Source organism: Capricornis sumatraensis, chromosome 2 (genome assembly GCF_032405125.1).
Source record: "Capricornis sumatraensis isolate serow.1 chromosome 2, serow.2, whole genome shotgun sequence".
NCBI classification, from domain to species: domain Eukaryota; kingdom Metazoa; phylum Chordata; class Mammalia; order Artiodactyla; family Bovidae; genus Capricornis; species Capricornis sumatraensis.
Genome location: NC_091070.1, coordinates 123253300 through 123324616, shown reverse-complemented (window position 1 = coordinate 123324616; position 71317 = coordinate 123253300). Strand labels below are relative to the sequence as shown.

Genomic DNA, 71317 nt, shown 5'->3' with positions numbered 1-71317 from the left:
AAAGCAGGAGGTGATGGTCCGTCCCCCTACAGTGATGTCCCCATCTGGAAACCCCCAGCTGGATTCCAAATTCTCCAATCAGGGTAAACAGGGGGGCTCAACCAGCCAATCCCAGCCATCCCCCTGTGACTCCAAGAGTGGGGGCCATACCCCTAAAGCACTCCCTGGCCCAGGTGGGAGCATGGGGCTGAAGAATGGGGCTGGAAATGGTGCCAAGGGCAAGGGGAAAAGGGAGCGAAGTATTTCCGCCGACTCCTTTGATCAGAGAGATCCTGGGACTCCAAACGATGACTCTGACATGAAAGGTATGTCTATAAGATCTTTGAGACTCAGAGGGAAGTAGGTATTCCTGAGGGAGGGCCTCTGACATGGACGGATGCCGGAGAGCCTAATAGTAGCCAAGTGGGGAGAGCAGGAATCGGATCCAGGAGTTCTCGGAGTTTCAGATGGAACTCCTTCTGGTCATTTTCCTACGAACTTAAGAATAGTTTGGAGCGACCTTGTTGAGTTCTTGCCCTTGAGGATGCAAGTGTTTGAGGATGCTGCACAACCCCAACCATGTACTCATGGATGTTTCTGGTTTCTGCGCTCTTGTGTACTTGAGTGTCAAGCCAGTAGCTCCAGTTTGTCTATGCCAGAGCCCATACTGGAGCGGTTTTTCTGACAACTCTTCCTCTTCTCCATGAGATTAGTCCTTCAAGACGTGGGTTGCATGCGCTCTGGGTGCCATTTTGCCGGTTGTCGGTCAAGAGGCTGCCCTGGCACAAGTCCAGATTTGTCCCCACCAGTGTCACCGTGGCGGGAATGAGGGGCTCCATGTGGTAGAGATCCAGGAGGTGCCACAGTGGAGTCAGCCAAGAAGGGGATGGGACCCATGGCTATGCTCTTAGGCTGTCCCTCACTTAGTGTAAAATAAAACATCTTAACTGTAGGCCAGAATGTGAAACTAATATTCAAGGAGTGGAACGGTGACTCCCCAACCCAAATTTGAAATGAGTACCTGGGTAATTGTTCCCCTGTCTTTCCTTTCTTCTTCAGGTTGTTTGTTGGAGGCCTGTTTTGAGCACCAGCACTACGCTGGGTGCTGGGGGTGCCATGGTCAGCAAAACTGAAACAGTTGCTATCCTCAAGGGTTTAAATGCACCTAGATAGCTTATCATTTAAAAAATTACAATAAAATTTGATAAATGCTGAAGTAAGGGAAATTAGGGGGCTATGGGTCTAACTAGCAGAGACATCTAGCCCAGGAGGTTCCAAAAGGGTTTCCAGGAAGGAGGGACATTTATGCTAATATCTAAACCCTCGTGCTCAGACGGTAAAGATTCTGCCTGCAGTGCAGGAGACCTGGGTTCAATCCTTGGGTCGGGAATATCCCCTGGAGAAGAGAATGGCTACCCACTCCAGTATTCTTGCCTGGAGAATTCCAGGGACAGAGGAGCCTGGCAGGCTACAGTCCATGAGGTCACATAGGACTGAGCAACTAACACTTTCACACTTCTCAAAGAATGTGTAGTAGAGCAGTAAGGATGTGGGGAAGAGCGCTTTGTACTTAGTCATTTAAATGGGAGAAGTGTATTTGTATTTTTATGTATAGAAGAATTTCCTCTTAACAAGATACTTCCTCCTTGAAATTATCAAGGTGTTTGCATTATGATGCTATAAATGCTGGCAGAAAAAAGAAAGCTTTATACTTTCTATAAGATGAACCTTCTTTTTATTTTTTAGAATGTAATTCTGCTGACCACATAAAGTCCCAGGATCCCCAGCACACGCCACACTCGATGACCCCGTCAAATGCTACAGCCCCCAGGCCTTCCACCCCCTCCCATGGCCAGACTACTGCCCCAGAGCCCACACCTGCTCAGAAGACTCCTGCCAAAGTGGTGTATGTGTTTTCTACTGAGATGGCTAATAAGTAAGTTCATGGCTGTGTCTTGATGCTGGTGTGGCTTGTGTGTTTGGGCATCTAAATTTTTATTCCCTTTGAAGAGACCTTTTTTTTGCCCACTTGTATTATTACTTAAGGTTAACACTACAGAAAGCAGTAAAATAAAATATAAACCCCCTACTCCCCTTTTCCCAGAGGCAACCATTGGTGGTAGTTCCTTGGCTTTCCTTCCAGAGAAACTTTTTAGGCTTATACATATACATGTATATATACTTCTTTAAACAGGAAAAGGATCGATGGCACAGTACACACTTTTCTGCAACTCAGTATTCTTTTTAAAATGGCATACATAAGTAATACATGTCCATTTTAGAATGATTAGAAAATGTATCTCAAGAATTTACAGAAATAACTTATGAATGTTTTGGTACATGTTTCTAGTAGACAGATGCATCATTGGATATTTGTTTATTTAAAATGTGAATATACACTACATAGTTTTCTGACTTTTTCATCTAACATATTTAAAATTAAGACATAGAGTGAATCTTGGCAACCTTAAATTATGATAAGGTGTGAGAATTCATTTTACCCTTCTTGGGTTGGGATTTTGAACTAGGGTTCTCTATAAAACACCTACTAGAGTGGATGGATTTAAAGGAAAAATCCCTGGGGTTTTTTAATGCCTCTTTTGAGATTTGCTAATGGCTATTTTTAAATTTCAGAAGAGTTACAGTAAATGACAGACAAGTAATGAAAACCTCTTTATCTTGATTTCTTCTCACTGGGCATTGCTGGTGGTTCTTTATGCTTCTTCCTCTCTCATACCAGTTCCATCTGGGGTTAAAATGCTTTAGCATTTCAGTTAGTGAAATAGAAACAAGTCCTAGTGTGTGCATCTCTTCTCTCTTTGTAGGGCTGCAGAAGCCGTATTGAAGGGCCAGGTTGAAACTATCGTCTCTTTCCACATCCAGAACATCTCTAACAGCAAGACAGAGAGAAGCACAGCCCCTCTGGTATGTCATCTGAGAAGTGGAATAATGGTTTAAAGGTTATAAGGTGACTAAAGGTGGGAGATGATGAATTCACTGATAGTCTTTTTTTCCTTCTTCCAGTTCTGAGATGTAGTTGATGGATAGCACTGTATAAGTTAAAGTGTACAGCCAACTATACTGTATACTTTAACTCACATACATTACGAAATGATTATCATCATCTCATATACATATAAAAATTAAGACAAAAAATTTTGTTTTGTCTTGTGATGAGAACTCTTAGGTGTACTTTCTTAATTTTTATGTAGAACATACAGCAACATTAATTATTTATCGTGTTATACATTACATTCCTAGTACTTACTTATCCTATAACTAGAAGTTTATACCAGTCCCCTCTCCCCTAGTCCCCCCACTTCTGGTAATCACAGATCTAATGTTTTTCTGTGAGTTTGTTTATGACGTTTAACTGACCTATACTGTGTTAGTTTGTGGTATACAACATAGTGAAATGATATTTCTATACATTTCAAAGTGATCACCATAAGTCTAGTCACCATGTATCACTGTATAAAGATATCACACAATTATTGACTATATCCCCCACACTGTACATTTCACGCCTATTACTCATTTATTTTGTAACTGAAAGATTGTACTCTTAATTTCCATCACCTGTTTATGTCCTCCTCCCATGGCCCCCCTCCTCTTTAAATGACCTGTTTGTTCTCTGTATCTGTGACTCTGTTCCTGTTTAGTTATGTTTAACCATTTGCTTTGTTTTTTTAAGATTCCACATGTTTGTCTTTCTCTGACTTATTTCGTTTAGCACAATACCCTCTAGGTCCATCCATGTTTTTGAAAATGGCAAGGTTTCATTCTTTTTTAATGGCTAAGTAATACACCATTGTGTGTGTGTGTGTGTGTGTGTGTGTGTGTGTGTACCATATAGTCTTTATTCATCTATTAATGGGCACTTAGGTTACTTCCATATCTTGGCTATTGTAAATAATGCTGCAGTGAACAACATAAGGGTACAGATATCTTTTCTAATTGGTGTTTTTGTTTTCCTCGGATAAATAGCCAGGAGTGAACTTGCTGGATTATATGTTAAATTCTTTGTGGAATCTCCACACTGTTTTCCATAGTGCCTACACCAGTATACATCCCCACCAACAATCCACGAGGGTTCAGTAGGGAGACAGTCTTGGTATCAGCTACATTTTGAGCATTTAACCTAGTTGTGTAGTTTTAGGCACATCACACTGGCCTTTTCTGCTAGCATGCTGATATATTGGTGAATTACTAGAAGAGAAGAGGTACAAAATAAAAAAAGGAGACATATGGATATCTTAGGATTTCCTTAATGTGGCCCTCTCTGGGAGATTCTGAATTCAGACCCTGCATACACAGCAGAATTAAAAAAATATAACAGACACTCTTGAGTTACTTAAAGAACAGAGAAAAAACAGCAGTTAAGGGTGGACAGTGGTTTCCTATAGACGGTGACAGAAGAAACAGTTTACTCCCGCCCTACGGGACTGGAGTGCATGCTGCTGATGTCACAGTTAGAGTCTCAGTGACTTTCAGAATGATTCTTAACTTATTTCAGAGTGAGAGAACCATTGAATGTTTTTAATTTCTTGATATTTTCAAAATTATAGTTAGTGTTTGTTTCCTCTCTGGAACGTAAGCACCTGCTGTAAACTACATTAGAACATGCCTGCAGTGGTTGTTTCAATATATGTAGGGTCTCACATTCCAGACAGTATTTCTTGTGTCTCAGATTGTCAAGGCATTGCACCCAGTGCTGTGAGAACACTGGAGGTTCAAGACACAATCCCTGCTTTCAGGAAGCATGAAATATAAAACTGGGATGAGTCTGAAACATGGGAAAAGTGAAATGACTGAAGTGACAATTCAGTATAGAATAGATGACATTTTGTCCATGTTATATGAGAACTTAGGATGCCTCCCCATGACATAGCAGGGCTTGGGCTTTCCCAGACCAAGCAAAGCAATTGCATGTCTCTTTGTATCTCCACTACTCAAGGGAAGAAGACGTGTATATATAATATTTAAGTGTATATATTTTAAATTTATACTTTGGAAGTATTTATATTTTATATTGTTCTGGAATATATAGGGCACAATTGCAGCTCAAACCGGTGTTTTATTGACTTAATGACAGATCTTCATACAGTTTTTACCTCCACCTCCTCTAGTACTAACGTGAAATCAGAAGAGGAGTTAAGGAGGGTATTGGGAATAGTCCAGTCACCATCGCTCCAAATCTAAAATAAAAAGAGTGGCACTAAACCATTTCTTCTGTCACAGTCACCCTTATAGGAAAGGAATGTCCACCCTTAACACAAAACACAGCCTGGCCAGCAAAAGCAAATGTGAACTGGCTCTGGAGAGAAAATTAAGGTGACCTCCAGACTCCAGTAAAATAGTCAGTGATACTGAGGACACTGTGACGTCCCAGAGTCATCTAGGTTCAGCCAATCTGCCCCACCTCAGTCTGGGTCTGCAGGCATAGATGCATGGAGAATACCAGCAAGTGGAGCATTTACGTACATGTCCACAGAATGTGAGCTGTTTGTGTTCAGGGATACATGTAATGATAGCTGTACAAATTTGTACCTTGAGAAACATTCCAGAGAGTAGGTGGGGATGTAAGTAAGAGCCTTAGGGGTTTGGAAATACAGACTGGATTAAGTGAACAGGTAGAAGGAAGTGAACATCAAAAAGGGATCCTGCAGCTCTCGAGATCCCTTGATGGAGTGGTAGGCTGGGCCCTTCTGTTCTTCAGTACCACCCTTCTCTAGTACCCGAACCTCCAGCAGGGCCAAGGCATAGATGCAGAACATTTTATATCCCTCTTCCAAACACTGACATCATCCATGTCACCTCTTACAGGTGAGCCTGCCTTTATCCAGGACTTAAATGTAGCATTGGTACTTAATAAATAATAATAAAACACTCATCCAGCCTGTAGAAAGGGCCATGTGCTGTCTATTGGAAAGAACAGATCGAGACACCACAAGCTAGCCTCAGATTTCTCCACAGATGTTTCTTGCCTACAGATTATCTTACTGCAGTTAATGTGCAAGTTCTTATCAAATATTGAATCAGTGATCACAAACTGAAAACAGAAATCGGAGATGTCAGGCCCCTTGGAAACTAAAGGAGAGGAGTGCTTCACTAGTCGCCGTGCCAGGGCAGACAGTGAAGTGGAGCGGCCTCACCTGCTGCCTCTGGCTGGTAGAGTACTGAACTGGAGTGACAGGGACTTTCTTTTTCAGTTGAAAACATCAGACTCTTTGATTGACAGTGAGAAGTCTACATACCCATTTATACTTTCAGGGAAAGAAAAAGGTGTTAGGTACAGCCTCCCACATACCAAGAAACTAATCTCTCCCTGAATCAGAAACACATAGTAGACGTGATATCAAACCTGTTCCTCGAAATAGATACTCAGATGTATTCACTCCAGCAGAGTGGCTTTCCCTTGGCATGCTTATAAAGTTATTGAAACCTAATCTTCAGCTTGGGAAAGAGGATACTGTTTGACAGTAAAATGTGAGGGAAGAAATCCGAGTGTCTTCATGTCCATGGGGTTTGTACATGAGCAGTTTCTACAGCAAGTGTCAGTGTAGATTTATATGGCTGGGACCAGTCCTTTATAACATAGCGTGCTCTTTTCATTGTCCTTCTGTTCAATTTACCAATGATTTTTAAAATCTCGTTTATCTTCAGAACACACAGATATCTGCCCTTCGAAATGATCCGAAACCTCTCCCACAACAGCCCCCAGCTCCAGCCAACCAGGACCAGAATTCTTCCCAGAACACCAGGCTGCAGCCAACTCCCCCCATTCCGGCACCAGCACCCAAGCCTGCCGCGCCCCCTCGTCCCCTGGACCGGGACAGTCCTGGGGTAGAAAACAAACTGATCCCTTCTGTCGGCAGCCCTGCCGGCTCCACTCCACTGCCCCCAGACAGCACCGGGCCAAACTCAACGCCCAACAACCGAGCCGTGACCCCTGTCTCTCAGGGGAGCAATAGCTCTTCAGCAGATCCCAAAGCCCCCCCGCCTCCGCCGGTGTCCAGTGGAGAGCCCCCCACACTGGGGGAGAACCCTGATGGACTATCTCAGGAGCAGCTGGAGCACCGGGAGCGCTCCTTACAAACGCTCAGAGATATCCAGCGAATGCTTTTCCCCGATGAGAAGGAATTCCCAGGAGGACAGAGTGGGGGACCCCAGCAGAACACTGGGGTATTAGATGGACCTCAGAAAAAATCAGAAGGGCCTATACAGGCCATGATGGTTCAATCCCAAAGCCTAGGTAAGGGACCTGGGCCCCGGACAGACATGGGGGCTCCGTTTGGCCCTCAAGGACACAGAGATGTGCCCTTTTCTCCAGATGAAATGGTTCCACCCTCCATGAACTCCCAGTCTGGGCCCATCGGACCTGACCATCTGGATCACATGACCCCTGAGCAGATAGCATGGCTGAAATTGCAGCAGGAGTTCTATGAAGAAAAGAGAAGGAAGCAGGAGCAAGTGGTCGTGCAGCAGTGCTCCCTCCAGGACATGATGGTCCATCAGCACGGGCCGCGGGGAGTGGTCCGAGGGCCGCCCCCTCCGTACCAGATGACCCCTGGTGAGGCTTGGGGCCCTGGGGGCGCAGAGCCCTTTGCCGACGGGATCAACATGCCCCATTCTCTGCCCCCGAGGGCCATGGCTCCCCACCCCAACATGCCAGGGAGCCAAATGCGCCTCCCTGGATTTGCAGGAATGATAAATTCTGAGATGGAGGGGCCCAATGTCCCCAACCCGGCATCACGACCAGGTCTTTCTGCAGTCAGCTGGCCAGACGATGTGCCAAAAATCCCAGACGGTCGAAACTTCCCGCCTGGCCAGGGCGTCTTCAGTGGTCCTGGCCGAGGGGAGCGCTTCCCAAACCCCCAAGGATTGTCTGAAGAGATGTTTCAACAGCAGCTGGCAGAGAAGCAGCTGGGATTGCCCCCGGGGATGAGCGTGGAAGGCATCAGGCCTGGAATGGAGATGAACAGGATGATCCCAGGCTCCCAGCGCCACGTGGAGCCAGGGAATAATCCCATCTTCCCACGAATACCAGTGGAGGGCCCACTGAGCCCTTCCAGGGGTGACTTTCCAAAAGGAATGCCCCCGCAGCTGGGTGCTGGCCGGGAACTTGAGTTTGAGATGGTTCCCAGTGGGATGAAGGGAGATGTCAGTCTAAATGTCAGCATGGGATCCAACTCTCAGATGTTACCTCAGAAGATGAGAGAGGCTGGGGCGGGGCCCGAGGAGATGCTGAAGCTCCGTGCGGGTGGCGCAGACATGCTGCCTGCTCAGCAAAAGATGGTGCCTCTGCCTTTCGGTGAGCACCCGCAGCAAGAGTATGGCATGGGCCCCAGGCCGTTCCTCCCCATGTCTCAGGGTCCAGGCAGCAACAGTGGCTTGCGGAATCTCAGAGAACCCATGGGGCCTGACCAAAGGACTAACAGCCGGCTCAGTCATATGCCACCACTACCTCTCAACCCTTCCAATAACCCCACTAGCCTCAGCACAGCTCCTCCCGTTCAGCGCGGCCTGGGGCGGAAGCCCGTGGATATATCTGTGGCAGGCAGCCAGGTGCATTCCCCAGGCATCAACCCTCTGAAGTCTCCCACGATCCGCCAAGTCCAGTCACCGATGCTGGGCTCACCCTCGGGGAACCTCAAGTCCCCTCAGACTCCATCGCAGCTGGCAGGCATGCTGGCAGGCCCAGCTGCCGCTGCTTCCATTAAGTCCCCGCCCGTCTTGGGGTCTGCTGCTGCTTCGCCTGTTCACCTCAAGTCTCCATCACTTCCCGCCCCGTCACCTGGATGGACCTCGTCTCCAAAACCTCCCCTTCAGAGTCCTGGGATCCCTCCAAACCACAAAGCGCCCCTCACCATGGCCTCCCCAGCCATGCTGGCAAGTGTAGAGTCAGGTCAGTATGTTCTCATCCTCACAGTTGCACTTATAGCCAGAGATTGTGAAAGCCTGGTTTACGTACTTTTAAGAAAACTGGTGTCCTAATTATGCAGCCAGAGGAGGGGGCTTTTGCCAAGATGGATGTATTTGTGGCAAGGTGCAGAGTTGGTACTCCCATGGGGTTATGCTCAAGTGTCCAATCCTGGTGAAGATTTATGGGTTTCAGTGCAAAATATGTTTATGGGATAGGACTGGGAGGAGAATGGGAAATGCATATCATTTCACTGAACGATTTACATTTGCACAGGGAACTCTTATTGGTGGAATAAAATGTCTTAACAGTGGATAAATGTGTTTCCTTTAAACACCAGCCCTACTCACTTCAGAGGTCTGCTTTTGTGTTAAGAGAGTGTGAGTGTCATCCCAAGCAAAGAGGGGAGACTGCTGAGAGACTTGAGTGGTTCTCGTAAATATGTGTCGACCATCGAAACAGTTTCCAAACCTTCTCCTTGGTAGACTGCTATTTTCACAGATCAGCTGCAATTTATTAGTATTTTCTTCCTGGGGGAAGTTCTCACTGATGATGGTGGTTTTGTGAACAGGACCAGAGGCGGTCAGTAGATGAGCACTGAGGTGTAAATACTAGGTCTGTGCTGCCTCCACTTGAGAAAGACTAGAATCAGAATGAGATAGGAGATTTATCCTACCAGGTTAAAGTGTGTCTCTCTGTTGGGTAGCAGTTCTCTATAAAGCAGTCCAGTGGAGCAGCCCCCTCAGACCTTTTGAGTGCAGACATCTTGGTGGCGGAAATCAGTCAGGAGCATGTGTAGGGTGCTTTGGTCAGTACCTGGGGTGGGATAGCTCATCTGGCTTCCAAGCACACTTAACGCCAGAGGCAAATTCTGAATTGATTGGCAATGGTAAGAGATCCACTTATTTCCCATTGTTTTAGTGAAGGAGTTTGTGAGACGTGGTTTTCCCAAGTTTGAGCTAATATTTCTCATGCATCCTTGGTGCGTTGTCCTGCCATCTGCTGAGCTGTCACCTCCATCGCACGCTACCATCTCCCTCTGCACACGCACGGAGCTTGACTAGAAGACTGATGATTCATGTCCTGGGTCTAATAACACTGTCCCGTTCATTTGTCTCATTCCTGGCCCTGCTAGTTCATAATCAAAGGCCCAAGAACCTTCAGGAGACTCTAATTCCCTGCCTGTTTTATTTTGCTTTCTTCTCCTAGGTGGCCCCCCACCTCCTACAGCCAGCCAGTCCGCCTCTGTGAGTATCCCGGGAAGTCTTCCCTCTAGTACACCTTACACCATGCCTCCAGAGCCGACCCTTTCCCAGAACCCACTGTCTATTATGATGTCTCGAATGTCCAAGTTTGCAATGCCCAGTTCTACCCCATTATACCACGATGCCATCAAGACCGTGGCCAGCTCAGATGACGACTCCCCTCCAGCTCGTTCTCCCAACTTGCCATCAATGAATAATATGCCAGGTAAGAAATCAGGAAGATAGGATATGGCCCTATTGCTGTTGACAAAAGAAAAACGTCTTGTGTTTTCTTGATATCTGTAGACCTCAATAAGCTGGACGTTCAGCAGATTGAAAAAGTATACCATCTGAGTTAGTTTCAGTAAAACTAAAATGTCTTGCCTAGAGGAAGAGAATAACACTTTTTTGAATTAGCTTATTTAATTCTGTGTTTGTGGATAAGAAAGCAAGTTTCTTTAGAGTTCTTGTCATTTTCTTACAGAAATTCTGGTGCTTCTGTGTACCTTGATGTACTTATTTTTAGGTGGCTCCTCCTGGAGCGACACTGAAAGCAGTATCTTTTTAATATGCTGATAGGAATGTCTTGAGTCCTCAACTATTTTCCTGAAAGAGCAGCCTCAAACCACAAGCAGCCACAGGATTTCAGACAATGGAAGACCCCTGTTTCCTAGAGAAGCACTTTGTTTAGGCCTAGAGAGAAAATAAAATTCCTCCCTTCCCTCCTCATTTTGTTCTCCTTCACTCCTACACCTCCCATCTCCCCAAATGTCACTAACAGGAAAGGATATGGGAGGGCAAAGGTGGTCAACAAAGAGACCATAGTAACTTCAGCCATGAGTTTCTGGTTCCAGTTCCATTCTGATTGTTAAGAATGCTTTTTATCATCAATCAGGTTAGGGCATGCTCCATGGATGGCACAAGCATCATTCTTACCATACTTGGTGGTTAATTTCATGGAGAGACCAAATATTTAAATGTCCCAGAGGCCATGGTAGAACCTGTGTGTTTTCCTTTTCCATTAAAAGTTAGCTTTTCTTCACCATTTTATGTAATCTAGAGTTTTAAGTGCTCTCCCTATAAGGCAGTGTGAAATAGATGTCACATTATCAATTGAAAAAGGCCTGTTTGGTTTCCTCATTGCTGTTGCTTCTGATTCTTGGACTTGTAGGACTGATGCGTCCTCTTTCTCCAAAAAGGACCGTACTATAGGTCATCTAGGCAAATTGTTTTCTTCTGAATTAAATACCTCCAGTGAAGAAGACTGTACTCATTTGTGTATTAACTTGTAACTTTTCACTCAGGAGACTTTCTTTCTAGGTGTCTTCTATATACGTATATGTCATACAGTTTAAAGCTCAGTAATACATTGTCTTGTGGAGTTGTTCGTTTGTGTGCCCCAAAATGTGTTATAACCTTCCTGAGGGTACATTGTGCATTGTGTATTTTCTTAGCACAGTTCCATGCACATTTGATGCATAGTAACTTTTTTGGTTAATTTGATTTATAATAGTTTTTCTGAGTTACTTTTGGTGAAATTGATTCCTTTGATATCTTTATTTTTCTAGGAATGGGCATTAATACACAGAATCCTCGAATTTCAGGTCCAAACCCCGTGGTTCCAATGCCAACCCTCAGCCCAATGGGAATGACCCAGCCACTTTCTCACTCCAATCAGATGCCCTCTCCGAACGCCATGGGACCCAACATACCTCCTCATGGAGTCCCTATGGGGCCTGGTTTGATGTCACACAATCCTATCATGGGGCATGGGTCCCAGGAGCCTCCAATGGTACCTCAAGGACGCATGGGTTTTCCCCAGGGTTTCCCTCCAGTTCAGTCTCCTCCACAGCAGGTTCCGTTTCCTCACAATGGCCCCAGTGGGGGGCAGGGCAACTTCCCAGGAGGGATGGGTTTCCCAGGAGAAGGGCCTCTTGGCCGCCCCAGCAACCTGCCCCAAAGTTCAGCAGATGCAGCACTTTGCAAGCCTGGAGGCCCGGGGGGTCCTGACTCCTTCGCTGTCCTGGGAAACAGCATGCCTTCAGTGTTTACAGACCCAGATCTACAGGAGGTCATCCGACCTGGAGCCACCGGAATACCTGAGTTTGACCTGTCTCGCATTATCCCATCTGAGAAGCCTAGCCAGACACTGCAATATTTCCCTCGAGGGGAAGTCCCAGGCCGTAAACAGCCCCAGGGTCCTGGACCTGGGTTTTCACACATGCAGGGGATGATGGGTGAACAAGCCCCCAGAATGGGACTAGCATTACCTGGCATGGGAGGTCCAGGGCCCGTGGGAACTCCAGACATCCCTCTTGGTACAGCTCCGTCCATGCCAGGCCACAACCCTATGAGACCACCAGCCTTTCTCCAGCAAGGCATGATGGGACCTCACCATCGGATGATGTCACCAGCACAATCTACAATGCCCGGCCAGCCCACCCTGATGAGCAATCCCGCTGCTGCCGTGGGCATGATTCCTGGCAAGGAGCGGGGGCCTGCCGGGCTCTACACTCACCCTGGGCCTGTGGGCTCTCCAGGCATGATGATGTCCATGCAGGGCATGATGGGACCCCAACAGAACATCATGATCCCCCCACAGATGAGGCCCCGGGGCATGGCCGCTGACGTGGGCATGGGTGGATTCAGCCAAGGACCTGGCAACCCAGGAAACATGATGTTTTAAGCTGCTAAGACTGGATGTGTCCATCCTTGTTGAGATGAGATTCCAGGTCCTGAGAGCTGCTATGAGGGCGTTCCAGGAGCACTGTTGGTCATGCAATAGGAGAACAGAGACCCAAGGGCTGCTTTGGGGGCGGGGGGAACTCGAGAATGTATGGATTTATCTGAAAACAAATTATTCATTTAATCAACAGGTGTGTTTTTTTTAAGATTTATTTTTTAAAAATTATTTTTGTGGACTTGGGTATCCCGTGATGGCACCTCCTTTTGGGAATCTGTAGCCGTGCTTTGAGAATCGCCATGGGTCACGTGTTGCACCGTTCTCTGTATGTTTACGTCCTTTGGACTTGGCTTCTCCCAGGATTCTTTTCTGGTTTTGTTTTTGCTTGGGGCTTTATTTTTTTGTGTACTGTACTATATTGTAAAAGGGATTTTAGCAGAGACTTTAGTCTTTGGGACAAGAGGAGAACAGGAATGCTGGGCTGTTTACTTTAGGTGGAGAATCCATCTTCAGACCTTTGGACTATTTTCTTTCAACTCCAGTGTATAGAAAAACCAAACTACAACCTCAGAGCAGAGTATTAATGAAAAGCACAAAAAAAGGAACTAAGTTCAGCGAGGGGTGGGGGGAGGGGGAGATTTTTCTTTTTAAAAATAATGACGCTTAGGACTTTTGTTTTTCAGTTTAAGTGCTCTCAGCACTGTCTGCCTCTCCCAGTCTACAGACCCACCTGCACATTTTTCTCTTGTTTTCCCTCCCCTCTCCTTCCCCGTCTCTTGGTTGAGTGAGTTTCCCCTGTTGTGTCCCTCACTGGTGACCCCCTGCTTCCCTCCTCTTTTTCCCTTTGGCAGCTGCAATACACGGTGATACTTTGGGGAAATAAATCTAAGCAAGCCTCACCTTCCATGCCGAGCATCGTCCCGGCTCCATGAGGGAAAGGTCTGTCTTTGGGATGCTCGACGGTCTTCTTTGCCCTTCGTCTTTTCTTCCCCATCCTACTCTTCCCTGCCCACCTTGTTTTCTGTTCTCCTTTTATTAGGAATTCCCAAGTGAATTTTATTAATGTGGGAGTGGAACAGATGCTAAAAGCTATCCAGGATTTTTTTTTTCTGTTTTTAATTTTGTGGTTCCTTCCCTTTCCTCCCCCTCCCATGCGTAAAACGTTCTGTGTAACCTCCATTAAATTTGGTACAAAACCACTCACCAGAGCTGTGGTGTCAGAAAAATAAAATATATTGTTTCTTACAAAATTGGATTGCCTTTTTTTTTTGTCCGTTTGGATTCCTGTTTGTTTGCTGAGTATTAGGCATAGTGGTTGCCATGTGACCCAGGAACGTAGCACCGTTGTATCAGACTTGATCGACAGGGTGAAAGTTAGGGAAAGTATAGAAAAATGCTTTTGCAGATGAAGCGTATTGCTTGCTGTTGAGGAGTAAGTGCTCTTGTAGATTGATCCAGTGCTGTTCCTGTCTCAGGCGTGAAATCTTAGCTGTAGGCAGAAGAGCAGCCCTGGTGCCCATGGCCTCAGCTGTGGAGGCAGCTCATGGTCTTTACTAGGAATTTTTGTGAGGGCCAGTGTAATGGTGTGAAGTATTTAAGAAGGCCAAAGTTACAGTCATTTGAAAAACTATGAAATGTCCCTGGAGCTTGTTAAAGTAAAATATTATTACTGTGTGTGCAAATGTGGGTTTCTGTGGTCCGTTCTGCCTCCCCGCTTCCCTGCCTATCACGGTCCCCTTCTGCCAGCCGTGCTCAGTCTAAACAGTTCCCTTCCACACACACACCTTCAGCACGTCAGTGTATGAGCCCTGCAAGGTAAGCGTCTAAGGGACTGGCTGCTTTTTTGTTCTGTGCAGTTAGGTTTCTTCTGGTGTATGTATTTCTTGTGAGTTATAGGCATCTTCAGCTGAGCAGGTGGGTGTCTGTGTGCGTGTTTCCTCCCAGGTGAGGGGTCTAAGTGAGGAGCAGCAGGTGCAGTCGTCTGCAGACAGACTTGTACAGATTGGGCTCTGCCAGAGCCCCAGTCTGAGTTTGACCTATGAACGTTTCTCTCCGTGAAATGGTTTTGAGAGTCACTTTCTCTTCTACCCTCAGCAACCCTGTCTTCTCAAGAGCCCCAGACCGCAAAAGTGAGATTTGAGTTGAGTACCTCCTCTACCAGCCACCTCCACCCCACATGCGTTCTCCTGTGAACTTTGGAGGGGCCATAGGAAGCAGGTAGTAAATCATCTCATTTGGAGACGAGAATACCGAGCTCACAATCAGATCTTTACAGATGAACCTAAGCAGTGAAAATTTTACGTTGTGGAGAAATTAGAGTACAAGGACTTTGTTTCAGGGATTTAGCCCTATCCCTAGGTTCTCTAGGCTTTGAACTAATCAGAATAGGGAAACAGCTAAGCGTGCGGGCACGCGAGATGAGAGCCCTGAAAGGAAGGCTGGGACCTGGTGGTGGTCCACTGGTCTGGCTTCATGGGCAGCCCCACTCCCTGTTGCATCTCAGTGTGCTGTGGTCACTGATGCTGTGTGGTCCCTTTGCTTCTGTCCCAAGGAGGGAGACAAAGGCAGGTAGGAGCTTTGTAGACCCCCACTGGGAGAGGCTGGACGTGTGGCACTCTGCATGTCCTTCCCCTGCTGGAGAACTTGTAGCAGTGCAAATCAGCTTAACCATTTCAAAGTAGTTGGGTTTTGAAAAGACCATAAATCTTCATTCGTTTACATTAGCCATATATGTTGCATCATGATCCATCTGATATGATAAACTTCATTTAGGGTTTAAATGTCAATTTCCAATTTGCTAATCTTGCTATGAAATAGTCACGTTTGGCAGATTGGGTGCTTTTGCATGAGGAATAAATGATGCAAAATTTTTTTAAAAATTCACAAAAGGGTGATAAAAATATTTCATGTTAACATAATCCCGTGAAAGCCAAGCCAGTCTCTCCCACCCCCTGCCCCTCCTGAAATTTTGGGATTAAATGAAGGAAGTGCAATAATGTGTTGCTTCATTCCAGGCTAAGTGGTAAGGTTGTGGATCATAGCATTTCTTAAGAACTAATGAAGCATATGTGGTATTTTCCTTAAAATAACGTGAAACAAAGTGATTTACTTTTTAAAAGAATCTGCACCTGTAAATGAAAACAAGCAAACAAAACTGGAGATGCCTTATGAAGGGGCAAGAAAAATAAGTTTTTAAAACAATTTTGTATATTTTAAAGCTATTCTTTAAAAAATTGATCCAAAATTTCTGCCATCCTCCCTACTCTCCTGTACTTCTAGATGGTGTGATCATGACACAACTTCTGTCACTGAAGCAGCTGCACAGGCCCCAGAGTGGTTAATGCTCTGCTGTCACGTGTTGACTTTCTTAATAATCTTTGAGCAGAGGCCCCATATTTCCATTTTTATACTGGGCCCCACAAATGAAGCAGCTGGCCCTGTTAGGAATAAGAGAATTCTCAGCAGCTCCAGAGCAGTGCTGGGATCCGGGTCTCTCTTCGTGCTTTCTCTATCCCAGTGGCCAGGGGTGACCCCAGACAGGGTGGGTGCTGTGTTCTGTTTAAACCGTCTACACTTCAGTCACTTCCTTTTCCTTTTCTGAGTACCTTCAAAGTGCTCAGAGGAGAGGAAAGCTGTATTTAACCCAAGGATTCATTTATTAGCAACCATTTAGACAGCGTCTATTGTGTGTCAAGAACTGCGCTAAGACAGGGGCCAGGAAACACGTGTTGTAAATCGACATTCCATACTCTGATCGCTGCCACGGGGAAAGTGCCAGCTGAGTGCTACTGGCCAGAGAGGAAGGTCCAGGGAAACTGCCATGAAAGGTGCTTTTGAACTTAACTCTTGAAGGAGGAATCACTTCCCAGTGGAGGGTGCTGGTGGGCTTTAAATAGGACATGGGGGCAGCAAAGGCCTGCTTCTTGCAACAGGGTGGCTCTTTAAGGGAGGGAGGTGGAGAGAAGAAATGAGCTCAGAGAGAGCAGGTCATGGGAGAACCCAGGGTGGCCCAGGGAGTTTGAACTTCACAGCTTTAAGCAAGGGAATCTGGTGATCAGATAGATTCTGCAGAAAGATTACTGTGCTGGGTGTGGAGGACAGGGTGGGGATGGAGTGAGAGAACCACAGGAAGATTTTGCAAAAACTTGTTTATTCTACAAAATCTTTAAACTCACAGACTCATCTCTCTTGCTTTAAAAAAACTTCAAATTGGGTCATATTTCCTCTGCTGCTTAATAACTTGAGCCTACTGCCACTTTCTTTTCTCTAACCCAGACAACTCATATTTTTCAAAGTCACAAACACCTTTTTAAGAAAAGTCAAGGGAGCTTAATTTGGTGGTAAAATTTTAATGACACATTTAAAGCAAACAGTTTATAGCACACAGAAACCAATTTGTGGCCCAATATTTTATATTGGAGGGAGTTAAATAATAAACTAAGTTAAAAAGAAGATACACTCTAAGGGTTGTATAAATAACAAAGCCTCTGACGTGGCTCCTTATCTGGGTTACTGTAACAGACGGGATCTGTTTTCTGCCTGTAGGTAACCACACTTCGACTGTTAACTTTCTGGCCCAGTGCTTAGTTGTGCTTGGCAACCACCACTGCCTGGGGAAGAGGGTAAGCAGATGATCACAGAAAGAAGATAAAGAGAAGGTTCAGAAATGAGTGCCTCACACATATTTAAAGCATGAAAAAAATCCAGTTATTTCATCAAACATACGAGAACTCAGGCTTCCCTTGCAAAACCCCACCTCAGAGCCCGAAGCAATTATGAGGGACCCTGGGGTTCCAAAGAACAGGTTTAAAGACACAATCCAGCCCTAAGAAAGTTCAGGTCTGCCCTGTGGCAGGGGGAGGGGAACAGGACAGGACATGATGCGTGATTCTGGGAAGTCTGGTTCTTCATACTGTACAGCCTGCCCACAGCTCTGTGCTAGCCTCCCTCTTCCTTTGTCCTGTGGCTGGAAGGGGAAGGGTAGGTGTAGTCGCTCAGTCGTGTCCGACTCTTGCGACCCCATGGACTGTAGCCTACCAGGCTTCTCCGTCCATGGGATTCTCCAGGCAAGAATACTGGAATGGTTTACCATTTCCTTCTCCAGGGGATCTTCCTGACCCAGGGATTGAACCCGGGTCTCCCGCATTGGAGGCAGACGCTTTAACCTCTGAGCCACCAGGGAGCTAGGGTCAAAGGTGAAAGAGACTTAGAAATCTTAATGGTATTTAGTGTCCCTGGTGGCTCAGCAACAAAGAATCCACCTGCAAATGCAGAAGATGCAGGTTCGATCCCAGTTCGATCCCTGAGTAGAAAGATCCCCTGGAGGAGGAAATGGCAACTCACTCCAGTATTCTTGCTTGGAAAATGCCATGAACAGAGGAGCCTGGTGGGCTACAGTCTATGGGGTTGCAAAAAATTGGACACAATTTAGCAACTAAACAAACAAAATTACTGTCCAGGGTGGATTTAACTTTTCAAGATTTTTTTTTTTCCCCACTGCTTAAGTTCTGTTGAAAACTCCTGGGAGCCTGTTTCTCCTCTTTGTCAGTCTTCCAGGAGCCTTTATCTTCCCCGTTTCCCACATAGAAACCCCACAGCTCTACATGCATTTCCTCTCCTGGAGCTCCCAGCCACCCCCATGAGTCAGTCTGATCTAAGCACGTGCTGTTGGATGTGCTTTATGAGCTCTGGGGCGCTGGCCTCTGGCTGCCCAGTTCCCAGCACCAAACACAGTCCGGCCAGGCCCAGCACCTTGCTAGACACTGAGTCATCACCACTGCGTTCACTCAAAATGTATTTGGTTACAGGGAATCATGGATTACTGTGATTTATTTTGTTCTCCAAACAGCAGGAGGTCTCCCAAGCTTTGGTGAAGTTCTCTCTTCTAGCTGTCAGTAGTTCAGCTATTAAAAATTTTTATATACACACACATAGATTTACTTATACAAATGTATATGTACTTTTAATATACTAGAGTATGTAAATAATTAAATGCCAGTTTTGAAATGTCAGTACACTGTTGTAAAGATGAGTTGGTTTTCCCTTGTCAAGGAAGCTACACAACCCCTAGGATCTCTTTATTTCTCTTATGCTTAGTGTCTGCAAGAGCTTTAAAATATAACCATTGTGATTTAAATGTAATAATAACAATAAGGAAAAACAGGGATCGCAGCCATACAAAGTATGAAGCAGTCTTTAGCATTATGTACCAGGATCCATGGTTTCAACAAGGGCCTTATAAGGAGCACTGAGCATTATCTTCTATCCTGCACTGTGCTGGGCACAGTGGAGTAAAAGGAAAGTATAACAGCTGCCTACAAGGAACCTACGTCTAACTGAAGAGATATATACTAGCAATAATGGCAAAAGTGGACCACGTGCTATTCTCAGCATATTTCGTGTTCATAGTCCATATTGAAATAACTACTAAGTTAGCTAATCAAGACAGACTGGAGCCACCAGGGAAGCCCCTAAACAACAAAGCAAGGGCCATACAGAGTGCAGTTATTGGGTTTATGATCATGCCTCTGGCCCCTTCCTGCAGAGCGTTCCCATCAGCATACAAACATGCCCTGGGCTCGGCCCTGGGCCTTCTGCTTACTCTTCTAATCCAACCAATCACAAGTCACTAAATACCATCTGTGTAATTGTAAGTAGAATTTCTCTCCCCCTCTCAGCGTATCCATAGGAGTTCTAGACAGTCAACTGGAACATTCAACACTGCCTTGTGTCTTGCTGGCACCTCAAACTTAAGTCCTAAACTTTTGCATTTCCCCCAAATCTAATCTCCATACCCTATTTCCCCATCACAGTAAATGATCTATATCCATCCATCCAGTTATCATGTCAGACACACAGGAGTCATCTTTCATCCTTTACTCCTCATGTAAAACCACAAGCAAATCCTTTTATGTCTACTGCCAAGAAATATCTTAAATCCATCTACTTCTCTCCATCCCTCCAGATAAAGTCACCATCCTTCACATGGTCCATTACATTCAGTTCTTACCTGCTACTTCCACTCTTGCTCTCCCTCAATCTGTTCTCCAGAGTAGCCTGAGTCATCTCAAAAAGTGTCTAAATCATATACATCAGTTCCTTCCTTAAAACCCTCCAATGGCTTTCCAATATAATTCATATAAAATCCAAGATCTTTAACAGTGCCTACCAGGCCCCAGGCATTCTCCAGTTTCACCTCATGCCGTTCTCCACGCACTCACTATGCTCCAGTCAAACCACTCTAATTCTAGTACCTCCGATGTGCCACACTCTTCCTGCCTCAGGAATTACACACTGGCTTTCTGGACTGGCATGCTCTTGATTCTGGCCTTCCCCTTTCCCAACGGCTGACTCCTTCACATCCTAAGGTCTCAGCTCCTCAGAAAGGCCTTTTCTGATTACCCCAACAAAATACTACTCCCCCATCCCCAACACACACACATCATCATTTTGTAGTACAACATCCTACTTCTGTCCTTTATGGCAATTATTTATTCTTTCTCACTTACTCCACGAAGTCAAGAACCAAAGGATCAGTGTGAGTCTGGGTGGCCAGGAAAGATTTTGTATGATCCTTCCTTCCTTTCATTCAACAAATATTTACTGATTGCTTTCAGAACGCAAGTCCTATGCTAGTGCTGGTGAACAAGTGATAAACAAGAAAAATTCGGTTTGACAGATGGACACAGAAACTGTGAATCAGTACCATCTTTCTAGAGTCCATAAATATGCATTAATATACGATATTTGTTTTTCTCTTTTTGACTTCACTCTGTTTAATAGGCAGTGGACACTTGGTTACTTCCACTTTTTGGCTGTTGTGAATACGGCTGCTATAAACATAGGTATACAAATATTTGAATCCCTGCTTTAACTTCCTTTCCCTTTAGCTTTTTTTCTTTAGTCTTTAATGTAAGTCAACTTCATTAACTTACAGAAGTGTAACTGCTGGATCATATGGTACTTCTAAGCTTGATTTTTTTGAGGAATTGCCATAGTTTTCCACAGTGGCTGTGTACTATTTTACATTCCCACCAAGAATGTACAAGAGTTCCAATTTCTCTGCATCTTTGCCAACACTAGTTATTTTCTGTTTGTTTTTTTACAATAATAGCCATCCTAATGGGTATGAAGTGGTTTGGGTTTGCGTTTCCCTGATAACTAGTGATGTTGAGCATTGTTTCATGTGTTTATGGCCATTTGTATATTTTCTTTAGAGAAATGTCTATACAGGTCCTTTTTCCATTTTTGAATTGGGCTGTTAGCGTCTGTTGAGTTGTAGGAGTTCTTTATATGTTCTAGGTATCAATTCCCTACCCTGTACATGATTGTATCTCCCACTCCATAGCCTACGTTTTTGCTGTAGATAGTGTTCTTTGAGGCACAAAATTTTGATCATGTCCAACTTACCTATTTTTTTCTTTTCTTGCCTATGCTTTTGGTGTCATATCCAAGAAATCATTGCCAAATCCCAAGTCATGAAGCTTTCTCCCTATGTTTTCTTTTAAGAGTTTTACAGTCAGAGCTAATCTTTAGACTGACATCAATTCAGTAATTCATTAGTATTTTAAGCATACCTTCATAATCCCAAGTCTACCATCATCCAGCTCACATTTTCCATCTTCCTATTAAGCAATTAGTTGTCTTATCCATCTTTTAATGAGCACCTACAAAGCTAAGAACTATGGATGCAGCAGTGAAGTGGTCAGAAATGGCCCCACCTTGCTCTCACCAAGTTCATAGTCTATTGATTGAAGAAGTCAGACACTGAACAGGTATAGTATGAAGGCACAGGTATAATATGAAAGAAGAAAAGGAAGCTGCCAACATGTAAGACTGAGAAACATAAAATAACCCCAAAGATTTTATCAATTTCTTGGGAATCTTTGACTTACTGGTTTATTAACCTAAATAAAAGAAATAGTCTAGCTAACTACTGATCCCTAGTGGGAATTACTGCTTTCTTCCCTAAATGCTCGCAGACTTCTACTTAAGAATCCATTCTAGGCTCTACTGGGGCCAAGGAGCTCTTGTTTTTCAGATTGTAGAGTCCAACATTTCATGCATTTTAATACAAGGACCACATTTGCCTTTGTATTTTGGCTCTCTGAGACTAAAAATCTGAAAGTATCTTGGGACTTCCCTGGTGATCCAGTGGTTAGGAGTTGGTCTGCCAATGCAGGGGACATGGGTTTCACCTCTGAGCTGGGAACTAGGATCCCATATGCTGTGAGGCAATTGAGCCCATACACCCAACTACTGAAGCCCATGCGCCCTAAAGGCAATGCCCTGCAACGAGAGAAGCCACCACAAAGAGAAGCCCCTGCTTTCTGCAACTAGAGAACAAGAGCCCTGTGCACTGTAATGAAGACCCAATGAAGCAAAAAAAAAAAAAAAAAAATCTGAGAGCATTTTAGTTTATCTTAGATAATTCTCCGAAGTAACAGCTATAACTTCTTTACCTACCTTGGGATATTACTCAATGAATATCAATATCTGAAGTCATTAAAAGCAACTGGATGTTATATCCTCACCTCTTTCAGGTTTTCATTTCTCCTAACAATGTTTGTTTGGTAAGTTTCGGCTTGAAGATTGGTTCTCCTTATAAGAGAGACTTGAAGCCTTCCCTGGTGGCTCAGAAGGTAAAGAATCTACCTGTAATGCAGGAGACTAGGGTTTAATCCCTGGGTCAGGAAGATCCCCTGGAGAAGGGAATGGCAACTCAGTCCAGTATTCTTGCCTTGAGAATTCCATGGGCAGAGGAGCCTGGAGGAGGAGCCTACAGTCCATGGGGTCACAAAGAGTCAGACACCACTAAACGAACTAAAAGTAAAAATAAGTAATTTCTTGTTGTTGTTCAGTTGCCAAGTTGTGTCCAAATCTTCTCGACCCCATGAACTGCAGAAGCACACCAGGCTTCTGACAAAACGTGATCTGCTGGAGGAGGGAATGGCCAACCCCTCCAGGATACTAGACATGAGAATCTCATGAACTGTATGAAAAGGCCAAAATAAGTACTAGGGAAGACTTACTAGGAAGGAGAGCAGAATTTGGAGTTAAATGATTTTGTCCGGTCTCTCTCCTTTATTAAATCTTTTCCCCCAGATAATTGGGGCCTATATTTGATTTTTTCATTATATTCTCAGAATATAGTTTAAAAGCCTTAGCTTCCCCTCCACACCCACCTCACCCAAGCCTCAGGTATCATGGATTAAAAATTGTGGGAGTTGGGGAGAAGTGCTTGTTGGGGGTTGAGGAAGTGCTGAATGTAAAGTGATGATGTGGCAGCTACATGTGGACAGTTGGAAATAAAGGCTGAGACGTTCAGACTAGTTATAAAGGTGTGAATTCCTCTATGAGAAATTGAGATGAGTATGGATTATCTCTCAGTGGAAGTGAGAGAAGAGAGTCACATGGAAGGCCAAGAAATAAGTCATGAAAGACTGGCACAATCAGCAGGGAGGAGAAGTTCCAGCAAAAGAAACAGAAACCCATTGATTAAGAAGAAATGATCTTCCTAGACCATTAGATCTAACTCACCTCTCTCACATAACTGATGAGAAAATGGTTGTCCAGATAAAAAAGAATATGTCCCTGGAGTAGCTACAAAAGTATAAAGTTGCATAAATCCTGAAGGAGTGAGAAAGTGGCTTTTAAGCAGTAGGAAGTGGTCCATAGGGCCAAACGGTACTAAGGAATTGAAGAATGTGAGGGTACTAAGAATGGGTCTCAAAATTAATTAAATGATGCGTTGGTCTTCTGGCGTACAGTTTTGGTAAAGAAAAAAAAAGAAAAGAAAAGGAAGCCAGACTGCAAGGTAAGTATCAGAGGAAAGGGTTTGAATGTGAAAGAGACAAGGAGATGGTGAGTTATATACACTCAGCTTGACAAGAGAAATAAGATGATAGCTAGAAGGAAAGGAGAAATAGAGTTTAAGATAATGGAAATATTACTATTTTAAGACAGAAGGGAGGAATCAATTGAATGAGAGGGATGGAGGATACAAGAGAACTCCTGCCATCCTTGACAGAAAGATCACAGAAGCAAAAAAGAAACCAGAGCACAGGTGGAGGTAAGCTTTGGAGAAAGGAAGATACTGGAAAGAGAAAAGAGGAAGGTACCACAAGTGGTGAAGGAGACAAAGCAAAAGGAAAGCCATACCCCAGAGGACAGGTGTAGGGGTCAAAGGGGAGAAAACCAAGCTGACCTCAAGGTCAATGGTGGGAATCTGAGTCCAGCCTCTGCCTCTCCCTGGATCATTGACTTTGATCCCTCTGAGCCAGCAGCTTTACACTGGGATGTCACAGTCTTCATATGAGGCTGGTATCAGTTAACACAGGTGCATATGCCCAGTACAACCTAAGTTATCAGAGCATTTATGAGATTCATCCCAGGACTCACAATGCAAAAGAGAAGGTCTGAAATGGCTGCTCCAGTGAGTAAATTCAAAAGCTCACAAGAGGTGTGCTGGCTGGGCAATGGGAAGGTTCTAGCTTGAAATTCCTTATCTTCTTTCAGAAGAGAGACCCGGGAAGCCCTGTTGTTGCTCTCCTGGGCTCTGAAAGGCAGCACAGAAAAGCCTTAAAGAAAGAAGCACCAGAGCGGAAATTTCAAGATGGGATGGCGGGAGCAGTATCAAGAAGGTGCTTTCCAGAGCTACTCAGCCTTAGAGGCTCCAAGCCCAAGCGGCCCAAGGTGATGGTAGCAACACTCTTAACAGGGTTATACTGAGGTCACCGGATTCCCAAGCACTCCTCTCTTCTTTAAAAACTTCAGAATTATCAAATTAGAGGACCAAACCCCAGCCCTGACCACATGAAAGACAAAAGGAGGCTTGCTTCTGACTCAGACTGTTCACAGGGAATGAAGGATGCTGTGGAATTATAGGACTGCAGGTTCTCAGAGTGGGTAGACTTTACAGGTCATTTATTCTACCACTTGGCTGGTATGAGACCCTTTCCCATACTCTGGCTAAATGCCCATGTAAGCTCAAAATCCCGCAGTGACAGGAACCCTCACACATAGCCCAGTTCATGCATGGAAGCTCTATTTCATGGATTATCCTTATATTGCTCCGTATGTCCCTGTAGCTTACATACTGGCCTAAGTGTGGTCCTTAAGACACACATAAATAAAAGCTTTGATGTGCCCTGAGCCCTTCCATTCCTCCCCGAGATGGTCCATCTCCAGTTGACCTGCTTGTCTGTCTTTGCTCTCTGAGCACAGCTCTCTGGGAGTGCTCCGAGCTGGGCAGGACAGGACCATCACCTCCTTCATCTCAGGGACCAGCACAGACACAGCACATTTAGAATTTTGAGGAATGCATCATATCATTGACTCACATTGAATAAATTGTTCACTCTAACATCTATCCTGTTGTGGGCAATTGATTGTGAGATTAAGAGCTTAGTATTTATCCCCAGGAAATTTCACCTTGCAATATTTGGCCCAGAATCCAAAAAAAAACAAAAGATATCAATATGGACATCTAACACACTTATTCACTCATTCAGTCATTCAATTACCTATTTCTTCCAGTTTTATGCTTTTAATAAATGTAATTAGCCTATACTCTATGTATTTATTCAGTTGTGTTGTTTTTTTGCAAACCATTGGAAAACATGTCTGAAAGGGCAGAGCCTATCATACAACACGCAATACCTCCTTGAAGAATGACTGCCGCATTAGTGGTTTTATTAATTCAGTAAATTTATTCATTTAATATGTGTCAACACAGAATACGCCAAGGCATGATCTCTGTGCTGGAGAGACAGAAAAACAAACAAAGCAGACAGAGGTCCTCCTGATTATAGAGGGAGAGACAGAGCATAACACGAATGCTACTACTACTAACACTAGCTGACATTTACTGAGCATTTCCAATATCCCTAGCATTGCTCTAAACACTTTGCATGTTTATTCTTCACAAAACCTTATGAAGTAAATCATTATTCCCATCTTATTGATTAGGTATACTGAGGCAAATAAACACTTTGCATGTTTATTCTTCACAAAACCTTATGAAGTAAATCATTATTCCCATCTTATTGATTAGGTATACTGAGGCAAAGAAGAGTTAAGACCCTTGCTCAGGACCACACAGATCCTAAAGGACGGAGCATCAGTGCAGGCAGTCTGGCTCCAGAGCCTATCTGTCTAACCACTGAGTTTCTATTGTGTCTCTGCAAAAGCAAACACTAAATTAAACATATATATTAACAGGCAAGGAAATATCCTCATATCTAAAGGAGTGACATTTAAGCTGAGGTCTGAATGACAAGAAGGAGCCAACACATCAAGAACAGCAAGCCCTCAGTAGGGATGAGGGCTTTCCTGGTGGCTCAGTGGTAAAGAATCCAGCTGACAATGCAGGAGACACGGGTTCGATCTCCGGTCCGGGAAGATCCTATGTGCCATGGAGCAACCAAGCGAGTGTGCCACAACTATTGAGCCTGTGCCCCAGAGCCCATGTGCTGCAGCTACTGAAGCCTGCATGCCCGGGAGCCAGTGCTCCGCAACGAGAGAAGCCACCGCAGTGAGAAGCCCGCGCCCCGCAACGAGAGAGTCGCCCTACTCACCACACCAGAGGAAAGTCCAAGCAGCAGTGAAGAAACAGCACAGCCAAAAAAATTAATAAGTTAAAAAAAAAAGAGGTAGGGGATGAGGCCGGAGAGGTGAGCAGAGGGGCTATTACGAGGGGTCTTGTGTGCTAGGGCCTCCTAGGGATGTAGCTCTAGGAATTCAAGCAGTTATGAATATGCACAATTGCTTTAGTATCCAGCCTACATGTGTGCTAAGTCACTTCAGTCATGTCCAACTCTGTGACCCAGTGGACTCTAGCCCACCAGGCTCCTCTGTCCATGGGATTCTCCAGGCAAGAATACTGGAGTGGATTGCCACGCCCTCCTCCAGGGGACCTTCCCGACCCAAGGATCGAACCTGTATCTCTTATGTCTCCTGCATTGGCAGGCAGGTTCTTTACCACTAGTGGCACCTGGTCTACATGTGACTGTTCTATCCACGAATATGCCATGAATGGTTTCCTGTCCTAATCCCCATGCATGATCCAAGATGCCCCCTTTACACCCTGGCAGCTCCTACCTAGCTCACTGGTGTACGTCAAGACACACTCTGGACCCACAGTCAGGATTCAGCATCTATTACATCTCCAGTGTGCTGGCCACATCACAGCCTCTCTGATCGTCAGTTTCTGGGGATTTTCCGCATTGTTCCAGAATGTTATCTCACTCCTCGCACTAAGGTATTAAGCATCTGTCGACACTTAGATCTACAGAGCAGTCCTCTTTCAACCCTTCCCCTTCCTGATCTCTTCCATTCTTCTCCCCACAAAGCCCAGGTAAGCTGTGTCTAACGTTATGCATCTGGCTTCCATTACTAACGGCCCCCGGGACTGCTTTCTCATCTCCCAGAAGCCCTGCTGGTTTGACCCCATCAAGTTCTACTTACCCAAGTGTTATACAACCCTCCCCTTAATTACACACTCAATCAGTTCCTCCAAGCTCAGCCATTTGTGGTCTCTGGGCAGCCCCCGGCTGCTCTTCTGGAGGGAGCTCCCAGGCTGGGCCTTGGCAAGCCTCTGAAACACCGACTGGGTTTCTAAGGCCATGGTGCCCAGAGTTGAAAGCCTTGCTGCTATTTCACACTCTATTTCCTTCCAAATTAATTCTCTGATGAATACTGTCCTTTGCAGTGATTCAGTGCAGGCCATTTCCTTACATCTTTCCTTTTACCTTTGAGATTTTTAATCTCGCTCTCCAATCCAGATTTTCCTCTGCAGAAAGCCTGCCTCAGGGAAAAATGCCCTGCTTTCCAAACAACATAAACAGCCCTTCCCCACAGCACACTTCCTTTACTGGTTTACCTAGTCCCTACCTTTGATTTCAAAGCCCATGCTTGCACTTTCTAAACATCCCTACACCACAAGGAGCGACTCAGATTTTAGGCGCTTACAGTGAGCTGCTAAATTCTAATTTCTTTAAGCCCCAAATACATGAAGATGAGGATTCAAAGGTTTACACTTAAACGGTCACCACATTCCAGACCCTTTCATATAGTTATTTTGCTTTACATTCTCTACCACTTGCCCCCTCTGACCTGCAGATAGCATCCTCATCCTCAGTATACAGATGAAGAAAGACTTGATCATGTCGAGTGACTCAAGGTCAGAGTCCAAGAAAGTGGTAAAGCTGGAATTCAAGCCCCTGGCCCTTTACTCCAAGGTGGGTGCGCTCATCCCCCCACAGGAGTGCTTAAGCACCTCTAGAACAGTCACCAAGGGGACTTCCCTGGTGGCCCAGCGGTTAAGATGCTGTACTTCCACGGCAGGGGGCGTGGGTTCAATCCCTGGTCAGGAAACTAAGATGCCATGCCATGCAGCCAAAAAAATAAAGCAAAGACTTCCCTGGTGGTCCAGTGGTTAAGAATCTGCCTGCCAATGCAGGGGACACAGGTTCAATCCCGTCTAGGAACTGAGATCCTACATGCTGTGAGACAACTAAGCCTGCGCGCCACAACTACCGAGCCCACGTGCTGCAGCTGCTGAACCTGGAGCGCCCTAGAGCCCATGCTCTACAAGAGAAGCCACTGAAATGAGAAGCCCATGCACCACTAGAGAGTAGCTCCTGCTCACTGCAACTAGAGAAAGGCTGCACGCAGCAGTGACGACCCAGTGCAGCCAAAAGTAATACATAAATAAATAAAAATCAGTTTTTTTAAAAGAAAAAGGTCTGCTTTTAAAAAAAAAAGTTTTTTTAATGTTATTTAAAAAAAAATAGCCACCAGGATCATACTGCCAATGGCACGCCATCCAGGACAGGGCGCCCACTACCTCAACTGCCAGGCAACACTCAGGAGCCACAGAGGGGCTTTTCTGACAATACTTTGAGCAATGCCTCATGTGTTTTTTGTTTGTTTTAAACTTTTTTTTTTTCTTTTTGTCAATTGCCTCACGTTTGTATAACACTTTGACATTACAGCATGCCTTATACACCTGACCTGTGTGAACCCTGGGGTAGTTCTGTGAACAAGGCACCGTATTAGGGTCCCAGTATACAAATGAGGATCTGCAGGCTTGTTAATAGGAAGTTAGTAGAATGTCCTAAGTCACATGAAAACTACGTGCAGAGGCAAGACTTGAGCTCAGGGAAGACAGGCTTTGTATTGGGAAAAGTGTTTCTCTCCTCTCCGCACTTACCCTTGGACAGGGACCAGGATCCTAGAGGTTGATGGGGTGGACTGGGACGGTCCCAACTGCATGGCCGGTTCCCCTGGCCACTAGAGGGCAGGGTCTGAGCAGAGCACACAGCCTGCTCCCCAGAGATTTCCCCAGGTGGCCAAAGGGACCCACACCTACCTGCCCGTGCAGAGCCAGGGTGCACAGCAAACCACAGCTCTTGGCCCCAAAGCTGAAGAATGATACTTCCCTGGTATATATTAAAGTAGCTGCTCTTAAACTCCCCAGCCTTCTTCACAGGTATATGAGCAGTGCCCTAGATGAGTCCAGCTGAGGAGAAGGGGTGCCAGGCATCACTTGCAAAGATGCAAGTTTCTTATAATAAACAAGTTAGCACACCAGGACCCAGCGCCCTGAGGTCTGGGGGTGCCGGTGGAATAAAAACTCTTTCCTCCTCCCTCTCTCCAGGTGGATCTTTCAGTTTTGATGTCCTTGCTGTCCTTTCAAACTATGTCATTCAGTCGCTAAGTCGTGTCCGACTCTTTGCAACCCCATGGATTGCAGCATGCCAGGCTTCTCTGTCCTTCACTGTCTCCCAGAATTTGCTTAAACTCATGGCCATTGAGTCGGTGATGACATCCAACCATCTCATCCTCTGTTGCCCCCTTCTCCTCCTGCCCTCAATCTTTCCAAGCATCAGTATCTTTTCTAATATGTTGGTTCTTCGCATCAGGTGGCCAAAGTATTGAAGCTTCAGCTTTAAACTATCTACATGAAACTATTAAAGGAGAGTCAGCACAGCAGTGCCTGGCCTTGTCTTTACCAGTTATTTCATCCCAGTGCCTACCAGGGCCAAGAGCTCCTAAGATAAGCCATGAGGCCCTCTGGACAGTCTCTCAGTGAAGTTCCCAAGAAGTCAGCCTATCTGAACAGGCTTGGTTATGTAGGGGGAGAGGAGTGACCATTCTCCTGTCTCCTGGGAGGCCCTTTACTTTGCCATCCAAGGGTGAGATCCCCTCTGGAAATTATTTCAACCTTAACAACACTCATTTTAAAAGCATTAAGAGAAACCAGTCGAGGCTAAGGGCAGGTTAGGCTATGCTGTGCTTAACATCTCCATTTTACATTTCACATCCATCCTCAGAACAAATTGTCAGGTTAGGGAAATAGTAACATCACTGTTTTGCAGTTGGGAAAGCATAAGCTCGGAAAAGTTAAATGTCTTGCCCACAGTCACACAACTAGCCAGAGAGGGGCCAGGGCTCTCCTGCACACATAGGCGTGCTCTCCTTGGTAAGGGCAGGCAGAGGGAAGCACGGCCTGCAGAGAGGGCGGCTGGAAAGAGCAGTCCAAAGCACCTCACTAGTTGAGGAAACTAAAGTTAGTGCTGAGCCCAGTGGGACAAAAAGGAGCATTTGAAGGCTCTTACATTTACTCAGTTCTCACAACAACCCTAACTAGTTAATAAGTTGATAATAACTATCTCCATTTTACATGAGAGGAAAAGCAGGTTCAGACACCTGTCCAAGGGTCACAAAGAAACAACTGTTAGCATCAGAATGTGAACCCAGCAGAAGCCTTGTTTCCCTTACTCCATGCTTCCCCCTGGTGGTGAGTGGAGAAGAGTGCACAGAAGCCCCCTTCCTGCAAGGCAGAAACAAGGATAGAGAGCCGTCAGAAGCCACTCAGTGAATCTTGTTCCAAGTCCTGTACTTGGCTCTAAGAACATAGCAATGGACAAGACAGGTGCCCCCTACTGACGGACAGACAGAAACACAGGCAGTATCCAGATGCGAGGGATAGGGACTTTCCAGGTGGTTCAGTGGTTAAGACTCCACACTTCCAATGCAGGGACTGTGGGTTCAATTCCTGGTTCTAGAACTACTACATTCTGTGAGGTGTGGCCAAAAAAAAAAAAAAAGTACAAGAAAGGGAAGAAGGAATTCTCAAGATAGCAACACAGAAATTCTGCCTGAGTTTCCAACCATCAAGATGGCAATACCAGCTCTTACCTGAGTCCCCTTCCTAAAGACTTGCTGGTCCCCACGACTGTGTGAGCCAACTCCTTAAAAAAAAAGGTCTCTCCCTCTCCTTAAAAAAAAAAAAAAAAAGAGAGAGAGGGATAGTCGGGCAAGAGAGGGTGTGTTGGGGGTCAGGGAAGGGAAGAGTGTATCACAAGGGCCAGAGGGTAAGACTTACTTTTCTTGAAACAGTTCAGTCTGGGGATGTGTGAGGGGGCTTGAAGGATGAGGCTGGAGAGGCAAGCAGGGGCCACGTCTCAAAGGAGAAGACCCACTAGAAAGGGGCTGAGTAACCTGGGAGGGTAAGTGTGAGCCCAGAACGGAGGCAGAGGGCATGTGCTCACTCTACGAGTGCGTGACTACTAGCATGTGCCAGGCACGATTCTCAGCACTGGCCACACATGGGTGAACAAGATGAAGTCTGCCTTCATGGAGCTCACGTTCTTGTCAGAGAGATAGATAAATACACAAATGTGTAATATCAAGCACTGAGAAGAACCACAGTGGAAAAGAGGGCAGGTGGACGGGTTTACTTGGGCTACCAGCGCAAAATACTACAGACCAGGTGGCTTAAACAGTAGAAATGCATTTCCTGGCGGTTCTGGAAGTTCACGGTCATGGTGTCGGCAGGGCTGGTTTCTTCTGAGGCCTCTCTGCTTGGCTTATAGATGTCCATCCTCTCCCTGCGTCTTCGTGTGGCCTTCCTTCTGTGTCAGAGTCCTAACGCTCGCTTCCTTATCCAGCCATATTGGATTAGGGCCCATCCATATCACCTCTTTTTACCTTAATTACCTCTTTAAAGGCTCTACTCCAATACAGTCACATTTGAGGTACTGGGGGTTAGGACTTCGAAATATGAATTTTAAGTGGACATAATTCAGCCCATCACACAAGGAGACAGAATGTAATTGGGCTGTAGGTAGAGTAAAGGGGTGGATCTGAAATGTCTCATATAGGACAATATGGAAGGGTCTCCCAGAGATGACAGTGAGCTGAGATCTGAATGAAAACAGGGAGCTAAAAATGCCCATGCCTAGGAGAACGTTCCAGAGAGAGGAAGAGCGAGTACAAAGAGCCTGAGATGAGGACATGCCTTGGGACTTCTTGGGAAACAAGAATAGTATGGCTGGAGTCCAGTGAGTAGAGACAGGGAGGAAAGGAAGTTACATAAAGACCTTGACCGCCATTATGACTGGCCCTTTTTTTGAGATGGGAAGTCTGGCAAGAATTCTGAGCAGAAGACTGACATGATCTAACTCATATTTTATTTTATTTGGATAATTCAAATATTTATTTAATTTATCTTTTTTTAATGAGCAACAACTTCAAGTTTATAGGTAGGAAAACAATTAGCAAACCAGAATGGTTAGCTACATAAAACAACTCTTGTCTAGCACCTTCTCTTAGATGGAGCCCCTGAATGGCAATGTGACTCGTATTTTAAAAGCAACACCTGTGTTGGGAATAAATTAGCAGAGAATGAAAGCACAGAAACACAAGACATGGCAACAGTCCAGGTGAGTGGTGCTGCTGGAATAGTAGCAATGGTAGTCTTGAGAAGCAGTCAATTCTGGATAAGGCGCAATAGCGTTTACTGATGGATTAGATGTAGGACATAAGAAAAAGACAGATGTTAAGGGTAACTCCAAAGTTCTTGGCCCAACCAACTGGGTTAATGGTAGTGCCATTTACCTCGATGGGGAAGTTGTGGAGAAGCAGAAGAGGAGAGAGAATTAAGAGTTCAGCACAGGCAACGGCAAGTTTAATACACATTAAATATCTTAAATATCCATGCAGAGATGTTGAGTAAACAGTTGGAAATGAGACCAGAATTCAGAGGGAAAGGTCCAGAATGAAGGTATAAATTTGGGAGACATTATGTAAATAATATTTTAAGTTACAGAATAGCTTGACATCACCAAAGGTAGGTGTGTGGGGGGTGTGGTAAGTGTAGGAGAAAAGGTCCAAGGACTAAGAGAGATACTCCAACATTTAGAGATTTTTAAAAGGTAGATTCAGAGAAAACTGAGAAGTCAAGAAGTGAGGAAAACCATTTGTCATAGAAGCCAAATGAAGAAACTCTTCCAAGAGTGCTAATGAGAAGCTGAGTAAGAAGACTGAAAACTGGCTACTAATTTAGCACTCAGAGGTCACTGATGATTTTAACAAAGCTGTTTCCATGGAGTGGTAGGGGTGAATGCCAAATCACAGTTTGTTCAAAAGAGAAGGGGAAGGGAAGAATCAGGGTATAACAACTCTTTTGAAAAGTTTTGTTATAAAGGGAAGAAGAAAAGAGCAGAGTACTTCAAAGATGTGGGAAACATTTTTCAAGACGGGATTTTATGGCATGTTTGTAAGCTAATGGGAATAACTGGTAGGAAGAGAAAATTAACAATACAGGAAAGAAATAATTACAGGGTTTAAAGCAAAGCTGGAGGGTTGGCCTTCAATAGGAGTAGGAATGGTTCATTCGTAGCAACAGGAAGGAGGGCCTTGTAGGTACCAATGCAGCTGGGTTAGCAGGTTGGGGAGGGGTGATGGAAGTTATCTTCTGATTGCTTTTATTTTCTTAGTGAATTAAATATAGCAATTAGTAGGGTGAAGGGATATTGAAGGTTGAGGATAAGAAGATACAAATATATTTAAGACATAAACAGGTGGGATTGATAGAACTTAACAGATCAGACATAGAAACAAGTGAGAGGAAGGAGATAAGGATAGATTTCTGGTTTAGTAACTGAGTGGATGGTGGAGGTGTCTTCCATTCAAATAAGGCAGGCTTCTGGGGAGGGCCAGTCTAGGAGAAAAGAGGGGAAATTCTGTGTCTATGAGGCCTCCAAGTGGACATGAGAGTCTGAAGCTTGGAAGAAAAAACCTGAACTAGAGAAAGAGATCTGGGAGTCATCACCATATAGTGGGAAGCAGAGAGGTTTTTGTGCTTGTTGTTTTCTCTGAGAAGTAAAGGGATTGATGGTTTGAGATCAAAGAAATAGAAGTTTGAAATAGATTCTGGGGAAGAATGGGAAAATCGAAAAGGAAATAGGGGACCATCAGGTAACTTTGGAGGCCCAGGTCAAGGTAGAGCACATATGCTGAGAGTGGTCCTGACCCACCATGCAGAGACCTCACCCACGCTCCTGGAGCTACAGCCACCACAAGCCAGGGACCCCCCCTGCTGGGTCTCCATAGCAGAGCTCCACCTCACTGCCCAGCTATGCTCCCTGACCTTTCACACAACACCCTTTCCTCCTTGTTTACCTGGTTAGCCGATCTTTACATGACACTCTTTTCTCCTTACTTAACTGGTTAACTACTACTCACTCATTTTTCTCTATTCAGATCAGAGCAAAACCTGCCAAAAAACCTTTAACTGCTTCCCCCAGCCCCTGCCAATCAGGGCTGAGGTGTCTTCTCTGAACCCAAACAGCCCTCGAGATACCTTATCACAGGATGAACCATACTGTATCATCAGCACTGATATACTTTATCTGCCTCTCCTACTGGACTGAAAAAACTTGAGGGCAGAAATCTTTCACCCTTATAATGACCACTACTTAGTAGATGTTCAATATATGTGTGTGAAATGAAGATAGGAAAAGAACTGAGGTCCAAAACCACACACAATTCTATAGCTTATGTCACAGGCAAGAAAAGCAAAGTGTTAGTTGCTCAGTCATGTTTGACTTTTGCAACCCCATGGACTGTAGCCCACTAGGCTCCTCTGTCCATGGAATTCACCAGACAAGAATACTAGAGCGGGTAGCCATGCCCTTCTCCAGGGGATCTTCCCAAACCAGGGATGGAACCCGGGGCTTCCACATTGCAGGCAGATTCTTTATCATCTGAGCCACTAGGGAAGCCTCATGTCACAGGCAGCTGCCATGGAAATCAAGCCACAAAATAGGATATATCCTTTTGGTCTCAACATTATACCCTTTTCCTTTCAAGAAGAGACCTTAATATACCTATAGGAAAGAAATACTCTTACCTTATGTTAAAGTCCATTAACCCTTGTTCTTGCCTTCCCCAAACCAAACAGCAGGAGGCATTGTGTAAAGGCGTTTTATTTTAAAAATCCAGACATCTTACTTGTACAAACCAATCACTCTCCATTTCCAAGTCCCATCATCTGTGCTTCAGAGCAGAGCATGTGGTATTTTTCTGGGTTTAAGGTATAAACTGATATGGTGTTCAAGAACTGGTCCAGTGGACAGAGCCGGTCAGAGCAACCTTTTGGCACTTGCTCCTGTGGAAAAGACGTAACTCAGCAGGGGCACTGGGGACCCTGTCTGGCTGTTTTCAGCTGTGTCCAGAGTTCTGAAAGGCTTTGACCCAATCAGATGTGTATGTACACATGTATCAGCCAAGAACCCCCCATTAATCAGTCAGCTTTCAGATTAAAGGCACTATGCCCTGCTCATTAAAAGTCACTCAATAACTGTTGGTTGAACTGACTGGAAGACACATTGATGTTATACCCCTGGGAAGGCTAAAGGTCTAACCTTAGGGAGTGTTCAGCCTCTGCCCTAGACAGCAGCCTGCTGCAGTGGCCACAGCACCAGAGGTGCTGACAGTACACATCACCTCCCAAAGACCTCATCATTAACTTTCAAAACAGGCCTCGCAGTCAGGAGTTACATCCTGGGAGAGACCCTCAGGAGAAGAGAAGGGTGGTCCTGTTGTTAGAAGGGTTCTGTGGCAGAACCGGGACATGGTTCCAGCCCCAGCCTGCCACTACGGACCCAGTTCTGCCTTATCCCTGGGCCACAGCCATGAGAGGATCCAGGGAGCTCGTGTACCAGTGGAGACTCCCTGGGCCCAAACAGGCGACTTGGTGCGAAACCAGGTGGGCCGCATGGCCCAGCCACCTCCCAGCCACACCCCAGAGGTCTTACCTTCCCTCGGTAATAGAGCTGCACAAACCACTCCTTAGACTCCCGGTGCTGGTAGAGTTCCACGGTCAGGTCCACAGCAAATGGGGGCCATTTGTGGTCAAAAATTCCCAGGGTCATTAAGAGAGGCATGAGGGTCACATCGTGAGCTGCATAGAGATACAGCTTCCTGCAAGAAGAAAACAGTTCTCCATAGTTCTTCACCGCAGGACGCTGGAGGCCAGGATATCACCTGCCTCCTTTGAGTGGGGAAACCAGGTGACATCTAGAAATCAGTTGAGCCTGGTATAAATCTCCTTTGAGGGACTTTCCTGGTAGCCCAGTGGTTAAGAATCCACCTTGCAGTGCAGGGGACATGGGTTTGATCTCTGGTCCAGGAAGTAAGATCTCACATGCTATGGAGCAACTAAGGCCCAAGTGCCACAACTACTGGAGCCTGCATCCTGCAATGAAGACCCAGCACAACCAAATAAATAAATGTGAGGGAAAAAATCAAAAAACCCCTTTGGTGTAGATGGGCTTCCCTGGTGACTCAAACAGTGAAAAATCTGGCTGCGATGCAGGAGACCCAGGTTAGATCCCTGGGTTGGGAAGTTTCCTCTGGAGACGGGAATGGCTACTCACTCCAGTATTCTTGACTGGAGAATTCCACGCACAGAGGAACCTGGTGGGATACAGTCCATGGGGCTGCAAAGTGTTTTCTCCAATATCAGGGGGCTTACAAACCACCTGGGAGTCTTGTTAAAAGGCAGACTCTGATTCAGTGGGTCAGGCTACGGTGGAAAATCAAACAATCTCAGGTGATGGTGAAGCTGTTTATCTGCAGACCACACTTTGTTTACCAAGTGCCTTGGACACACAGTCCAAATCCATGGTCCCTAACCTGGAGTTCCAGGCACCCCAAAAGTGGCTATGGAGGTTCACAAGCCACTTCCAACATTTTTAAATGCCCAGTAGAATTCCTTTCTTCCAATATACTCAGTGAAGGTGTTTAAACAATCTATTAAGCAACTATCATTGTTTGGAGCTATTTTAATACCAAATCAGTTCAGTTCAGTTCAGTCGCTCAGTCGTGTCCAACTCTTTGCGACCCCATGGACTGCAGCACACCAGACCTCCCTGTCCATCCTCCCAGAGTTGTGATGTCCTAATTACTTATTCCACTGGATGCATGTTCAATTAGTTTTAAAAAATGGAAAAATTAATTTAGGGTTCTTTTCTACTAAAACGAAAATTTAGAAACATGGTAGGACAGATGTGTCAGGAAGAAAGGTAGAAATGTCGTGAATGTCTCTGGGACACATGGCCTCGAACATCTACTTTCAGTTACCGACAGCCTGGTTCTCACCCTCCTAGAACCTGGGCTCCCTTCCTGTAGCCAGAGCCCCACCACCACCACCCTCCTCCGTCACGCCAAGCCAAGCTCCTTGGCCAAGTACCTGGTCTTGCTGGGCGGAGTGGCAGGGTCCACGACTTTCAGCAGGTTGCTCTCCAGGATGTGGAGGAATGGGCCAACTGCCATCTGAAGGCCTTCCCTGTGGTGAGTAAATGGTACTGAAGTACCCAGTGGGCACTGGGCACACAAGGGATGCAGGCTGCTTCTGCCCCCTGGAACCTCATGAGCCCAGTCCGAGAGCTGAGAAAAGACAGGGAATGCAAGAAGGACAGAGACAGGCAGTAAGGGCAGAAGCAGCACTGCCTTAAGTCCGAGGGCTCTCTGTGCGCCAAGACTGTAAACAGCAGCAGGGTACACACCTGGTACAAACATGGCTGAGATGGGAGGGGTGAGGGGATGGCAACCAGGATAAGCAATAGGGAACGAGGCCAAAACTGGGAAGGACAGGGTGTAATGAATTCCTGGAATCCCAGAAGGGCCTTAGAAGAGCGATCTGAAGGGAAATCGCCTGAACTACACTTCCTATGTGTCAGCTCCCCTTCTTTGGCGTTGAGACCATAAGGACTTTTCTTAATTTATTTAACAAGTCCAGCACTAGAGCCCTCAGGTTGGCACTGGGGCTCTACCACTTTCATTCTCAGGATGGGCACCTCATGATCACAGGTGGTTACCTCAACTCAAAGCATATTTGAGAAGTAACAAACAAAGCAGGAACATGGGGGCTAGTGAGCAGCAAAAAGGCTTGGTTTGGATGACTCTCACTTTTTATCCAAGAGAAGAAAAATCTTTCCCAGAATCCCCAGAACCCAATCACTGACAAAAAGAGTTGCCATGACTGGCTTAGACCAATCCTTATTCATGGTGACTGGCCACTTACAAATCAAGGAAAGTTGAAGCAATAGCTGAAGAGTAGGCAACCAATGGAGAAGGCAATGGCACCCCACTCCAGCACTCTCGCCTGGAAAATCCCATGGATGGAGGAGCCTGGTGGGCTGCAGTCCATGGGGTCGCACAGAGTCAGACACGACTGAGTGACTTCCCTTTCACTTTTCACTTTCATGTGTTGGAGAAGGAAATGGCAACCCACTCCAGTGTTCTTGCCTGGAGAATCCCAGGGACAGGGGAGCCTGGTGGGCTGCCATCTATGGGGTCGCATAGAGTCGGACACGACTGAAGCGACTTAGCAGCAGCAGCAGCAGCAGGCAATCAATACTATAAGCAGCATATACTTTCCAAAGAATTCGTGCAGGCCAAGGCAAGATGTATGGCATTACGAACTAGAACCATTTGTTCCTGAAGAAACATCAGTTTTAAGAAATCAGGGCTAATGGAAAAGAAAGTGGACTGGACCCAGATCTTGTTTAAAATGCAGGAGAAAGCAAACAATAGCTGTGGGCCAATTCCAACTCAGCAGCCTGTTTTTTTAACTCGTTCCACCGGAACACAGTTGTGCCCATTTGTTTATGTATCATCTAAGGCTGCTTTCATGCTCCACAGGCCAAGACAAATAGACACAACAGATAATGCACGGCCTGCAAAGCCTAACATATTTATTAAATATGTGTGTATGGACTGTCCTGGTGGCACAGTGGACAAGAATCCACCTGCCAAGGCAGGGGACATGAGTTGAATACCTAGTCCAGGAAGATTCCACATGCTGCAGAGCAGCTGAGCCTGTTTGTCACAACTACTGAGCCTGGTGCGGCAGTCACTGAAGCCCGTGCACCTAGAGCCCGTGCTCTGCAACAGAAGAAGCCATCGCAGTGAGAAGCCCGTGCACAACCAGAGAGCAAGCCCCGCTGCAACTAGAGAACGCCTGAGCACACAGCAGCGAGCAGCGCAGCCAGGACAGATACATGCGAGCATGTGCTGGTGGAAGGGAAGGAACAGTGGGGCCACTTCAGGAAAAGATGAGGGAAGGTGGTCAGTCACAGGAGTGGCAGCAAGCTGAGAGGGTGTGGCTGGAACCTTCCAGGAGCCTGAGGCAAGTGCAACATGGATGCACTGACTGAGCGGAAGAAAAGCAGGCAGAGGCTCCTATTATGCAAGATCAAGCAAATTCTTGAAACGTTAGCAGCTTTTTCCTCCCACTTCTCTTCCTCAGGACTTCCCCTCTATACTCCCCTCTCTTACCAAGTCATCTATTCTGAGTACAAGCTGAATGCTCTGAACCAACCATTAAAAAGTGCTTTTTATATTTGGGAAGAGAGATACCCTCCATTCTGAGAGTCGGGAAATAGGCCTTCTATAAAGAGAGCCCTAAATACCAGTAAAACAGAGAAAATACAGGATTGGTGGCCAGAAGATCTGGGTTCAAGTCCTGCCTCCCCCTCTTGCTAGCTGAGCCTAGGCAAGGTGGCCCACATCTCTCAGGCCCCATTTCCCCATCTCTAAAGCCAGGACTTGGACTTGTCAGGGATAATGATATCAACCTCATGGCAAGAACAGGAAAATGATTTATAAACTGTAATATGATTAATAAAATGAGAAATAATTATTCTTCCTTCATTCTCCCAATGTTTTGAAACTTAAAGCAAAGGAAAAAGTCAGTGATTAAGAGAAACTCAATCAAGGGACTTCCCTGCTGGTCCAGTGGCTAAGAGTCCATGCTCCCTTATGCAGGGGGCCCAGGTTTGATCCCTGGTCAGGGAACTAGATCCCACATGCTGCCACTAAGACCTGGCATGGCCAAATCAATATATAAAAATAAAATAAATACTTTAAAAAGAGAGAGAGAAACTTGGTCGAGTGGCAGCTCCCAGTTTTGTGTAACAGTGAATGAAAACACTACGTCACCAGTCCCCGCTCCAGAAATGGAAGGACCCAGGGCCGAGTCTATTCAGAAGGCCAGCAGAATGGGGTGATTTCAGCCTCTGCACACAGAGACACCAGCTGACAGGTGTGAGCAGGCCTGACGAGTCCCCTTCCCCACACTCTGGGAGGCCTGACCAAGCGTGACTGTATGCCGGCAGCTGAAGAGGCCCCCTCACCTGTCTTCCCACTGCAGGATGTACATGGCCGTGTCCACAGCTCTCTGCTCAATCATCCATGCAAACCTCTTCAGCGTGGGGCAGCTCGGGAGGTTGTGCGCCTGAAAGGGCCATGGGTACAGTTTTAGAAAGAAATGCTCATCCGATGGGCCTGGCGGCCGATCCGCTTCCATGGAGTCCAAGGGGACTGTCTTCTCTCAGAGAGAGACTGGCTCAAAACTCTATGTCCCCAAGGCCTGTCGGAAGCTATTCCTCCAGATCTGAAGGCCCAGAGAAAAATTGTTTTTTCCTCTCTTTCTGATGCTCATCTACTCCAAAGTAAAAAACATTTGTGTTCTTTTAAGCTAAATAAATAAATAAATAAAAGGCAAGGAATTAATAAATTTTTACTTGGCCTTCATCATCCCCAAAATGATTTCTAAAAAGTATGCCATATAAATACTTTATCAACTCTTTTGTTTTATAACCTTAAACCTATTTTACACATAAGCATAAGGTGCATTTCTGCCTTCAAGGCACACTGTCATCTTCACAAGAGAAGGAAGGAGGATCCAGACTGTACAGCCTTTGGGTGTCTGACTTCTGAATCTGGAGCAGCATTTCCCATTGTGTGGCCACCAGTATTTATTAGGAAAAAAAAGATTTTAGCGCCAAGCTTGAGAAAAACAGAATTAAAGACTATAGGCTGACGTGCATACAGACTCCCCAAAAAGTGACACAATAAAGAGGCATTCCAAACCTTTTAGACCACAATCCCTCCCTACTCACCACCCACCCCAGCCCTGCCTGCCCACATTATACACACTTGCGTCATGGGTATTCTAGTGAATATGCTTCAAGAAACTCTGGTAAAGAGTTAAAATGTCTACACTCCTAATCTGGTGAGGAGTCCACCCTACCCCGCAGTTCCCAGGTCCATTCTGCCAGCAAGTGCTTTCATAGCTGCCTCCAAGCCAGGAGGCCTCCACCCGCTTCTAACTCAGGAGCCAGCCCACCAAGCCTTGCCCAGGCTCCCCCAACCCTCCCAGAGCTCGAGGAGGACAGCCAGCCTACCTGCTCAGCAGCCATGTTGTCCAGTAGGACGAGGAAGTCCACTTCATCACTACTGGCAATGCCCATCCCTTCCTTCACTTTCTTCAAATCCTCTGAGATCCCTGGCTGCAAAGAAGCAGCCTGCCTCCGGCCTCTGCCGAAAAATAAAAAAGTTATCCCTTATATTTCTTTATACTGTATGGTTATTAAGTTTACAAAATATATTTCATTCATCATTTAGGATCTTATTTAACTTTCAACAACTCATTGGGGTTAGCTAGTATAATTGTCATTTTAAAGATAGGTAAACTCTACAAAATCCAAAATCACTGCAGATGGTGACTGCAACCATGAAATTAAGATGTTTACTCCTTGGAAGGAAAGTTATGACCAACTTAGACAGCATATTGAAAAGCAGAGACATTACTGTGTCAGGTCCGTCTAGTCAAGGCTATGGTTTTTCCTGTGGTCATGTATGGATGTGAGAGTTGGACTGTGAAGAAAACTGAGCGCCAAAGAATTGATGCTTTTGAACTGTGGTGCTGGAGAAGACTCTTGAGAGTCCCTTGGACTGCAAGGAGAGCCAACCAGTCCATCCTAAAGGAGATCAGTTCTGGGTGTTCACTGGTAGGACTGATGTTTAAGCTGAAACTCCAATACTTTGGATACCTGATGCGAAGAGCTGACTCATTTGAAAAGACTCTGATGCTGGGAAAGATTGAGGGCAGGAGGAGAAGGGGACAACAGAGGATGAGATGGTTGGTATCACCAACTCAATGGACATGGGTTTGGGTGAACTCCGGGAGCTGGTGATGGACAGCGAGGCCTGGCGTGCTGTGGTTCATGGGGTCGCAGAGTCGGACAGGACTGAGTGACTGAACTGAACTGAAACTCTACTAGGTCAACTGACTTAGTACATCCCTGGGCTAGAGTAATCCATTTTCCAAATCCCATTCCAGCATTCCCTTCTATTATACCCAAAACAATGCAAGCATGGCCAGGTCTGCTTGAAAACACGTCTACTTCTTCTGGGGAACAACACACTCTACATATTTTAAGTGCAGTCTCAAAATACCTGAAACCTGAATAGTGCCATCAGCTCCAAACCAATCTATCCTACACAGCAGCACGTTGTGTCTTCTTTTCGTGCCCATCCAGATTTGCAGTTAATGACTGGCTTACTCATCTTTTCCATAAGTTTCTTCAGTTACCCCATCTGAGAGCCCAGGACTGAATACAAAGGACAATGCTTGGTAAATGGTGAAGCCCCACGCGTGGCTGTATACACCATCTCTCAGCCCAGCGTGTAGGTCTCCCTGGATGTCCTGTACCTTCACCATGAGCCTGTCCTGTGAGCAACAGCTGCCTCCCATCCTAGACAGCTGATGTCAGACCCAAGTAATGCCATCTCTCCCATCCATTACCCACTGGCACAGCCAGTCTGCTGGCAGAGGTGGTATAATGCTGCCTGTACCCCCACCCTAAGGAACATGAGTCAGAGGCAGTTACCTGGTTCTTTTCCGCAGGTTCCAGCAGTATTGGTAGTTGGGGTACAAGACTTCCGAGCTTGCTTCATCAGTGTGGATGACAATGGGTCCTGGAAGGAAGGTGGGAAGCACAGGCGGGAAGAGGCTTCAGCTTGTTCTTCCCAGCAGCTCCACCCACTTCTTCTCTTTGTATACACAGATGGAGCTACTCCCAGAGGCCTTCATCCAGGTTACTCCTTAAGGACAGTGAATGTCCTGGCTTTGCCAACAGGAGCTCCCCTGGGGTCTGAGAAAGCACACAGCAGCCCGGTTCTGTCGAGCACAACCTCTCCTGCTGGGCTACCTGTATCCTGGAGAAGGCACAGACCTGATCAGACTGGCACATCCATGCTCAGTCATGACCCTTTGCAACCCTATGTACTGTAGCCTGCCAGGCTCCTCTGTCCATGGGATCTTCTAGGCAACAATACTGGAGTGGGTAGCTATTTCCTACTCCAGGCACATCTATGATGCATTCCAAAAAAAAAAGCCTGCCTCAAGATACTACCAGCACTCGGAGATGCTAACAAATGGGCCATCCCTTACTTTAGCAGAACAAGGTGATTTTCTTGCTTTGCAAAGTCCAACCCTATAAGCCAATATGGGCTTTCTAGGTGGCACTTGTGGTAAAGAACCTTCCTGCCAATGCAGAAGTAAGACACAGGTTCAATCCCTGGGATGGGAAGATCCCCTGGAGGAGGGCATGGCAACCCACTCCAGTATTCTTGCCTGGAAAATCCCATGGACAGAGGACCCTGGCAGGCTACAGTTTATACAGTCACAAAGAGTCGGACACGACTGAAGCAACTTAGCATGCATGCATGCCTGCATACACCAATATGGTGACTTATGAAACAATCTGAGAAAGGTGCCCACAAGGTCACAAATCCTCTGAGACCCCATGGCCTTGCCCAAAAGGAAAGCCAGGCTTCTAGATGCACTAGCAGGAACCAAAGATTAGACTACAGACGGTGTTTCTTACACACCTCACAGCAGCTTGCTCCTGCTCAGAGTTGACAGGTACCCTTGTCTCCTGTCAATGCCCAAGGGAGGTGCTTTAACACCTTTCCATGCTTTGCTCTGCACCAGCGTCCTGTTCTACACAGCTCAAGCCTCTTCTTCTCTGATGGCAGAGGAGCTTTATGGAATTCACTGAGGTCAATCTGCGGAATGATTGCTGTATTATGTGGTCAGTCACTCGGTTTTATCCAACTCTTTGCAGCCCCATGGACTATAGCCCACCAAGTCCTCGGCCCATGGAATTTTCCAGGCATGAATACTGAGTATGTTGCCATTTCCTACTCCAGGTGATCTTCCCAACCCGGGTATCAAACCTACATCTCTTGCGTCTCCTGCATTGGCAGGCAGATTCTTTAGTGCCACCTGGGAAGCCCTCAGGTGAATCCAAACCCCAAAGACCTACCATTCCCAAACAAATTACTGATAGTCAAAACCTCAGGATTAAAGAGCAGCCTACCGTGACTTGAGCACAATACCAGAAGTCACACACACTTGGCTGGTCTGGACAGGAGGAGAAAATCAGACTGTGTCATGAGTTTAGCCCTGAATCTACAACCAACCAGCAGGATGACTTTGGGAAGTCACTTCTCTTCTTTGGGGCTCACATGTAAATCGAAGGGGTGAGACTAGTATCAGCAATTTCCAGTTGTTTCTAAAGCAGTGGGAGCTTTTTTCTCCCACTATGAAATAAGGTAATAAAAGAAAAGGGGTTGAGGGCTTCCAGGTAGGGGTCTGAAGCACAGTGTACTTGCATGCCCCATTCCCACTCCTTTTCTGTAGATCCTGACCCCTCTGAAGAATCCTGGAGTTCTGCAGAACACATCGTAAAACAGACCTCATGATCAGAGGCCCTCTCCAGATACCCAAGTCTTCTGAGAAGCAAGATGGCACAACAGTGAAAAGTATGGACTGGGAAATCACACTGCCAGAATTTGAATCCCAGCTCCTCCATTTACTAGCTTGGTGTACCTCAGACAGTCCTTTATCCTTTGCCTTAGTTTTCTTATCTGTAAAAATAGAGATGCTACCTACTTCACAGGGTCATCACAAGAATTAAGTCAGTATCTGCAAAGCTCTTAGAACCATGTTTGATGTACAGTGAGTCCTTTAAATGTGAGAATAATAGTAACTATGATTTAAGCCTCTACTTAACACATGGTAATTCCTACCTGGTACCTGCCATGACTGTCTGGATAACAGACCTTCAGTTTACGATAAATAAGGTATATTTGAGCTGGCACTCAGATATGTGTTGAAGGAATGAATGACCAAATGATATAGAGCAACACCCTCCAGCCCTTCCCCACCATTCTGATTCTCTGGAGCTTACTCAAAACCTTCTTGGACTTTGCTAGGATTTTACTCTTGAAACAATATCCCAAAGTTGAACCACTCCCACCAATGTTAGCACCTTGCGGGGTTCTTTGGTCTATCCAAACCCCATGATAATGGCCAAGGCAAGGAAGTAGGCAGGTCACAAGTCAAGTTGGAGTGTGAGGCTGAGTCCAGCGCAGGGAGCGGCTACCCAGGCAGCCACACCAGCAGTTGGTGATGATACCACTTCCTTCCTCGCAGGAAACCTGGGGCAGCCTGAGTCTGAGGCCCACCTGTAGATCAGGCTGCTACCAAAAAACACCCTTTCTACATTACTTATACTTTAGGTGGTTCTGGGGACAGGACATTTGCCTTTCAGAAGATGAGCAAGTGAACAGTTTTCAGAAGGCCATGCACCATAGACTATTCCTAAGCTCAGGGGCTCCCAAAAGGTAAGGAGCAGGCCATCCTGTTTGCTCTGTTACTCAGGCTGTTTGTGTTCAGCCAATGTCAGCCAGAATTAGCAGCCATACCCAAACCAGCTTCTCAGAAGACTTGGGTATCTGGAGAGGGCCTCTGATCATGAGGTCTGTTTTACGATGTGTTCTGCAGAACTCCAGGATTCTTCAGAGGGGTCAGGATCTACAGAAAAGGAGTGGGAATGGGGCATGCAAGTACACTGTGCTTCAGACCCCTACCTGGAAGCCCTCAACCCCTTTTCTTTTATTACCTTATTTCATAGTGGGAGAAAAAAGCTCCCACTGCTTTAGAAACAATTGGAAATTGCTGATACTAGTCTCACCCCTTCGATTTACATGTGAGCCCCAAAGAAGAGAAGTGACTTCCCAAAGTCATCCTGCTGGTTGGTTGTAGATTCAGGGCTAAACTCATGACACAGTCTGATTTTCTCCTCCTGTCCATCCAGACCAGCCAAGTGTGTGTGACTTCTGGAACCTCCTTTGGTCTGGAGGTTCTGTATCTTACACATTTTTTAAAAGCCTGATGGAAATTTTACCTCAATTTGAGATACTGCTAAAGAAGCTAAACAAAGTAACAAGAACTTTTGCCTTATGGCATCATTTGAGTATTTTAATATTGGCGAGGTCATGATGATCTGAAACTCAGACCAGTAATTAAGTGTAAATTTGAATCGATTAAAATTCATGACAAAATGCAGCTTCACTTGATAGTCAAAAGCCCTCAAATACATGAGATCCATAAGGGAAAATAATAAACGTAGTCCTTGAGGGTGGAAAGTTGCAGAACCCACTAGTGTGATCATTCACTGGCTGAATATGTCAAAACCCAAACTCAACAGACTTCCTTAATTGGGCAAGGCCATACGGGAAACTGTTAACACCACCTGGGTTATGCTGTGGATTATCACCAAGACCAGGGCCGTGGCAGCAGGCCTGGGTCCCAGTGAAGAGTTCCTCTTACTCTCTTTCCTCTCCAGCAGTGTCTCAACTAAACAAAAAGCCCCAAGTATTGTTTGAAAAACTCTAGCTGCAGCTACCTTATGCAGCTTGTGTAGACACTTGAGAGAAAAAGTCAGGAGCCAGGGGTGCATCGGAGCAGCTGACATGTCGGTGTAGGTGTGAGGTCAGGCTGGCAGGTGCAGCGGCAGGCCAGACAGGGAGGGGCCCGCCACACAGTCGGTACACCAGAGAGGCCCCAGGAGCAGGAGGAGAGAGACCCAGGTGGGGACAGACATCAAGAAAGAGAGAGCGGGGCTTTGGAAGCAAGACGAAAAGGCACCTCAGGGACAGGGGCTGACTTGTAAACCCTGAACTCGAACCTTCTTTTTGATGCTGGAAAAGTCCAGCCAGCAAACAGCGGGTAGACTCCAGGTTCCGATAGATGTTAGTAGAACGGATGCTGGAAACAAAACAAAAACACAGAGAAACTCATAGAAGGAAGATTTACATGGGCCCACTACCTTATTCCACAGAGCACTCATAGGCATTCTACACTACATAAAGGGAGCTACTACAGTGTTAGTCACTCAGTCGTGCCTGATTCTTTGCGACCCCATGGACTATAGTGTGCCAGGCTCCTCTGTCCATCGAATTCTCCAGGCAAGAATACTGGAGTGGGTAGCCATTCCCTTCTCCAGGGGATCTTCCCAATTCAGGGATCGAACCTGGTCTCCTGCACGGCAGGCAGATTCTTTACCATCTGAGCCACCAGGAAAGCCCCAAAAGGGGGCTAGAGGGCTGGGAAATACCCTTTCTCTCTCTGTGGGATGGCTGTCCAAGGGACCTGAGGGCCAGTGAACATGACCTCCAGGGACCACTTGTTCTCCAAATCCTATCATATTAGGGTAACTGTCCCCAGACTGCCTACGAGGTTCTAGCAAGGGAACCCAGCTTCTTGTATACCCTCGATCGAAGAACGGTTCTCCTCTCTCAGGGAAGGTCATCCTCTGGACTGAGCACGCAGCATCAGGAGGGATACATGTGGAGCAGTGAGAGAGGAAGGGGACACCAGCCGAGCTAGCCAGATGAGCCAAATCAACCCTGCAGATCAATGGAGCGACAGGCTGCAGCCAGATCACTCTCATATCTCCCACCTAGACTACCTCAGATGAGAGTGGGAACCACACAGAGGGTCAGGACAGGTTTTCTCACACTTAAGACCTGACACTGGGTGCTATATTCCTTTCTCAAGTGACTCACAAGACCTCCAGTGGGTTGAAGTTTGGCGAAAGAAAGGGGATGTCCTCCACGTAGTTCTTCCTCAGCCTCTCCCCGAGGGCAAACATCTGCTCCATGCCCACCCTGGTCAGCTGTCCAGCAAACATGCCCCCCTGAGGCGTGGGAGGGGAGAGAAGAATGAAGAAATCTCACAGCCTGCTAAAGAACCCCAGCCCAGGGCAGACCATCACAGCTCTGCAAAGCGCTTCAGGGAGCAGGAAAGCATCGCTCACCTTCAGCGTGGTCTCATGGTACTGAGAGTCGAAAGGAGAGTGTGGTTTCGGGCCACCAGCAAGATTGGTGACTGTATAATCAAGCTGAGTTTGCGGTGGAACCTCTAATAGCTGGGGCTTCCACTCTACCTGCGGTGAGCACAAAAAAACAACACATTGCTTAAAAGGTTCTGGAAACTTAAGAGCGTTAACATCTGGCAGCACATAGCTAGAATCACACTGATGCTATAAGAGCAACCTTCCCAAGAAGGATGGGAAGAAGGAAAGAAACTTCAACTCTAGCTCCAATTAAGGGAAGAAATGACTGCAATTTATTATTCCAGGTATCCTCAGCCCAGGTCCTGTAATTGCCACACTAGTACTCACTGTTGAGGGTCTATTCTGGCACCAAGCCCAGACTGAAGTAAAGGGTAGAAGTGGCCAGAGGGCCTGGCACCTAACACTTGGTGAATGAATGAATGAATATAATACAATCTCAGTGACCTTTTTAAGGAATCAACCTGCAGGGTTTTGTGGCCCCTTGTTAAAGACTCTACTTAATGCCCCTTGAACTACTACATATATCTCTTCCTTTCATCCAACTTCTCAAACAAGTAGCTGCCCTCTAAGAAACCTTCACTTTTTACCGTCTTCCTTTACTCCCCAGATTCTGACTCCTGCCCCAACTGTACTGGTTTTCAAAACTTAACAAGTAGTTATAGGCCTCATAGCTCCAACAGCCCACAAAATTCTTACACTCATTGAGTTGGATGTGATGACTCAATTTTAAAAATAAATCTTTCCTTCTAATTCCATATGCCAGCTCCTCTTCTCAACTTATTATGACTCTCAAGGCTACCCCAATTCTAATCCCTAGAACTCAAACCTGACTCTTCCCATTGCTCCCCCATTTCCACCCCAAACCCTGTGGGTCACTGGCTAGAAAAAAAATGTCACTTCCGCTGGTCCTTCTTTTATCTTATTATTAGAGTATAAATCCTTATTGTTGTTGTTTTTAGATGCTCTGTCATGTCCAACTCTTTTGCAACACCATGGACTATAGCCTGTTAGGCTCCTCTGTCCATGGGATTTGCTAGGCAAGAATACTGAAGTGGGTTGTCATTGTCTTCTCCAGGGGATCTTCCTGACCCAAGGATTGAACCCTTCTTTCCTGCATTGGAACTACTGAGCCACCAGGGAAGCTTCATAAAACCTTATTACTAATACATGAAAAGATGCTCAACATTGCTCATTATTAGAGAAATGCAAATAAAAACTACAATGAAGTATCATTTCATACCAGTCAGAATGGCCATCATCAAAAAAAAAAAAAAATCTACAAACAGTAAATGCTGGAGAGGATGTGGAGAAAAGGGAACCCTCCTGCACTGCTGGTGGGAATGTAAACTGATACAGCCATTATGGAAAACAGTATGGAGATTCCTTAAAAAACCAGGAATAAATCTACCATGTGACCTAGCAATCCCGCAACTGGGCATATACCCTGAGAAAACCACAATTCTAAAAGATACACGTACCTCAATATTTACAATAGCCATTGTAAAGAGCAGCAATACTTACAATAGCCAGGACATGTAAACAACCTCGATGTCCATCAACAGATGATTAAAGAAGTTGTGGTGCATTTATACAATGGAATATTACTCAGCCATAAAAAGGCCTGGAGCTTCTCTAGCTGAAGCAGCAGAGGGAACTCACCCCCAGTCACTCAGCATCCCTTTAGCCCACAGGCTCTACAGAATGGTTTGAAGGCTAGCAGAGAGATCACAACTGAATTGGAAAGACTCAACACAGAAAAAGCCAATTTCAAGATGTCTGTACGAGAGCCAGTGAGCGCCTAAGGGCTCATCTAAGGCAGTCATGTATGGATGTGAGAGTTAGACTGTGAAGAAGGCTGAGTGCTGAAGAATTGATGTTTTTGAAGTGTGGTGATGGAGAAGACTCTTGAGAGTCCCTTGGACTGCAAGGAGATCCGACCAGTCCATTCTGAAGGAGATCAGCCCTCGGATTTCTTTGGAGGGAATGATACTGAAGCTGAAACTCCAGTACTTTGGCCACCTCATGCGAAGAGTTGACTCATTGGAAAAGACTGATGTTGGGAGGGATTGGGGGCAGGAGGAGAAGGGGACGACCGAGGATGAGATGGCTGGATGGCATCACTGACTCGATGGACGTGAGTCTGAGTGAACTCCGGAAGTTGGTGATGGACAGGGAGGCCTGGCGTGCTGCGATTCATGGGGTCGCAAAGAGCTGGACATGACTGAGCGACTGAACTGAACTGAACTGAAAGGCACTCAGAACAGAAGGGAATTCAACAGAACAGAATTCAAGACATTGAGTCAATCCTGGCAAGGAAGTAGATAAAAGCTTTTTCTTCTTCTTCTTCTTCTTCTTTTTTTTTTTTGGAGGCTATATTGGTAGGTGAACAAGAAAGAATAAAGAAAAAAATTACTTTGATTTGGAGTCTGGGTGCGTGAGGTGGTAAGGGGTGATGGAGGTACTTCTTGACTAAAACTGAGGTCAAGACAGAAGAATAGTTAACAAACTGAGTTCAGTTTTGTGCAATTTAAGTTTGAGATATCTCCTCTGAGTTTCCAGCATTCCCAGCATATTCCCATAACTGGAGTCCGTTTTGTCTCTCTTCTTCATCACACTGTAAACTCGTTTCTTTTTTACAGTTGAGACTGAATTATCCATCCATGTAAGTCCAGCGTCTGAGCACAGGTCCTGACACCCGGTCCATAAGGCCTGCTCAGCCACACTAAAAAGTCTTCTCCTGTTAGGTGTATCCACCAACAGAGGACCTCTGGTTTTCCTAGGAGATGACTCCTGAGGGCTAGGTCACGTCAAGTCTAAAATACACGTTTTCAGACTTTCAAGAATGGATGATACATCAGTTCCATACACAGTGACCATCCCACATACATACTGTCATTCTTGCTCCTGTTTTTCAGTCCGGAGTCAGAAGCAAAGAGTAACTTTTTTATTTATTTATACTCCATTTTCAAGAACTAACTTGAAGTAGGTGGTAGCAATACCTAAAATATAACAACATAACCAATTTATTTATTTATTTTTTGGCTGCACCACGAGGCTTGTGGGATCTTAGTTCTCTGACCAGGGATTGAACCTGTGCCCTCAGTGGTGAAAGCATGGAATCCTAACCTCTGGACTGACGGAATTCCCAAGATAACCAATTCAAAGTCGAAAAGAAACAAAAGCAAGTGAGTAGTGTGACCAAAAAAAATGGATAAAGCAAAAGTTTCTCAAAAAACATTAATACATGCTGTGAAGATCTATATACTTATTGCAGGTGGGCCAAAAGATTCAGCACTACGCTTTCTGGCTTTTATGTAAAAGGAGAAACCTGATCAGCTAGACAAGCTTAAAGATAAAAGCAAGCCAACTGTACAGGAGAAGCACACCATTTCTCAAGTGAACAGACAAATTCCTCCCAAGGGTCCTCATAAAGAGGATAGAGTAATATAATGAACATCTTTTCAGCAGTCACAGCAATGAGTTTTCTGGGATTGTTTCTTATTGTTCCCTCGACACGGAATGATAGCATCTCACCAAAGCACATTTCCATGAAGACAATACTATACAGGGATTGATATGTTACATTCCAGGGAAAAGGGGGAAAAAAAATCTACATAAAAGTAAACAGAAACTTCCAGGTGTAGTTTTCAGAATAAACTAACGATTTGAAAGCTTACACACTGCACACTACTATAGCTGGAAAAATTTTTTTAAGTTACTGATGCCTGAGCCCCGCATGGGTTAATCACATCCAAATCTCCCAGGGATGGGGCCTCAGTTTTTAAATGCTATTCAGTCAAATGGCAACCCACTCCAGTGTTCTTGCCTGGAGAATCCCAGGGATGGGGGAGCCTGGTGGGCTGCTGTCTATGGGGTCGCACAGAGTTGGACACGACTGAAGCGACTTAGCGGCAACAGCAGCAGCAGTCTAGATAATTATAAGCTTCACCAGAGAAGCTTTTATCATGACTGGATGCTCTGAGTCAATTAAATCAGAATCTCTGGGAGAGAGACCTAGGCTTCAGTATTTTTTAAAGTTCCCCCCAGTTGAATCCAATGTCCCACCAAGATTAAGAACCACCACTGCACAGGAATTAATGGACTGACTGCACATCCTTTATGTAATGCTTCCTGAAAACCACTTATCTTAGCTGAGCTTTGAATAAGTGTTAATCGACAATGATACTGACATCATCCTTCCCAGCCCACCTGACATTATTCTTCCTGGCTCATTTACACTATAGAATATATATGGACTCTAATGTCTTCATACAGAGAAGGCAACAGCAACCCACTCCAGTACTCTTGCCTGGAAACTCCCATAGACGCAGGAGCCTGGTGGGCTGCAGTCCATGGGGTCACACAGAGTTGGACACGACTAGTGACTTCACTTTCACTTTTCACTTTCATGCATTGGAGACGAAAATGGCAGCCCACTCCAGTGTTCTTGCCTGGAGAATACCAGGTACGGAGGAGCCTGGTAGGCTGCTGTCTATGGGGTCACACAGAGTCTGACACGAATGAAGTGACTTAGTAGCAATGTCTTCATGAACTGTGGAGTCTGAACGCATTGGACTTTATTTTCTAAAAACTGGAGTCTTCCTGGGTTGGGGGCTATCTTGCCATGAAACACAGAGAAGCTGACAAAATTCCAAAAGTAGGGTCAAATTTATCTTTGGATCTAATCCAACAATCAGAAAAAATGACCAATTAAGTTCTAGAGTTTTATTTCCAGAGCACAGATACAATACTTTTAGGAACACAGGTTAATTTATCAGTCATTCAATCATAAAAAAAAAATACAACTCAATAAAACATCTAGTTTTAAACAATGATATTTTCTAAGGATTTGTAAGATAATGAATGCATTGACTTGTCACGTGTTTATCTATAAACCAGTCAGAAGTCTGGAAACATCTACCAAAGGCAATTTTAGTTTTTTTTTTTTTTTTAATTTTAGTTTTAGAACTGCTTCCTGACTCTAATTAATAGTAGAATCAAGAAGACTAGAAAATCCCATTAACAGCCTCTATCCTACTGGAGCTTGGAAACAAAATCCTGATAGAATAGCCAGAAACAAGTCACAGGAGGCTGATGACACCTGCTCATAGACTAAGTTGAACAAAAGTTGGTTATACCCCTTGCTTTTATGCACAAGACTTTATACAGAATAACTAAAGGCGTTCAGTGCATCTACATAAAATCTGAAAATGAGAGGAGGCCTGAGTGGTAATGTGCCTTATTTAATTCCAAAATGAGACCAAGGATTCAAATGCACCATATTTTGTGGCCACAAAAACAGAAGATGAATGAAGCCGGCATTCTACCTTAGCTACAACTGCCCCTTCCAACATAAGGCAAAGATACCCATCACACACCCAGTGGCTCAGGAGAAAGCCCTGATGCTGCTGCCGTTGCTGCTGCTGTTGCTGCTGCTGCTGCTAAGTCGCTTCAGTTGTATCCGACTCTGTGCAACCCAATAGACGGCAGCCCATCAGGCTCCCCAGTCCCTGGGATTCTCCAGGCAAGAACACTGGAGTGGGTTGCCATTTTCGTCTCCAATGCATGAAAGTGAAAAGTGAAAGTGAAGTCGTTCAGTCGTGTCCAACTCTTAGCAACCCCATGGACTGCAGCCTACCAAGCTCCTCCGTCCATGGGATTTTCCAGGCAAGAGTACTGAAGTGGGGTGCCATTGCCTTCTCCGGAGAAAGCCCTAAAAGAATCTAAATCTTTTTCTGGTTCCTTCAGGGAACACATATACTGTCTGAAAGAGGTCCAGGCCTACACATTCAAACTTTTATTCTTGGGCTCCAAAATCACTGCAGATAGTGACTGCAGCCATGAAATCAAAAGACGCTTTCTCCTCGGAAGAAAAGCTATGACCAACCTAGCTGCTGCTGCTGCTGCTGTCACTTCAGTCGTGTCTGACTCTGTGCAACCCCATAGACGGCAGCCCACCAGGCTCCCCTGTCCCTGGGATTCTCCAGACAAGAAGACTGGAGTGGGTTGCCATTGCCTTCTCCAACCAACCTAGCTAGACTGCATATTAAAAAGCAGATACATTACTCTGCCAGGAAAGGTCCGTCTAGTCAAAGCTACGAGTTTCCCCAGTAGTCGTGTATGAATGTGAGAGGTGGACCATAAAGAAAGTTGAGTACCAAAGAACTGATGCTTTTCAACTGTGGTGTTGGAGAAGACTCTGCAGAGTACCTTGGACTGCAAGGAGATCAAACCAGTCAATCTTAAAGGAAATCAATCCTGAGTATTCATCGGAAGGACTCATACTGAAGCTCCAATACTTTGGCCACCTGATGCAAAGAGCCAACTCATTAGAAAAGACCCTGATGCTGGGAAAATTTGAAAGCAAGAGGAGAAGGGGATGACAGAGGATAAGAAGGTTGGATGGCATCACCAACTCAATGGACATGAGTCTGAGCAAGCTCTAGGAGATAGTAAAGGACTGGGAAGCCTCATGTGCTGCAGTCCATGGGGTCGCAAAGAGCTGGACACGACTGAGCGACTGAACAATTCTGTACCAAGAATAAATGGATGGGGAGGGAGGTGGGAGGGGGGTTCATGTTTGGGAATGCCTGTAAGAATTAAAGATTTTAAAATTAAAAAATAAAAATAAAAAAAGAATAAATGGAGAAGAAAGGGGAGTACACAAGAGATGGGCTATGTACAAAACTAGAAGGAAAATTTAGTGACCTAACAATAAAAAGGCAAAGTAAGAGACTGAGAAAAGATCCAAATATTTGAATAAGGAAAGAAAGAGAAGGAAAGGAGTGAAGTTCAGGTTCCAGATAGAATGTGGAATGGCCATATAGAAAGGCTAACTAGAAACTTGATAACAGAATTTAAGTGCCTACAAAGATTTATTATGTGGGAAGTGCTTTGAGGTTTGATTTCACATGTGGCCAGCTTTAAAAACTGGGTTTTCAGTTGTACACTGTGAGTTGTAGAACCCTGAGGACTTCTTAAAAGCAACTGTCATGAGTACGCCTAATATTAGTTTGGACATCCTACTGAACCTGCTCCAACATCAACCTGGAGAACCAGCAATGCAAAAGCACCCCACAGGCAAGCTTGCCACCTAGATGCCTGGGAATTCCAGGTTGCCTATTTATCTTCATTAGGAAGACAATTCTTTAATCACAGCCTGCCTGCTATGAAAGAGATCTTTACTGGGTCTCCCCAAGAATAAAATCCAGAAAGGGTAATCATCTTCAAAACCAGTTATTTCTACTTTAATCATAATTATCCTGAGCAAAACCAGGTGGATTTTAAGACTGGTCAATTTATTTTGTTTTTTCCTACCTCAGATCCCTTCTACATTAAGTTTAGGAACCCAGAATGAAAAAGGAGAGCCCCAAGATACAGCACTTGTTACCAAAAAAATCTTCAGGATCTCAAATGGTCTCCAGCAAACCCGGAGAGAAAGTTGAGGTAAAATCTGTTCCCAAAAGTGGTGTTGGTTTTGTTGTTTAGTCGCGAAGTCTCCAGCTCTTTTGCAATCCCATGGACTATATGCTGCCAGGCTCCTCTGTCCATGGGATTTTCCAGGCAAGAATACTGGAGTGGGTTGCCATTTCCTTCTGCCCGGATCTTCCCCACCCAGGGAATTGAATCCCTGTCTCCAGCATTGGCAGGAGCCACCACTGAGCCACCAGGGAGGTCCCTTCCCAAAGGCATTATTAACCTCTTGTCCACTGTGATCCCAATCTGGCTGGTTCCTGTCACAAAGGTCCCTGCAACTCTTTGACAAACGTTAAAATGGTCAGAACTACATTACACCCTTGTACTCAAGTTCCCACAATATTCACTAGAAATATAGAGTTTCAGGCTCCCACATCTACTGAATCCGCATTTTAACAAGATTCCTAGGCAATTTATACGCACCTAGGGAAGCACACTACTATTAGCTGGGCTACAGCCATGGAAAGTTTCCGGGCTGCCCCACAATCCGGGTGTCCGAGGGGGCTGGGAGGGATTGGGAGTACATGATCAGCACCTTTGTTCACACTGTTTTCCCTTCGTCAGGACCCAGTCCGAATTCCCGCTCCGTGAGTAAAATTCCAAAGGTGGTGTGCGTTGGGGCAAAGACCCTGGCCCGCCACTAGCTGGCCACACCGTTCTCGCTCCCCAACCGTGCTGGTCTCTCTCACCTGGTCCTCCTGCGGGAGCGGCTTGAGAGGGCTCCTCGCCCCGTGTCGGAACACGACTTGCACCATTTTCAACTCCAACAGGCTTCGGTCGACAGGATTCTGGTCGTCCGCTCCCCCAGGCTCGGCCAGGGCCACCCGCCGCTGGTGGAGGCAGTAGGTTAGCGAGGTCAGGACGCCCACGGGGGCCCACATGCGCAGCTTGAAGACCCGGGAGATCATGGTGGAAACCCCTCGGCTGCCCTTCGGGGTGAGAGTGCAGAAAGCGACTACAAGTCCCCCGTGGGCGACGGGGCTCAGCAGCCTCCCTTAAGTTCCCGGGAAACGGAGGGTGCACACATCCAGCCGCCCAGGCTGCGACCGCTACGACTCCCAGCTTTGAAGGGGACCCAGAGTGGGCGCAGCGACTTCCCGGGAGTTTTAACCCGGGTCGGGGTTGGCCGCTCCTGCAGCAGACTGGGCGGGGATACCGGGAGCCGGGAGCTCAGCTCCTGATCTTTCGTCCTCTAGAGAACCTTAAACTTGTATTTCAAGTTCGGCCTTCAGCACTCTTGACGGGACAGAAACACGCCCTGAGTTCCTCCGTGGCGGTAGCTCCATTAACAAAGACAGCTGAACTCCACTTTTTTATAAGAAAGCTGCCAGCCACTCTCTCACCTACCCAGGGACTTGCCCCAAGTGGACCCGCGCAAAGGAGCACGGGAAAACGAGTCCCGTGGTGAAGCCTGTCCGGGGACTCTGAGTTGCGAGAACTACAACTCCCACAAGGCTGCGCGCCGTGGGCTAGCTGGAGGTATTACCCCGCACTTCGCCGTGGGCCTAGCTTGGTAGGCTGTTGCTGCTGCTGCTGCTGCTGCTGCTGCTGCTGCTGCTGCTGCTGCTGCTGCTGCTGCTGCTGCTGCTGCTGCTGCTGCTGCTAAGTCGCTTCAGTCGTGTCCGACTCTGTGTGACCCCATAGACGGCAGCCCACCAGGCTCCCCAGTCCCTGGGATTCTGCAGACAAGAACACTGGAGTGGGTTGCCATTTTCTTCTCTAATGCATGCAAGTGAAAAGTCAAAGTGATGTCCCTCAGTTGTGTCCGACTCAGCAACATTATGGACTGCAGCCCACCAGGCTTCTCCGTCCATGGGATTTTCCAGGCAAGAGTATCACCCCTAGAAACCCTATTTTGGCATCATTTCCTTTGGAATATTTCCCTGAGAACTCCGACTGTAAATTTCTCAGCGTTCGGGCTAGCAGGTTGCAAGTCTCCGGGGCAGGGCTGCCGGTGTGTGGGGATGAATTGGCGAGTTTGCCAGGCTGATTGGGTAGGAGACATGAAGAAAGGAGTAGATAGAATTGGGTAATGTAGATCATCTGTTTGGAGTCTAGGGAGCATAGAAGACTTTCTTGAAGTTACTGAGTTAAGAGCCAAGACACCACTTACTGAATGATTACACTTGGCTACACGGTGGGTGGGGGCTTTATATTTAATCATTTGATATCCCACTTCTATGTTTAAAGAGGTTTAGATCATTCCAAATGTATAGAAGTTCAAGCCCATTGATGCATTACTTGTATCCAGAATATTTCTTGTGGAAAATCCAGGCCTTGTCTGTAGATGTCCCAGTGAGTAAGTACCTTAACTAGCCTAAACCACCTGCTGGTCTGGTTTCTCATGAATATACTGAGGTCAAACTTCTGTTCCAGGTCTTTGAACAGGTCACATCTGTGTCCTCAAGGCAAAGGTCAAGTTGTGAGGAGAGTCTTGAGTATATTGACACTAAAAAAAAAAAAAAATTCAACTGAGTAAATTTGAAGATTCAATTGTCTTTATTCAACTACGCATGAATTGGGTAGCACCCCATCTAGCAACTAGAAGGGTGCTGGGAGGGGTTGTACGAAATGGAAGGTTTTTCATAGGGTGGAGCAAGAAAGTATTAACAAAAGAAAAGAAGGTAGTAATAAAAGAAAAAAAGGATTCCCCTACTGGGAAGAGGGAGGAGAAAGGAACTGGCAAGGGTTTTATCATGCAGATTGCCTCTTCTTCAGCTGGGGATGGGGGAGTTGATGGAGAGGGACCCTGTGACAGTTTAACTTACTGGTGCTTAACCAGAAAATTCCAGACTGGTCCATTAACATTACATTTCTAGGGAAGGTTAAAACTGCAATTTGACAGAGATACTAAATCTAGGTTTGGTACCATGGACTTTAGTACACGTGATGCTGAGCAGGGCCTTGTGGGATCCTGGGCCTGGAGGCCTTTTTGTCCCCCATTCCTTGTAGGCAAGACTCCAGCCTCCGTGACCTTCTCTGAGTTCCAAAGGACAAAACAGTTACTAATCAAAGGAGAAAGAGTAATGAAACCACCTGAGGCAAGATTAAAGGAACCAGTTGTTGTTATTCAGTCACTAAGTCATGTTTGACTCTTTGCAGCCCTGTGAACTGCAGCACTGCAGTTCCCTGTCCTTCACCATCTTCCAGAGTTTGCTCAAATTCGTGTCCATTGAAACAGTGATGCCATCCGATCGTCTCATCCACTGTTGCCCCCTTTTCCTCCTGCCCTCAATCTTTCCCAGCATCAGGGTCTTTTCCAATGAGTCTTCACATCACGTTGGCAAAGTATAGGAATTTCAGCATCAGTCCTTCCAATGAATACTCAGGGTTGATTTCCTTTAGGATTGGCTGGTTTGATCTCCTTGCTGTCCTAGGGACAGGATTAGGAGATGAGCCACCTGAGACCCTGCACACACCCTAATCTTGTCAGCAACCCCACACTGTTAAAACTTAAAAGAAGAAAGAATGAAAACTGTTACGGCCTTATCACATATCCTGCCTGACTATATAACCTCTCCCTACTCACCAGGGAGGGGGGCACAGTTTTTGAGCTACTAGCCTTTTGTGTTCCCCCTTGCCCAGCAAAATAATAAAGCCACACTTTCCTTCTCCTCCATAACTGTCTCTGTATTTGTCTGGTATTGGTGCACAGAGAGCCAAGATTTTGGCAACACAAATGATGCCATCTGGGGCTTGTGGTTTTCTTTTTAACAACATCCAACCAGTTCTTTCATCATTCTGAATTCTATCATTGCGTCAAACTGGGTCAGATGTAAAGGCAACATACTTATGGAGTATGGCTCCTAACCTGAGTCTAAACTTCATCAGGCGAGAAAATTCTAAATGGCCTATCATTGGGAGGGGTCATTTTGGAACACTGCATGTTGTCACAGTTTTCTCCCTGGCCTAGCCCATGGACTCATTTCTCAGAGTCTTATTGTGTGTTCTGATATTATTAAAGACTGAAAGCTGTTTTTCTAGGCTAAGTAAGCTATCAGGAGCACTAGACAACACTGCTTCGGAAACTGAGTGATAAAATGTAACCTCAGTGGGGAAAAATGTTCTCAGCAGTTGAGCAAAAATGTGATATGGCTTGAGTACAGAAGGGCCCTGGCATTTGAGCAGCTTCAGGAGTCCTGGTAGTTCTAGGATGTCAGAGCAGCTCCAGGGCAATGTAATGTTGGCATCTGGGTGCCATCCCCTTCTGCATAATGGACAGGTCAGCCTAGTCCACATGCTGTTCCCTGGCAGCCTCAGCACAGTCTTGTCAGGCATCATGAGCAGCACCTTTGACCTGGTGGAGCACATGCTGTCAGGACGCAAGTGTGTGGTTGACGTGGGGAGCAGTCTTAGCAGCAGAGCTTTGCCAGAAGCCAGAGAAAGTAAGGTTGGAAAACTGATAGATTCCTTGAGGTCGTTTATTAATAAAAGCCCTGTTTGTCAGCACATGTGAGACAACACTTGGGGAATCCTATAAATATTTGGTGCGTTGTGTACAGAGGTCCTGGTCATGTTAATAAATTGCATTTTAAAAGAAAGGCTAGACTGAATAAGAGAGGAGTTTGGGAAAGAATGGATATAATGTACATGTATGGCTGAGTCCCTTTTCTGTCCACCTGAAACTATCATAACATTGTTAATCGGCTATGCTGCTACTGCTAAGTCACTTCAGTCGTGTCCAACTCTGTGCGACCCCAGAAATCCTGAAATCATGCTCTGGGACTGCAGAGTAGCAAGGGTTGGGAGTAGTAGGTGGTGGGGGCACTGAACAACTGATATTGTGACCTTGGCTTTACCATCATACAAGTGTGGCTTGGGAAGTAAGCCCTCCTCCGCCCAAATTGTCCTCAGAGGGTTGGCTCTAATATTATGCCCAAACTCAGGTTGAATTATGAGATTAGGTAAGAAACAACCACATTCACTGTTTTATCTCCAATAGTGAGCATAGTGCCTGACTCATAAGTACCCCACAAATACTTTTGGGATGAAATTATAGGTTATATCATAGGAATAGTGTTGAGGACATTGTTCATTACATCACTTATTGCTCCCTATATAAATCTCCTCTTGAGAACCTTGTTTTAGTGTTAACATTAGAACAAACAGCAAAACATATGAAGATTACTTTTCCTTTGTTTTTGCCTTGGCTGACAGGAAGCTTGGAGCTTAATTTTAAACTTGACCACAGCATATGTTTAGAATCTAATAGCTAGTATAACTGTGATCTTTTCCTCCAGGAAAATCACCCCGGATTAGTTCAGTTCAGTAGCTCAGTCAGGTCCGACTCTTTGTGACCCCATGGACTGCAGCATGCCAGGCTTCCCTGTCCATCACCAACTCCTGGGGCTTACTCAAACTCATGTCCATCGAGTCAGTGATGCCATCCAACCATCTCATCCTCTGTCGGCCCTTTCTCCTCCTGCCTTCAATCTTTCCCAGCATCAGAGTCTTTTCTAGTGAGTCAATTCTTTGCATCAGGTGGCTAAAGTACTGGAGTTTCAGCTTCAGCATCAGTCCTTCCAATGAATATTCAGGACTGCTTTCCTTTAGGATGGACTGGTTGGATCTCCATCCAAGGGACTCTCAAGAGTCTTCTCCAATACCACAGTTCAAAAGCATCAATTCTTACAGTGCTCAGCTTTCTTTGGATTGGAAGGGGGCAAAACTGGAGAAAGGTCAGTGAGGGTGTTGCAGGACTCCAGGTGTGAAAGTTAAGTTTAAGACAGAGTTAACAATAGAGAGTGAGAGGGAGGAAGGAGTCAAGGATGACTTCTTATTTCCTGGGTTGGGCAATTTGCAGAGAATGACTTTTGGAAGGAGATTGAGCAGAAATTAGCAAATTAATTTTGAACATGTACATTATGAGGTTACCTGTGAGGCATTTAAATAGAAATGCCCTCTAGATTACATATCCCTCAGGATAAATCTGGACTAGGAAAATGTAGGTGGAACTCCTCTGCACAGAATTATTAATTGAAACAAAAGGAGCAGATAAGATTCCCAGGTTAGTGAATAGAGTAGAAGGAGAAAAACAGAAGGCTAAAACAGGACTCTGAGTGTTACCAAGCAAGGGCTCACTGTACAATGCACATAGAAGCCAATACTATGGCAGTGGCTTCTCTTTTTTTAATTGGAGGATAATTACAATTTTGAGATGGTTTCTGCCATACATCGGCATGAATCAGCCACAGGTATAAGCACGTCTTCTCCCTCTTAAACCTGCCTCCCCATCTTGCTGTTGTTAAGTCACTTCAGTCATGTCCGACTCTTTGTGACCCCATGGACTGCAGCCCCCCAGGCTCCTTTGTCCATGTGATTCTCCAGGCAAGACTACTGGAATGGGCTGCCATTTCCCTCTCCCCATCTTACCCCTTTGGAATATTACTCAGCTATAAAAAGGCACTGGCTTTTGAGAAAAGAAAGAACTTTATCTTGAGGTTGACTGATAAGGAGGCAAGGCTCTCAAACCTGTCTCCTTCATCCAGTATAAGGGCAAAGTTTAAGGGGTTGGGGAAATTTCAAATGCGGAAGCTGATTGGCTAGTCTTGAATTAATCCACATAAGCTACTCGTGCTGCTAGAAGCCAGAATTTCTTTATTGAAGGACTTCTCACTTAGTAAAGGGCTCTAGTGCCAGTATTTCTAGAGGCAAGTCCAGTTTGTGGATTAGAGTCCTTCCCTAAGGGAGCCAATATAAAAGGTTACAGCCAGAGGATAAAATATAAAATATATTTTATATACATAAATATATATATATTTAAAATATATTTATATAAGGTTACTCGAATATATATATATAAAGGGTTACTTGATCCTGCAGGAGCGTCCCCGGATCTCGCTGTCCACCCTCAACATGGGCAAGCTCCACAGTCTGCCCAAGGGCTCCTTGGGCTGCCCGTATTTCCATTTCCTGGATGTGAATGTGAGTCTCCAGCTTCTGTGCATTTGGCAGTCACCAGGGAGGGCAGATGAATGGCACATGAAGAAGGAGGGGTCCGTGCTCCTGAGGAAGGAGGGGCCTGTGCCTCCACCATGGGCAGCACTGCCTTGCAGTCTCTGAAGTCAAGGCATTGTCATTTTCTGTGGTACAGGCATGTGGGCCAGGAACATCGCTCCAAGCAATTACACTGCTCTGCATTTACTAACCTCTATTGCGTGCCACATGGCAGGTTCACACGTGATCTCACTGAATTCCCCCCAACAACTCTGCCAAGATGAGGAAACTAAGGCTCATAGAGGTTAAGCAGCTTGCTGATTTCACAGGCCAGTATTAATGGAGGCAATATTCAAATCAGGATCATGCTCTTAATTATTACATTGTGTCCCCTGTTGCAGTCACGCCCCTTGGGTGTGACATGTTGTGACACTCTCCAACCCCAGTCAGAGAGGACAGGGACTAGGGGGTCAGGACCCCCAGCTACTGAGGAACTCATTCATTTCTTCAGAATCAGTCATGCGCCATCCACTGATCCAAGTGTGGGGATATAGTGGCAACTTAGACAGACAAAGTCTTGCCCTCATAGAACTAATATTCTAGTGGGGGGACGGGTAGACCATAAAGTAGTAAAAGAAGAAAACTTTTAAATGAAAATTCAGGCAAAATATTTATTTAGTCCTTACAACATACCAGATGGGACTTTTCCCATGGTCCAGCAGTTAAGAATCTGCCTTCCAGTGCAGGGGCACAGGTTCAGTCCCCGGTTAGGGAACTAAGATCCTGCATGCCTCACAGTGCAGCCAAAAGAAGAAAAATCACCAGACAGTGTCCTCAGCAGCTGGGACACAGTGAATCAAACTAGGAAAGCACCTGTCCTTTGGGGTTTCTGTTCTCGCCCGTGGTGCTGTGAGGACGACAGTCTACTCGATAGAGGGCAAAGGTGGGGTCTGGGTGGCTGGTGGCCACTTCCAACAGGGTGGTCATAGGAGGCCCTGCCGAAACACCGTGTACCTCAGACTAGGACTTGAACCCAGCCAAAACCCACAGTTGTGAAGCTCAGGTTCTTGATGTCTCATCACAGACAATTGAGAGACAAAGTGGTAAGAAGTGTATTTATTCAGAGAGAAACACACTTCACAGACAGTATGGGCCACCGCAGAAAGTGAGAGTGGTGGCCTCGAAATGCGGCAGGGTTCGTTTTTTTATGGGCTGGGTAATTTCATAGGCTAATGAGTGGGGGGATTATTGCAACCATTTTGGGGAAGGGGTGGAGATTTCCAGGAGGCTGAGAAGGAGTCAGTTCCGAGGAGGACTGGGGAAGAGCATTCTGAGCAGAGGAACTGGCAAGTGTGAGGCTATGTGTGTTTAGGAAAAGGAAAACTGATCCGTGTGGCCAGTATAGCTTCAGAGGAATGAGTTGTGGGGAGACCACCAGTGGGCTGGGAGGTCAGCCTAGCTCAGCCAGGCCCTGCACGCCACAGGAAGTATTACCCCGGAACTGGGTTACCCCCAAAGCCATTCTTGGTGGGTGTTGAGCCTGAAGATACAACCAAACCGAAGATCAGGAGAAGGAAGGATTTATTACTTGCAGTGTGTATCGGAGAAGGCAATGGCAACCCGCTCCAGTATTCTTGCCTAAAGAATCCCCTGGAAGAGGAGCCTGGTGGGCTGCTGTCCATGGGGTCGCACAGAGTCGGACACGACTGAAGAGACTCAGCAGCATATATATATATATGAAAGGTTACTCAAGAGGATTAGAGTCGACAGCCTTGGGTTAGAGGCTGGGGTCTTTGGATTTCTCTGCTTGTGTATGTTTGTCTATAATTGTTTTATCTGTTAGGAATTGGCTAATAGGGTTAACTCATTAGAGTTAGACTCGTTAGACTGACAGTAATGAGTTAGACTCATTAGAAAATTTCCTGATGCTGGGAATGATTGAAGGTAGGAGAAGGGGACAGCAGAGGATGAGATGGTTGGATGGCATCACCGACTCAATGGACATGAGTTTGGGCCAGATCTGGGAGATGGTGAAGGACAGGGAAGCCTGGAGTGCTTCAGTCCATGGGGTGGCAAAGAGTTGGACACAACTGAGCAGCTGAACAACAATACGGTTAACTACTGGATGGCCACAGCAAAGCTTTATTGAATCTGCTTCTTGTCATTTTGCTCTGGTTATCTTGAGGAAGAAAACACAAAATCAGGAATGTTACTTAGGAATTGTAAGACTGTCTTACAATTAGACTTGTTTTGCAAAAAAAAAAAAGAGAGAGAGGAGAAATTGAACAAAATCAGCTTTATCTCCATTTCTTGCAAGGGAAGAGCTTTTATACAATAGGACACATTTTAGCCTTTCTTCACTGAGAGTTTTAACCCTCTTTTGTACAACTCCTCTCTCAAGGAGTTAGCACTGAACTGCTTTTAAGCGTGTGTGTACATGTATTCGCTACTTTGAGCAATATAATGAAGGAAATCCAGTCAGCCAAATGCAAAGCTCAGACTTGACTAGGGCTTGTTTTTCTTCAGAGAAGGAACTTCCAACTGGAGAACTCCTGACTGTCCTATCATCAGCTCTGCCTTGCACTGTGGTTATCAACTTTCCTCAGATCAAGAGTTGGCAGGTATGAATAGTGACCTCACAACATTTGACCTCAACTGGATTTTCTAATTTATTTTGTACATTTTTCAGCAACGTGTCCAAACTGAGTGTTTATATCAGAATAAGAATTTGCAGAAGATGTGTAAAGTTGTGGTTCAGAGGAAGACCCCCACAAACAGTCTGTCTTCCCTGAGTCAGAGCCCAGTGATGATCCTGACTTACTACATCTGGCTTCCCTTTGGTTCCTCCCCCTGTTCCCCCGCCTTATGAAGGGGGAAATCTCTGTGAGTGGTGCTGAGGCTTCTACAACAATCCCCCTAGAGCCCCAGGTCCAGCGCTAGCGCTGTAACCTTCCTCACCAGTCAATCAACAGTCTCCCCTACCCATACCCAAAAAGGAATGGAAAGCGTTAGTTGCTGTCATGTCTGACTCTTTGTGACCCCATGGACTGCAGCCTGCCAGGCTCCTCTGTCCATGAGATTTTTCCAGTCAAGAATCCTGGAGTGGGCTACCATTCCCTTCTCCAGGAGATCTTCCCTACCCAGGGATCAAATCCGGGTCTCCCGCATTGCAGCATATTCTTTACTGTCTGAGCCACCAGAGAAGCCCCGTCATACCCAAGAAGGTACTCAGTTCAGCCCAGGGATACCTTTCTTCTGGCAGGGTAATATCCATGGAGACAATTTCCCGCAGGTCTAGGTGCGCAAGGTCAACTCAGGGGATTTGTATATGTGTCCTCCTGCTTTTCTACCTCTGATTGATATAATTGGGGAAAAAAAAATATTTAAAGCACAGCTTTCTGCATTTGCCTGAATGTTCTACTCCTTTGTAGGTGAGGTCTACTAACAAAATTAAATGACTTTATCACCAAAAATAAGCAAGCTTGCACCCTCCAAGCTGCACTATTACAAGTGGGAGACAAGCTTCCACTAGAAGTCCCTGAAATTCTACAAAGTGTAAGAACAGATGTTTGGGCTGATGGGTACATAGGGAGAGCAAAGAGGAGAGCCAACTCTGTCCAGGTGCCAAGGCTGCAAATTTAAAGCAATATCCTTTAAAGAGGCACGCCAAGGAAGGTATAAAACCTCTGATAATCATCTCTCTTAAATTCCAATTAATCTGACCTTGGCAATCCCCATGTGACACTCCAGTCCTGCCTGTAGGAAAACCTGGGACAAAAGAGCATCGTTTTGTGCAGGGTTTGAGAGCCATTAACCAAATTGTGGAGGACATACATTCAGTGGTGCCAAATCCTTATCCAACTTTATCTGAGACTTACTTGTTTACAATTCTGGACTTAAAAGTTGCCTTTTAATGCATTTAATCACTAAATCCTGAGTCCCAGGAACCATTTGACTTTGAATGGGATGATCCAGTGACTAATATACTCACACAAGGATTTAAGAATGCTCCCCCCAATTTCAGGGTAGCCTTAGCCAAAGGACCTCCAATTAAAAGATTACCTCATTTAATTCCCTAATACTAATTGCCTGTAAAATTAAGGATGCTTCAGACCAAAATACAATCATCACTTTTTGGAAGACCAGAGTTATAAAGTCCAAGGGAAAAGTGCAAATTTCTCAACCAACTGTAAAATGTCTAGAATTTGATTTACCAAAAGGACAAAGACAAATCTAAGGGAAGCATTAGCATTAGGTATGGTGGTTGTACCCACCACCAGAAGGCAACTGGAAGGATTCTTAGGAATGGCTGGGTTTTGCCATATTTGGATTCCTAACTTTGGACTCATGGCTAAATCCTTATATGAGGCTCTTAGAAGAAATGACAGTGAACCATTAAGCTGGGGTATGGAATGCCCTAAGGCATTGCATACCATAAAAATAACTGAAGAAGTCTATTCTAGCAGACCTAACCTGACTGATCAGCCCTTAGAAAAGCCAGACGTGGAAATGTTTATAGATGGAACAGCTTCACGGACCAGGGACTTCAAAAGGCTGCTTGTGCAATTGTAATTCATCAGCAAGTCCAAGAAGCAGAAGCCCTCTTCCAGGTACATCTGCCCAAAAGGCAGCATTCATAGCCCTCATGAGAGCCCCATACCTTAGAGCTAAGAAAAAGGTAACTGTTTATGTTGATTCTAAGTATGCCTTCTCTGTTGTGCATACCCAGAGGGCCAGAGGGAAAGAGAGGTCTACTGTTATCAGAGAGGAAAGAAATTAAATACAGAGAAGAGATACTGGCCTTATTAGACTCTGTTATAATGCTTAAAGAAGTAGCCATAGTACAATGCTCTGGCCACCAAAAGAATGATAGTTATGTAGCTAAAGGAAATAATCTGATGGATTGGGCTATAAACAGGCAGCCAGAGCCAAAACCCCGGATCCTAAGGCCCTTGCAGTAATTCCAAGTGTGGATTCATCAATTTTTAAGCCTTAGTATTCAAAAATGGATCTAAAACAAAGAGACTTATGGGGATTTTGATGACTCTTAAGACTTCAGGCTTCCCTGGTGGCTCAGACAGTAAGGAACTTGCCTGCAATGCAGCAGACCTGGGTTTGATCCTTGGGTCTAGAAGGTCCACTGAAGAAGGGAATGGCAGCCTACTCCAGTATTCTTGACTAGAGAATTCCAAGGTCAGAGGAGCTGGCCGGCTGCAGTCCATAGGGTGGCCAAGAATCAGACACGACTGAGTGGCTAACGCTCAAGACTTAGATGGTAATCAGTACCAAACAACCAAATAAGGCTGGACTTAAAATCAATAGGGACTAGTGCTTACATCTGCACATTTACTGGAAAGAACTATAACTCATTTACATCAAGGAGCCCATTATGGGAAGGATACAACCTATCATTGGCTACAGAAGTTTATTGTTGGTTAGCAAATTCAAAGGATCATCCAAAAAGTACTACAAAATTGCATCATCTACACCAGAAACACTCCTAAAACTGGGCCATGCCCAATAGTAAAAGGGGTGCAAACCTGAGGGACAAAACCAGGAAGTGATTGGTAAACAGATTTTACTGTTAGGCCAAGAACAGGGGAAATAACGGATATTTGCTTAGTATTTGTGGATACCTTCACAGGATGGGTCGAAGCATTTCTATGCTGAACAGAGAAAGCTTCTGAGGTAACAAAGACCTACTAAAGGAAAGTTTCCCTCTTTTTCAGTTGCCTCTTTCTATCAAAGTGACAGTGGAGAGTTCATAGCCAAGATAACTAAAGGGGTAACTTGCTGCTGCTGCTGCTGCTGCTAAGTCGCTTCAGTTGTGTCCAACTCTGTGCGATTTCATAGACAACAGCCCACCAGGCTCCCCCGTCCCTGGGATTCTCCAAGCAAAAACACTGGAGTGGGTTGCCATTTCCTTCTCCAATGCATAAAAGTGAAAAATGAAAGTGAAGTCACTCAGTCGTGTCCAACTCTTAGCGATCCCATGGACTGCAGCCCACCAGGCTTCTCCGTCTATGGGATTTTCCAGGCAAGAGTACTGGAGTAGGGTGCCATTGCCTTCTCCAGAAGAAGTATCTTAGACCCTTGTAATACAGTGAAAGTTATATGCTTCATGGAGACCTCAATCTACAGGAAAAGATGAATCATACCTTTAGAAAGACAATCACCAAAATATGTCAAGAAACCAGCTTAGCTTGGGATAAGAATAACCCTAGCCACAAGCTCCAAATGAGCCCTTATGAAATAAATGAAAGAATCTTCCTTAAAACTAGATATTATTACAGTTTTGAAAATGATCATGCAGCATGAGTAGCTCATATTGAAAAACAATTAGATACTACAACATGTTTTCATGGATTCCCAAAGGAATAGGTGTGTTTTTTTTTTTTTAAGGACTCTTAAAGTTAGGAGTCATAGTTTTTTGTATCTTAGGGTTAATCCTATCATTCATCAGATTTTGGACTTATTGTTCATCGTGTATATTTAAAAAGCCCTGCCCCATTTGCATGAGATTGCTCGACTTAAGAGTTCAAGGTGGAATTTGCAAATATTTATGATTAAATACAAAACAATTTCCTTCCTCTTATAAAAATTCACCCCTCTAATCAGCAGGAAGTACCTAGAATGGTCATTGCCCTATTTCCCTCAAGACTGAAGAATGTGAGATTTTTTGAAATAGCACATAAAACATCAATCAGCTTCAACTGCTTTTGCCTCCTTAAATAGGTTGCTGACTAATCGAACTGAAACAGTGCCGGCTTAAACTGGTTTTACTTCCTTTAAACACGTTGTTGATTAATCAAAGCTGGAATCATTTTACAGAGATAGCACTGTGGGTGTGCCAGACAGGAACCCATGTCTCCAGGATGACCCTAGAACCAAAAATCTTCAGTCTACAGAACTCAGAGGATAGAAATGTTGCCACCAGAGCCCTTTACAAAGTGACAAGTCCTTCAATAAGGAAAATCTGGCTTCCAGTAGCTCATATGGACTATTCAAGACTAACCAATCAGCTTCCAGGTTTGAAATTCCCCTGCTGCTGCTGTTGCTAAGTCACTTCAGTCGTGTCTGACTCTGTGCGACCCCGTGGACAGCAACCCACCAGGCTCGTCTGTCCACGGGATTCTCCAGGCAAGAATACTGGAGTGGGTTGCCACTTCCTTCTTCTAACCCCTTGAATTTCTTCCCAAACTCTGGGTTGAGGAGACAGGTTTGAGAGCCTTGCCTCCTGTGTCTTTGTCAGTATGAGGTAGGAGATAGGTGGGCTCCAGGTTGGAAATTTATAATCAGTCACCCTTCTGCTTGCATTTCTTGAGATGAGATAGGTGGGCTCCAGTTCAGGAATTTGCAGCCAACAAAAACAGGGTAAATAGCCAGTCTCTGTCTCCTACCTCAAGGGAATAATCATGGCAAGGACAAAGAAAGGAAAAAACCCTGTCTGATAAGGTAGACACTACATATGTGCAGAAAGGCTCCTTGGAGCCAAAAGTCAGAGGATAATTCCAGGCCATAATGAGTCTTGTTCCTTCAGAAGCCTTCACTTTTGAGATCCATCTTGGCTAGGGTGTGCATGTGCAACTCAGGGGAAGATCCTGAGATAAATTAACCAGCAGGGAGACAAAGCAAGGTGACTGGCCTAAGGGAAGATGAAGACCCAGAAGTCTGCCCCTTTATAAAGGATTTAAATTTCCAGAGGCACAACTGTCTCTCTGATCTCACCTGTGTGCCTTTCCATATGTACTTTTCTTTTCAATAAACTTTTTACTTTACTGTTTACCTTCTGCTTCCTCACCTGAATTCATTCTTGATTAGGCAGGCAAGACTACGGAATTTAGCCCTAACTGCTGGCTCCTGTGGTCCAGTGGTTAGGACTCCCGGTCTGGGAAACTTAGGCCCCGCTTCCAGATACCGCTTGCTGCTGCCTGTTGCAAGCTGCCTCTTACTGCTGTGCATATCCGAGATCAAGTAGACCTCGCAATAATGCTTTCTTTTCTCAAAAGCCAGTGCTATAGTACTGGCTTCTGTGCTGGCTTCCGTGTGAGGCAGGAAGCCCTTATTAGTAACATAAGTAACATCGTCATTTAAGGGAAGGGTAGAGAAAGAGAAACCTGAGAAGAAGAATGATAAGGACTGGCAAAAATAAATTTTTTATTTAAAAATTAAAAAAAAAATTTAAAGGTGTGGCAGAGATAGAAAAGACTTAGGTATGACAGACAAGAGAAGAAAGAAAGCCAAAAGAAGAGAATGGACAGTAGTGTCAAATGGAGCTGAGAGCTCGTGATGGATGAACCAAGTGTCTCCTGAATTTAACAAAATCTTCTCTGGTCACGTTAGGGAGAGCAGTTTCAGTGAAATAGTGGGATGAAAATCAAATAGAACTGGGTAGTGAGAAGGAAGAAAGTGTAGACATCTTCCCGAAGTTCAGCTGAGAAGAGGAGGTAAACAAATACAGTGTCATGAAGTGTTTGATTCAGGAAATTAAGGGAGAACTAAATGTATTTTGAAGATGAGAGATGTTCCGGCTGCTGCTGCTGCTGCTGCTGCTAAATCGCTTCAGTCGTGTCCAACTCTGTGCAACTCCATAGACGGCAGCCCACCAGGCTCCCCCGTCCCTGGGATTCTCCAGGCAAGAACACTGGAGTGGGTTGCCATTTCCTTCTCCAGTGCATAAAAGTGAAAAGTGAAAGTCAAGTCACTCAGCCATGTCTGATCCTCA

The 71317-nt window shown here is 45.5% G+C and overlaps 2 protein-coding genes across 3 annotated transcripts in view; one reads left to right on the top strand and one right to left on the bottom strand.

Annotated features, from left to right (window-relative positions):
• Positions 1–13258, top strand: part of BCL9 (BCL9 transcription coactivator) — a 14283-nt gene extending 1025 nt beyond the window's left edge. The window contains exons 2-7 of the mRNA XM_068965125.1: positions 1–305; positions 1726–1915; positions 2805–2904; positions 6646–8887; positions 10112–10372; positions 11715–13258. The exon at positions 1–305 is cut by the window's left edge and continues 12 nt beyond it. Of these exons, the coding sequence (XP_068821226.1) occupies positions 1–305; positions 1726–1915; positions 2805–2904; positions 6646–8887; positions 10112–10372; positions 11715–12832 (4216 nt within the window). The 3' untranslated portion in view covers positions 12833–13258. The remainder of the gene's footprint in view (positions 306–1725; positions 1916–2804; positions 2905–6645; positions 8888–10111; positions 10373–11714) is intronic.
• Positions 13259–35117: 21859 nt separating this feature from the next.
• On the bottom strand, positions 35118–56956 carry ACP6 (acid phosphatase 6, lysophosphatidic). 2 transcript variants are annotated; one of them, XM_068965786.1, is made up of 10 exons: positions 56346–56956; positions 48142–48270; positions 47891–48021; positions 47011–47090; positions 42862–42949; positions 41374–41506; positions 40321–40421; positions 37374–37469; positions 35938–36103; positions 35118–35288 (listed from the first exon to the last, which is right to left on the bottom strand). In XM_068965786.1, exons 1-10 carry the CDS (start codon positions 56562–56564, stop codon positions 35145–35147), a joined length of 1287 nt encoding a protein of 428 aa, XP_068821887.1. In that variant the 5' UTR covers positions 56565–56956; the 3' UTR covers positions 35118–35144. The 2 variants fall into 2 exon arrangements, with proteins under 2 accessions (XP_068821887.1, XP_068821888.1); XM_068965787.1 differs by lacking the exon at positions 35118–35288 and having other exon boundaries at positions 35980–36103; positions 37374–37570.
• Positions 56957–71317: the final 14361 nt, after the last annotated feature.

Coding starts and splice junctions, on each gene's coding strand:
- ACP6 (XM_068965786.1), bottom strand. CDS start 56,564: ATGATCTCCCGGGTCTTCAAGCTGCGCATGTGGGCCCCCGTGGGCGTC. Junction 42,950..47,010: donor TTTCCAGCATCAAAAAGAAG/GTTCGAGTTCAG, acceptor CCTTCCTTCCAG/GACCCATTGTCATCCACACT. Junction 41,507..42,861: donor AACCTGCGGAAAAGAACCAG/GTAACTGCCTCT, acceptor ATTTTTCGGCAG/AGGCCGGAGGCAGGCTGCTT.